The sequence below is a fragment of the Apiospora kogelbergensis genome (assembly GCF_038363985.1).
Source record: "Apiospora kogelbergensis strain CBS 113332 chromosome Unknown utg000018l_segment0_segment0, whole genome shotgun sequence".
Taxonomy (NCBI): Eukaryota; Fungi; Ascomycota; class Sordariomycetes; order Amphisphaeriales; family Apiosporaceae; genus Apiospora; species Apiospora kogelbergensis.
Window position 1 is genome coordinate 1 of NW_027117435.1, and position 55,666 is coordinate 55,666.

At 51.3% G+C, this 55,666-nt stretch overlaps 6 protein-coding genes across 6 annotated transcripts; 4 read left to right on the plus strand and 2 right to left on the minus strand.

The window, feature by feature from the left end:
- Positions 1–12,135: 12,135 nt before the first annotated feature.
- On the plus strand, positions 12,136–15,165 carry PG998_014982 (uncharacterized protein; the record flags this gene model as incomplete). Its single annotated transcript, XM_066881798.1, has 4 exons — positions 12,136–12,580; positions 13,171–13,220; positions 13,281–14,871; positions 14,933–15,165. 4 exons carry the CDS (start codon positions 12,136–12,138, stop codon positions 15,163–15,165), a joined length of 2,319 nt encoding a protein of 772 aa, XP_066723145.1.
- Positions 15,166–18,371: 3,206 nt separating this feature from the next.
- On the minus strand, positions 18,372–18,732 carry PG998_014983 (uncharacterized protein; the record flags this gene model as incomplete). Its single annotated transcript, XM_066881799.1, has 3 exons — positions 18,372–18,459; positions 18,492–18,599; positions 18,671–18,732. The coding sequence occupies 3 exons, from the start codon at positions 18,730–18,732 to the stop codon at positions 18,372–18,374; spliced, it is 258 nt and encodes an 85-aa protein (XP_066723146.1).
- Positions 18,733–28,286: 9,554 nt separating this feature from the next.
- Positions 28,287–28,755, plus strand: PG998_014984 (LEA domain protein; the record flags this gene model as incomplete). The annotated part of the gene is made up of 2 exons (XM_066881800.1): positions 28,287–28,313; positions 28,558–28,755. 2 exons carry the CDS (start codon positions 28,287–28,289, stop codon positions 28,753–28,755), a joined length of 225 nt encoding a protein of 74 aa, XP_066723147.1.
- A 5,298-nt stretch (positions 28,756–34,053) lies between these two features.
- On the plus strand, positions 34,054–34,752 carry PG998_014985 (uncharacterized protein; the record flags this gene model as incomplete). The annotated part of the gene is made up of 1 exon (XM_066881801.1): positions 34,054–34,752. One exon carries the CDS (start codon positions 34,054–34,056, stop codon positions 34,750–34,752), a length of 699 nt encoding a protein of 232 aa, XP_066723148.1.
- Positions 34,753–35,106: 354 nt separating this feature from the next.
- PG998_014986 (zinc protease) lies at positions 35,107–38,342 on the plus strand (the record flags this gene model as incomplete). The annotated part of the gene is made up of 4 exons (XM_066881802.1): positions 35,107–35,358; positions 35,436–36,281; positions 36,335–37,969; positions 38,064–38,342. The coding sequence occupies 4 exons, from the start codon at positions 35,107–35,109 to the stop codon at positions 38,340–38,342; spliced, it is 3,012 nt and encodes a 1,003-aa protein (XP_066723149.1).
- A 1,783-nt stretch (positions 38,343–40,125) lies between these two features.
- On the minus strand, positions 40,126–42,110 carry PG998_014987 (uncharacterized protein; the record flags this gene model as incomplete). Its single annotated transcript, XM_066881803.1, has 2 exons — positions 40,126–41,940; positions 41,997–42,110. The coding sequence occupies 2 exons, from the start codon at positions 42,108–42,110 to the stop codon at positions 40,126–40,128; spliced, it is 1,929 nt and encodes a 642-aa protein (XP_066723150.1).
- Between the last annotated feature and the right edge of the window lie 13,556 nt (positions 42,111–55,666).

Consider the following 55,666-nt stretch of genomic DNA (forward strand, 5'->3'; position numbering starts at 1 on the left):
AATCTGTCAGGACACATTCCTCCCTTCCGGAATGCCCGAGCAACCGACAATCCCCGACAATCACCGACAATCGAGCAGTAACGTGCATCACCGAGACAGATGCAGCGGCGTGGTCAATCCACTCATCCGATGGCTGAAAGTTGCGACACGGGTCATGGAGCGAGGTCATATCGAAAGGACTACATTATCGAACCGATTTCAGTGTGACGAAGTGGTGGGCCCTGGATTCACCCGATGATGCAATGTTGCGCGGCCTCCTTGATTACCGTACAGTTACATGTTTGTCCTTTTACCGGCGAGGACTGACCCAGGACCAGACCCGCGAAGCCATCGAGCAAATGCTCCAAGTCAGACGACCCAGCCAGCTTGTACGAGAAATGGATTGATGAAACGTTGCCCGAATACCTGAGAGATTGGCAGAGTTTGAATTTCGACGACCCCCAACAGCTAATCCAGATATGGTTCTGCGTTCGCTACCGTGTTCCCGTCATAGATTACTACCTCAACACATTTGTGTTCCCCCGACATGCCAAACAGTTCAGGTCAAGATCCAAAGCAATGAATTGGGATCTTCCGCTCACAACTTCCCGTTCAGGTGTAGGAGAGAGCGTACGATTCGAGGCACGACTGGATTTTCAGGCACGAACGATAACAAGACCCTTCTCCCGTTGAACATCAAACAGGAAGATCTGGAACCACTCTCTCACACCAAGGGGAAGTCCTGACCTACCTTTGCAACCAAGATCTAGAAAGTACTTCATGATCGCAGATTGGAACATGAAAGTCCCTTTACAGGGTCGAATTCCTGCGAAATGCTGAGCGAGCACCGGTACCAGATCCTTATCGACGCTGGTGCTAGCATCCTAGAAATGGACAACTACACATTGGCAATTACGTGGCTTCAAAGTCACGACAATTCTGCCAGCGCTGCACTTTTTTAGAGGCGACAAGCCGGCCAGTCGTCTCCCAAACAGGGCGCCAAGACACCACTGCTTGCAACGCCCTACGTCGAATACCTTGATGAGGTCCTTGTTTACTTGGACGAAGTCCATACACGCGGAACGGATCTCAAATTTGGTCGTGACGCTCGCGGCACCGTCACTCGGACTTTCGCAAACCAAAGCAAAACGATTCAAGCTGCCATGAGACTACGCCAGCTTGGCACGACTCAGCTGGTAACCTTTTACGCCCCCGCCCGAGGTTGACCGAAGTATCCGCGATATATGCAGAAGAAGGACTACGAGCGGATCCAATCACCCGATGTATTACAGTGGCTTATGAACAATACGCGATGTGATGGCATCCGAATATTGCAACCATTGTACTACGCGCAGGGGACCAGATTATTGTCGCCGTATACAGGCTGAGCTGAATTACATCCCCGTTTCGTGAGCGACGATGATGAACGAAACGCGTATGTCTCTGCCATCAAGCAGAACGAACGCCAAACGCTGCAGCACTTGTACGGGCCGCAGAAGAGGGAAATTAATTGTCGCGGAGATACGAGGAAAATCACGACTGGCACCATACGAGAGAGCTGGAAGCCCGCCGGAAGAGGTTCCAGGATACGGTTGCTGCAGTACACGCTTCGGCTTACAGGAGGTAGAGCAAGAAGGAGACCGAATATGAGATTGAACTTGTCGACAAGTAAAACGACCACCCTCCTATTCACCCAGTTTCCAGGACTTTATCGAGACTTGGAAATCTTGCCAGAAACGGCAGCCGTATGCCGGGAAGCTCTGATTGGTTGTGCCCATGTTCCGTGCCCTCTCTCGGACTGGGCTTGGAAGGAAATATCGGGTGCGTCGGCTCACGTCGGGTTTCACTTTACCTATCGGGAGAGTTCGAAAAGACAGTAAGGTTGTCGTGGAGTCCCTATATGACCAGTTCATGAGGCCCGTTCAGTGGGTTCTCTGCCCTCGCCATCGCCTCCCACAGCTGCCGTGGTCACGCCTGAAGAGGCCGAGAACCTTATACCCATGCTGAGGGTGCAGAGGCCCCCACATACCTGCTCACATATGCTGCGCCAGTTACAAGACGCATGGCTTGCTTCCAACTCGCTCAGGTTCTTCAGCATCCCGTCATTACCCGAGGGCTGAAAGCGCCCACCGAACTGGTAGTAGAGCTTGGACTGTTTGCCGGTAGATTATGCTTTGATTGGGATGAGTATTCAGCCGTTTGCCGAGCCATGGGAATCGACGAAAGCATGGCTACGACGGAGGATTTCGACGTCATGACTGAGCAGGAGACAACATCTCTAGCAGAGAGCTCGACTGATACGTCGACCCAGCTGTAGATGGATATGTCGAGGCAAAGCCTGGTCAAAATGGTCACAAAGAGCAAGAACTGAATGGTTTCACTTCAAAGCCATTTACATTCATGCGAGTGGCTATCGGACGTCGACGAGGCCAGGACGTCGCCCCACAGCCCCATGGGATTCATCGCCAACGGAAGCCCCTTCACGCCGACCTGCCCTTCTTTCGACGTCCTAGAGGATGTCAGCGTGACTACGGCATCATTTGCGCTCGTTCCTGCCGCCGTGCTTGGCCAGAGGTTGCTCCTATCCCTGCTGGCCGTGATGAAGATATGGATGTGGGAAACTATGATGCGGAAGCTGAATTGCAGGATGATGAATCCCATTAAGACATCGAGTACGATGAGGAGGACAAGTATCAAGATAAGGACTGATCTTGCCGTGACCGGCGCATACAACTTCCTATAGAACTGCTATTTCATTGTATGTTTCATATGACGGATTATGATTAATGGAGAAATGGGGTCGTGGAAGAGATAGTCCTATAGCAGACAGCGTCGCTAATTTTGGCGGAGCATAGGGAGCAGGTAAAGCAAGAGAAGCACATAGAGGCCATGCAGATCTAGATATTCCCTTTACATCCTGCGTTTTTGTTACTTTTAGGAGAGCGAGATACAATAGATTCATCAATGGAACAGCTTAGAAGATTCATTGCAGAAGAGCCTTGGGAAGTTGTTACATATATCCGTCTTCTTTTGGCCACACCCCGATCTTCATACTTTGGTCTCAGTGTAGCCAACGAGGTTCCTGTGCGCCGGGGGTTGGTCAGCAGCTGGCGGAGCCAACGGAGGCACCCTTTCCAATTTCGAATGACCCCCCCTCTCGCGTACACGGATGTCGAGAAGGGCGGCTTCCAGTCCTTTGAGCTCTGGTGAGGGTTGGTGAGGCGGCACACTTCGTTGCGGACTGCGCTTGCCCCCTGGGACGGGACACAGTCTGGGAGATCGCCCCTCTGTTTCTTGATGGAACTGGAGAAGTTGAACGACGAAGTGTGCCCTCTTGAACCAAGAATTATTCCTCCTGGACCGAGACGTGCCACTTTCTACCAACAATGATACAGCATCGTTCGATTCTTGCCCATGGGAGGCAAATTTCTGCCTGACAAAGCCCAACTAACCCCTCCAAAATTTAAGAATCCCATCCTTTTACTCCGTGACCACCCTCCAATCCACGGAGGTTTTGCATAGCAAGATAACGTGGTTCCCTAATCAGAAGGTACGCTTAGCCAGGACCCAGAAAATGGTACAGCTGTAGTCTACCGAGTTCAACACTCAACGCCTAACCAGTGCTGGCATCATACACGCAAAGTCAATCAATGAAATGATGCCGTCATCCAAACATCGTATGCGAGTTGGTGACATAGTACCCATCCCCGCAAAAGCAATTATCTCGAGATATGGTGGCTCGAGGTGAAGCCATTCGTAATGCTAGCGCATCATCTTGCTAGCGTCTTGGTGCTTGGCTTTAACCAATGAAACGTGGGGTATAAGCTTTACCATCTGCGGGAAGGTGCGGCTGACGGTAAAACCATCTTCAGCCCGGCCAAGTTTATATGAATTAAATTGTCTGATTAACTGATTCAACCCAACCATCCTCACCATCCTCACCATCCTCACCATCCTCACCTGGCTGGAATATAGCCCTTTCGATGCACTCGGTCTTGACCCGGCCAATTACGACCCACCAGCTATTCAAAAAGCGTTCCGAATCGCCGTACTGCATTGCCACCCCGATCGCCGTGGTGAACAAGTGCCACACAATAGATGGCCTACCATTGACCATGTACGAGCTTCTAGGTTTCCTTCTGTCCACCAGAGGATGCGAAAGCTTTTTACCAGGATTAACCAAGATCATTTTTCCCTGCCGATTGCAATGCAGGCGATCCCTAGCCTACAGCATTGTTGACAAGACCAGATTCGTCACATGTCCCTACTGCTACATGGTCACTAAAACCCATCAGAGGCCGATCATCTGAACAATTCGCACCACTTGCGAAATTGCACTCTTTTGCGAATCTTATATACCTATTAGTGGTATTGGTGAACATCACCAAGCTGAGCATATCTGCCAAATATGTTGGGGGAGGTTGTGAGTATGGCTGAACATACGATCGATGTGCATACCTGTGGACATTGCAACTCCGTGCTTGATGATCCCCAGAAACACTTACAGATGCAAGCTTGTTTTCTCTGCCAAGCGAAAAGATTGAGGGTTTTGATGCCCGCTTGTTTACTGCAGAATCATCTCACTTCCCATCATGAATTGCAACTATGCCGAAGGTGCAAGCCCGAAAGAGAAGGGTTTGCCAACCATGTTGCCAAGTATCATGAGTGGATCGAGTGCCCAAAATGCGAAACAATCATCGCGAGTGGGTCCCTCTTTTCACACATGAAGCAAAAGGATCGGTGGCAAAGGTGCCCGGATTGCCCCGATCTCGAGTCAGAGTTCGAGAGGAGTCATATCGAACTTTATCACCTAGAGAAGCACTGTGACGAATGCGATCTAACTCTAGCGTCTACGATCTTCGAATACCACCTTACGACGGTTCACTTCTGGGTAAAATGCGATGATTGCGGCAAAGTGCTGAGGCAGGAGGAACTTGATACACATCGCCGGGTGGTACATAACGTCCAAACATGCCCCGTACCAGCCTGTTTCGAGGTCCTTGCCGAAACTCGACTTGCGCAACACATTATTTATTCTCATTCGAAGAAGACCTGTCCATTGTGTCGTCACTCTGCGGTGGACCTAGTTCCACACATAACGGATCATTTAGTCGGCGGTTCTTTTGATTTAGTAACACATCCCATTGTCGAGTCATCATCCATTGCCCAAGAGAAAGAGGAAGAGAAAGTCCGTTGCCGTACTTGCGATTTTCAAGGATCTCGTCCCGAGGTGGGCTCACATACGAATGTTAGCGCTTCAAAGTCACTGTCCAAACCATTTGCCAACCACATCAGTTTGACTCCTATCAATATCCTTATCCCCGTTCCTACGGTCTGGGAAGCATAAGTCTTACGTCTTCGGCGCTTGATAGTGAGTGCGGTGTCAGGGGTGGCAGACACGGTAGTGTCTCGTAAGGGCGTCGGCGCGGCTAAAGGTCTTCTCCTCTATGCAAAGATCGCACTGAATCCTTTTCTTGTGCGTATGGATGCTATTCTCATGGCGAGTGAGATCGTAGGGGCGTGAGAACGTAGTCTTGCAGGGCTTCCCAGTACCCGGGTTGACCTTCTCGCAACTATAGGGCGTAGCCTGGCTATTGCAAGGACCGTTTGCCTCCTTGCGGGTTGCTCCAGTCCTACTAGTGTTGTTCTGAGTGGTTGTCCAGTGGGTTGATCTGCGATTACGCCTCTGCAGTAGCGGCATACCTCCATTTGCACTACCTTTCGACAACCTCTGCGGCACGGTCGAAACGTCATCCAATCCACTGCTGCTAACCAAGCTGGGGTACGGGAAAGTTGGACCTGGAAGGGTAGATAGCTGAAAGTCGAGACACATAGAACTCTGGTTCCTCCCAAGCTTGTCATTTTGCCGAAAAGGAAAGGTAAACAAGTCGGGTTGCCCGGGCTCGTTGGATTCGAACACAATATTCTTTAGAGGCATTGTGCCCGACTGTCCCCCCTGCGGCGGCTGCTGCTGCTGTGTCTGGGTGATTCTGCAAGCTTGATGACGCTGTGATGCTCCCGAAGCACGATCTTGCTTCATCTCCAAATCAATGGGCGAGGAGTGATTCTGTGGCTGTTCACATGGGCCTCTCAGAGACGGCGTTGGTAGTGAAGCTTGATAGAAAGGCGGATTGCTCTGAACTGATGGCAGAGGAGGACAATCATCCAAATTTCGATCGTTCGCTGCTTGCGGCATCTCGGCGAATGTCTCGCTCAGTGGAAATTCAGAGAGAAGCGTCTGGGATGCTGGAACCATAGGCATCATCAGTGAAAATAGACTATACTCTTCGCTGCTGTAGGTGCCTGACTGAGTGTTCCCTAACCCGAGCATGTTGACAGGATTGACATAACTATATGGATTGAGAAGACCATAGTGCACGAGGCACAGCTCCGAGTCCGCCAAGGGCATGGTGTTCAATGCTGGCGTAGAGTTCATGCCGTTGGTTGGTTTGTCATCCAGCTGGGAATCGATTGCTGGGATCTCTGATGAAAGTAATGTTGTGTTTGTGGGCAGCATATGTGAGAGAAAGAGGGAAACTGTTCAAGTCCGTGGAACGTTGTCACCTTTATAGCGTGCGCTCTCCTATTTATACGTATTATTGTGGCTATGTACCATGCACGCTTCAGCCATCTGAAATAGGAGACGAGTGTCCTAAATATGCCTTAGCTCGTAGAATGTGACAGCGCTGGTGATACGGCACCCGTACAGGGTCGACCCTCAACGCCGTCTTACGAAGCCATGACGTGCTGGCGGTGCCTAATAGGTGGAGTCCCCCTCTACAGCTACTATCGCAGCTAAACTCGGCGTAAGTTATCATGCTCAACAACACGGATGAAGCCGAGACCATCCCTTCACCGACGGTGAGTCTTGCATCGTGTGATTGTCGGCTCGAGAAGCCAAGGCGATTGTACTCAATGCTGGAAGCAACAGACGAGACGTGATGTGACTCTAATAAGATGTAACCGAACATCCCAGTTACATCGAAACCTTACACGTAGTGTAGGTTCGGACCTCTCAAGACGACTCTGCTATAGGGTAGGTGTGTAGCATACCTAGTCAGGTATGGCGTAGTGCACATCCGGTACCGAGTCGAGTTTTCGAAAACGCAGAGGATGACTGACACGAAAGCACCAGTCTTTCGTGAAGCCGGCCTGGTCTGATTGAACTGGGCAGTATCGCCACTGCCGACTGCAGCAACGCAGATACGATTTCCCACCTATCATGTGCTTCCAGACACCATAGCCAACCTATAGAGCGTGCCTCACCCTAGGGCGGTCAGGATTTTCTTAAGTCTGGTCCAATACAAGTACGATAGCTCGAAGCTCTCGTCAATCATTCTACTTCTTCCCTACCTTTCACTTCCTCAAGTACTGGCTAGCTGCAAAAAGCTCTTGGACCGCAATGGCTCTTCTCTACGACTTACGCTTCGTTCCTGCCGGGCTGAGTGTACTGGCCACGCTGCTCCATGCGTTCGATGTACTTCATAAGCACCGACGAGTAGCACAGCCGCTGAAGGCTTGCCAGTTGCTCCGTGTGAAGTTTCGCCTCGAGCTTCTATTTCTTTCAGCCAGCCAGATAATTCTGTCACTCGCGGTCGTGGTCGTGTTCGCTATTCTCACAGTCTTTGTCGAAATCAACATTTGGACGGTATATCTGCTTGGTTCCATCGTAGCAGTAAGCATGATAAGTCAGGTACATTGGCCGACGGGTAGAGCTTACCATCGATGCTGACGTCTCTAGTGCTTCCGGATGAGCAGGATGTGGCCATCAGTGCATGAATCATTACATTTGATCCGGCTCGCTGTGGGTTTGCCGATAATCCTGGGTTCCTTTTTGGCGGGCGTCATTATCGCTGGTGTCCATGCCTACCACGGAAGCATCGTCATGCTCGTATCTGCAGCCACATTTCGGTTATGGGTAGCGTGGGAATGGATGGTGTGTTCTCAGAAAAAGCACCGGACGAAGGGCTGCGTCTTCATGGAGGCGTTTCTTCTTTCGGTAATGGCCATAGCCGGTGCTATGGGTATAACGTGTGCCAAAGACTGGCGTCTTCTTCCTGTACTTAGGCTTTACATGCTACTGGTGAGTGGTGGCCTATCCCATATAGAAATGAATACTGACAAATTAGATTATCTCCGTTGGCTATGGAATAGATGACCTGCTGGTCGCGGTTTTGTCGATCCGGTATCAGGATGACGACGATGAATGATCTGACAATTTGGAACTCAGTTGATAACTGGTGTCCGGTAACGGGCTGAGATACTCTATTTGGAGAGCAATCATGCCGCTTTGGCAGTTCATCAAGATACCCTGCTCCCATGACCAGTTATCGAGTGGTAGTTTCCAAGCCTCTACTGCTGCCTTCTAAAATATATAACGCTACTTAAGCAACAGCCGTCATTTGATATGGCCTGAGGAGCACGGCCGCAGATGTGCACTTGGTCTCCCGGCTAGAATCAAGCTCATCCATCTTCCAATCGTTGGTAACTTTATCTGCACAGTCCAATGTCAAGTTGATAGAACCGTAAGCATGGAAGCGTACACTGTGCCAACGTAAGAATGGAGCTTCATTGATATTCAAAGGTCACTTACGGCCACTGGGGGCCCTCATCGCTGCAAACCCACGTTTGGTTGATATTGAGCGCACGACTAAGACTGTTGAAGTCGAAGGTCGTCTGCGTGGTAGTACCCAAAGGCCCATCGGCACACATATAGGGAATGGTACCATAGAAGCCGCCGAACGGCTGGCTATCCGATGCACTACATTGCGATGTGTGCGACAACGCGGATTCGACAGGTCGAAGCTGACATTCCCCGTGCATCCAACACCTGGTGGTCGAAGTTCCTGATCTCCCAAGCAAAGTTGCCGAGGGTCGCAACCTGGCAGCCTGTGGCATTCGTCCAGGTGCGCATTGGCGAAGCAGCTACCGATACTGTAGTCAAGACGGCGATGGCGTGCTGCATGGTGGTCAAGTGACCGGGTCATGCAAAGTTTGGGCGAATGTCCGCAGCTGAAGCACATCTTGAGAATCATGTCGCGGAGGTTAAGGCTACCACACCCTAAATACCCAGCCAGCCAGCCGCTTTTACGCGAATCAATATTAGAAGATCATACATTTGATCGGCTAGATGTGCCGGTACCTTGGCGTCCTTAGAACACCTTATGGACCAAAGCTGGTTGCAGCTCGAAGTGTTTCCGCCTCAGAGTACTCCATCCCCCCTACCCCAGACACAAAACCGCTCAATCGAATCGGTTTTGATGCTGCAAAGTAGCCCAGTAGTGGTCCAGGAAAGCAGCATACTGGTCTAGATCCTGCTCCGACTCCCAGGTTGGGCATTCGTACCCAGTCCACCTTACAGAGTAGTATAGGACCCCACTTCTGGTGTCATAGTGCCCTATCACCGCATCCATATTATGATCTGATTGGCCCTCCCTGATTGCGGGCCGCTGCTGGCTCTCCAGCCATACGGCCACAGAACCATCTCGTTCGCATACCCAGAGCAAGTCCACGTTCGGCCCGTCCTCCAGCAAACGCTCCTTGTTCTCGGCTAACACGCCATGGAATACAGCATTAGGCGTTTGCAGAGTGTAGAGAACCCGCGCTACGACTAGATTCAATGACCAATGTGTTCGGATCCCCAAGCCTTTCAAGGCTGATGTAAAGATCTTGCGTTGCCATGTTTTATGCTTTCTTTCGTCATATGTAATCTATCCTGGCGAAAAGCTGCGATGTGCGACCATAGTTCTGTACGGTATGTACTAGAGGGAAGCTTGTGTAGAAGCGTGTCTGGAGGGCGCTTTTATGTGGATTCCGCTCCCCTATTCCGGTTATGGCGTAACAGCACCAGCTGGGTAGCGAAATTATTGACAACGTAGGCCTGAATCGGCTTTTCACGTGTACACTATATCCGATTCGGGTCGCAGTAGGCACATCTAGCACTAAAAGTCGATCTAGGTAAAAGTTGGCTCCTGTCTCCAAATTGCCAAAAAGCGTCATAGTATAGTTGCAGTTTTCCAACTCATATAGATGGGCATCTCGTCAGATCTGCGTCCTTAGGGCTTAGGTGAGTGAGGAAAGTCGCAGTGTAAGAATCATGGCAACTGGGTTGGATCCCTCATGTCAGTCAGGTACCAAACGAGCCATGACTACGACCGCGCTTGCACGACTAAGCCTAAACGCTATAACCGAAGAAACGACGTCCATTTTAGCACGTACTACCCACGACCTCCTCTCCCACGTAACATCACCGGATGCAGTTGGCATTCATCAAGCCTCCAGGTGTTGCCGAAGATGGACGGGAGGCGTCTCTGATAGTTCAGTGGATAGTGAGACATTATTGCTTCAACGTTTCATTTCCGATCTGGTGAAGACCTCCAACACCAATCCGCTTACATTGCTGGCTACCTTGGAGTATTTACACCGCTTGGAAGGAAAGCTCAGGTTGGCGACACGGAAATTCAAATGTACAACGTACCGTATCTTCCTAGCTGCGCTGATAGTAGCGAATAAGTATCTATACGATTGGTCGCCGAAGAACAAGAAGTGGGCCAGATACAGTCGTTGGTCTTGTGGAACGGTCCGCTTCCGGTTCACTCTACCGGATGTCAACTTGATGGAGGCCGAGATGTTGTCCTTGCTCGAATGGCGGCTAGTCGTCACTGAAGATGACTTCTTCCGCGTTCAGATGACATCCTTGAGCCCAGGTGAGAACAAACTACCAGATTCGGTACATCAGTGTTCACAGCTGGGCTGATAGCCATAGCTAGTGGCATAGCTGAAAAACGAGAAAGAATGATGGACCCAGTAGAACTGCGAGTACGCCGATACTCGGCTTGGGAACAGAAGGAATCAAGACCAATACGAGACTGAGGTGAGCGTGCCTCAAGAGCATAATCTAGCGTCCTCTTGGACTGTATTCAATAGAATGACTCTCTTATGGTTGACTAGCCTGGCTTGCACCCAGTCATGACATTTCTCCTGTGTGTCTGTATAATTTGATACCCGAAGATCTATACGAAGCGGCCTCCCTCAGGTAGCATACGCCCAGGTCCCTGCGCCCATGCATGTGGACTAAGGGAACATTACCTTCCATGGCTGACTTCTGTCCTGGAGAGCCGAATGAAGCCGCTATTGGGGCCACAAACAGAGACACGTAGCGTGATCTGGCACAATCATATTGAGGTGGTGTGTTTTATTCGGCGCAAACGCCTGCTTGATTGATAGACAGCTCTTGAAGATCGATTCGACGAGCAAGTACGGGTACACGACGGGAGATAAAGTTTAGCCGTAGGGCCCCAATGGGAGCGGAGAGGCTTGAGAAACAAAATAGGAGGCGATCCGGCTCAAGAAACCGAACGGCTACGGTAGCAACACTTATTCAAAGGTGCCCCTTAGTGGTATCCTCGTTCTGAGCTGGCTCTGGCGGCAGGCGTTCAAAACAGGCGCTTTTCAACTGTCTCCAACCTGACAGAACGAAGCTTCACCGTATATAGGATGCATTGCAGCTCTCATCGAAATCACTATTTTACTGCTACAATTCGAGACTGTAGAGATTGATTCCATTTCGTTCACATTTTGGGTCGGTTACCAACATTTGTTGAAGACTTGGCTGTCACGTCCGCGTATATCCAACTACGAACAGGCATAGGAAACATGGCAGCTTACTTGCAAGTGCGCCACGGCCAACAACGGAACACAACAATATCGACGCTACTGTTCGCTGGCTTTGCTCCTTTGGACCGGCGGCGCCATCAGCAGCTCTGCATCCTGAGGCCTACATCTGCCCCACCGCAGCTTAGCCAGTCTAGACTCTATAGTCAGAAAGAATGCCGCTTCGCAAGTTGAGCTGCGTCTAAATCGCGTCCATACTGTACTACACTGGTCTCGTGTTGACGACTGTACATTAAGGTACGAGGCCACCAGGGCAGGAAGTCGCTTTAAGGGGCATGGTCAGAAACAGATGCAAAGCCCTGATGTACGATAAATGACGCTCAAATGGCCGCAGCGTAGGAGGGACGGCCATTTTCGGATCTACTTTGGTTGAATGTGATGACTATAAAACCTCAAGCTATATCATCAGCATTAGCATTACGAGCTATAAGAAGATTCAACACCAACAGTACAACAGCAACATATGCTATGGCTGATAACGCAATGGACTATTTCTCCGCTCTTCTGGAGCCTGGAGATTTGTTTACATTAAAGCAAGCCTTTCAAGGACAGGGAAATGCTATGCTGATTGGCTACGATCTTCCCCGGCTCGATTGTACAGCTCTAAGCACCCCAGCAGACGAATCGTCCCCGATACACCTTATCTTGACTTGGTACGGAGAGGGGCACAGCCTCTTCCTGAATCCCAACCTGGAATATAAGAAGGTCATGTCATTTCGCAACGTTCGCGTAGTGCTATGGATAGCTCCGCCATCCGACCTCTTTATCTTCAATGTTGACAAGTACTCCAATTACGTCAGGAACGACCGCTCGACAAACTTGGTTTACTTATTTGACGAGGCGCCCGGGCTTCGCGATATCAAAGTGACGCATGTGGAGGATTGTTGGCTGGGTCGGTTTAACCTCCTTTTCAAAGTAGACAACTTACGTATGCCTAAATTTGAAAGCACTTGGTGGACGCTCTCATCCCCTTAACCGCACAGGAATGGTGCATAGTAGAGGATTGGGTGATGGAAGTTTAGCAGCTAGATATTGCGTTGTACGTTAGAAAATCTTCGTATTTACTATTTACTCGCTGCGGCGCATCCAACCCGATACTTGACTTGTCCAATTACAGCCGACATCAATCCGTAAGAAGCTGGCATTCCACTAATCGCGAATTTTGATGAGAATTTGGGAAAGATCCGGCCGACGCAGCTATTTATTGGTCTCTGACCTCACCGCGTACCAAGCATTCGTTATGCCGGCCTGGTCTGATTAGATTCGCCATAGTCGCCACTGCCCACTACAGCAAGGCAGATACGATTTCCTACCTATCAGTGTATCCATATACCACCTTGCTTCCCAAGCAATATGGTCAATCCATAATGCGTGCCCAAGCCTAGCTAGCAGTCGGCGTTTTCCTTATGTCTGTCCAATATAAATACAGCATCTCGAAGCTCTCGTCAATCTTTCCCGACCACGTTTCCCCCGCGTTCAATGACAACAAAGCAAAAAGCATGGCCAACATGGAGCTAGGAACACAGGGCAGCCAACCAATTTTCGACCAATATCACGAAACCTATGGAGTAAGCGTTGCCCTGCCCTGCTTTCTCGAGTGAAGTTAACTAACTTTATAATCGGTGGAGGCAGTTTTGATAGGATTTCCAGCGAAAGATATCGGAAAGCAGTACAAGTCGCAAACCTCTCACACCAGTATTGAGCCTGATAACGGAAGTTTCAGCCAAGACGACACAGGAGCTGTTAACTTCAACCTGGAACCATTCCAGTTGCATGATGGGGTTCGTACCTCCTCGGACGATGTGGACGAATCTATCGAGACAGAATCTGTTTTTGAAAACCCGCGAGACGATCCTATGCTCCCTACGTTGCAAACACAACCAAACTGTAGGTCTGGAAGGTTGCGAGTCTCGCCAGAGCCAGCTACCAAACCTCGCCACTCACGGAGCTCATACTCTCTAGAAGTTGATCATGATCCCCAGGCAAGCCTCGTAAGGTACGAGGGCCAGGACTCGGATTTAGACTTAGATTGGGCAAACACCTTCCGGTACCGTCGCCTAGCAAAGCGCAGACAGGAGCGAGCCGCTGCATCGTTGCGACGCATCACATTTCCTCGGCCCACTGCCAAAAGTCAAAAGTATACTAAAGCACTGCTGGCAGATCGTGCAAAGGCCAAAATACAAAATTGTACGAGTAAGCGTCAAAAGCAAACCTATGGCAAAATCAGTGCCAACGACAACGGGAAAGGGGCATTTGGGATTGTTCAGGGCAGCCTGAACAAGAGCGAAGATTGGAACACTCCTGGCCCATCAGCTGGCGAAGATCGGACGCCGGAAACCGATGCGCAAAACCCTTACAGCTATACAGACTCACAGACGGCAACTCCGGACTCACTACTTAGCACTGAGGGTAGTAACAAAAGCAAAGAGCGAATCTCTGGGACAGCTTCTCCTGGCACTCCACAGGCACCCAGACGACAGAGCCCGTCCGACCAGTCGGTCAGAGCCGCATCAAGGCATAGGACGCACCAATGGACAGAAGATCAAGACCCAATCACCATGGTGGAGAGCTACCTGCCCCCTGTGGGTGACGGCACGGGAAATGGTACTGACACGAGGACACCGCGGAGCTCTATACCCAAACTGGCCAACAAGCGAACACGCAGTTTGCGGTCGGCTCAACCTGTCAAAGGTCCTCTCGGAGGCGTTTCTGCGTCTTCAGGTCTCTTCAAGGGCATGGTCTTTGCTCTATCCTTCAACTCCGAGGACGAAGCGGCAAAGCAGCTCACCAAGTCCCTCATCCAACGAGCGAGTGGAAAGATACTCGTAACTGGGTTTGACGAACTGTTTGAGCCTGCGTGTCTTGGTCTGCCACTGGAGCTATCTCCATCCACTGAAACAAGGAGCCTAGCAATAAAGTCCGATTTCCAAGCTACTAGCTTTACGGCACTGATTGCCGACAGCCACTCTCGCAAGGCCAAGTATATGCAGGCCCTTGCATTAGGGTTCCCTTGCCTGTCTGCTAAGTGGATCTCCAGATGCATTTCTAGAGGAAAGGTGGTGGACTGGTCTTCATATGTGCTTTGTGCTGGCTCCAGCAGAGTACTTGGTGGCGCAATACGCTCTCGCAACATACCTATCTACGAAGCCAGTAACAAAACGCTTCCGGAAACCTTGGAAGAGAGGCCAGCGTTTCTGCGGGAACATGTTTATCCTTGTTGTTCGTGAGGAGGGCAGTGAGCGGAACCATATGCCATATTTAATTCTCCTGCGGATGTTAGGTGCAACTGTAGTCGGCGCAAGGAGTCTTGAACAGGTCAGGGCAAAAATAGAAAGCAGCACTCATGCGTTCGACTTCATCTACATCACAGGCCAAGATGCAAGTGCAGAACAAAGCAGACCGATCACAAACAACAACTACCGATTACATGGAATCAGGGTACTCACAGGCGAGACGCTCGTGCAGAGTATCATACTGGGAAGGATTGTGGAAGAGGATGAGATGGAAGGGTAGTTGAAGCAATGTTACGCATATCACCCCATATTGATTCAATATTTTCCATTTTGTAACCTCCTCCAGTGCCTAACTCACTACTTCTCTCTATACAGGTATGGGGCTGGCTCCTTATTCGAATCATTTGACTGGGGTTCCACCCTTTAAACAGCCTTTGAGCAGTGACAAAGCTCGCCAATGTAGGCAACAATAGATCTCAACATCCTAGTTTTAGGTGCCCCTTTAGCTTGCACAAGAAATCCCGGGGCGTCGTGTGATCCCAAAACTCGTAACTTTCTTCACTGTGGACATGCTATTCCGTTTCTGGCTTGCTCCAACGAATAATTGTACCATTCTCACACCAAACAAATTCTTGATCTTTTTCGGTTACTTGCGCATGAGTGAACTTTGCTCGGCCCTTCCGGAAGGGGCTGTCGGGATCAATGTGAGATGGATCCCTCGTCGCCTCATATGAGATTGGTGGATGTAATTTAAAGCCAGGCCAATTCCCCATGCGAACTTCTTACATCCATCTATTTCATGTTCCTGGACGGCGCAATTCTTCTCCCAGTACTTGCTCCAAAATCTAGAAAGTAAGGGGGCGTGGCTGTTTGTACCATTTCTGCACTCTCCCAAGTTGTGTCTGTCGGTCGGTACCCTACCCATTGAACCTCGTACATTGTTTTCTCGAAGTCATAGCCAAGTACATCAAATACGTGATACTTCAGAGAGCAAATGCCACTCTTTCTCAAGCATTTATCTCGGCCGCCTCTTTCATCCTCTCTGTCTGACGCCCCTGTATCATCCATCAATTCCAAGCACCTATACAAAGGACGAAGAAAGATACGCATGACTTGCCGGTAGTGAAGACACAACCTTGCGGTTAGCTTCGGTACTAATCTTGGCAGCAGTCATTTGGTGGAATTAACAGCCTTTTCGACTTCTCTAGCTGGGAACCCGATTTTACTTGCAGTAGCCCAGTATGTGCCACACAATCTGACTTATTGTGATTTAGAGTTCCCCAGCCACCCCTACCATAGATGTTTCTCCTATGCTTCCTTGTGCCCGACTGGACACCGAAACGAAGGCATGGGATGAAGTGATATTCGGGCAGCCACCATCTCTTCCAGAAAAAGTTCACCAGGAGACACCGTTTCCCTTAAGAAACGTTGGGATAGAGTAGCTGAAGGCGCTTCCTCTTTCGACATTGAAGCCTGGGTGCAACGTTCCACGGTGGTACGACGGCAAGAGCAGCCGCAGACCTCGAACGGTGGCAGGGTTAAGAGGCCTCAGAACGCGTTCATGCTGTGGCGCAATGCTTATCGTAACTCGATCAAAGCCTTGTATTTCGATAGGGAGTCTAAGCCGAATTACTCCAAGGTCTGCGGTGAGCTTTGGCTGCTCGAGCCAGCATAAACCCGTTATTAACAGAAAGGAAGTAAAAGAATGGATAAGAAATTCGGGCCGCCGTGTGTCCAGATAGTCCTCATGGCACCGCTATTTACCATCCTGGGAGGATTCAAATACCTCTGCATCAAGACTTTCGACGATGATCAGTGTTTCTATAGTAAGAGGGGTAAAAAGGTAAGCGATGATGCAGTGATGGAGAAACGAAACGACGAAAGTGTGGACGTTCGGTTTGAACACCCCGCTCTCTACAGCAAGTTGATGTTCCAATGGTAAGCACCATGGTGCAGGGGCATACTCGACAAGCTAGCACGGGACGTGCTACGGAGTATGGGGAGAGACCGTACGACCTGCCGTAGATTTGTTGGTAGATTATTGAAAATGAAGGTTTACTGCCTGTATTGAAGGTTGACCTATTGTGACTGACCGTTATTGTCGCGTCCCACCTGCCAAAAGAGTACAAATATTAGATAGAGGTGAAAGAAGCGGGTTAAGGAGGTGGCTGGTATCATCAGCCACAGGAAAAAGCGGCTGTGCTACGTGGGGGCGGGCTTCTAGGTTCAATTGCAGGCAGCTCGAAACTAATTGAGCTAGGAAAGGGCAATTCTTCGGAAACGCGCCGACGACATGCACAGCGTACGCCAGACGACCGACAACATGAGCCGGAATCCGACACACATGGCAGCGAGCACAACAGGTGCGGGGACAAGCTCCCGACTTGGTCATGGCAGCATGACGACCGATGGCTACCAAAATACAAGTCCAAGGCAACCGTCACTCCTGCGTATCAAGAGAGACGACAGCATAGCGACCACGGTTGTTATTTACTCTTTCGAATGACCAACGAACCACGAAGCACGCCGGCACATAGTGACTCCTTGAAGCCAACGAGGCTACCCAGTCCCCACGAGACCAGCGTGATAGACATTGCCACGACCGACCTGCATGCATCGCATGATAGACGCATCCCGCCGACGATTTCCCACCCGACTGCCGAGCACCACTACGTGGTTCATAGAGCGCTAAGGGTCGTTATGCCTGCGAATGGCCCCATTCACTCCGATGCTCCATTCTCTAGCCTTATACCTGATCGAAAAACGTGTCGCCCAAGGGATTGGCGTCAGCCACGGGGACGAATTGCTCAAACAGGGCTTTCACCTGCGACAACCATCCCGTGAGCCTTTGGGTTTTCTGCAGGAATCTGCAGTAATGTGCGTTTGCCTAAAGATGTCTACTTTTGCCAGTCCCCATTGTGGTAGCAAACAGTTCAGTAACTACTCCCATTAAAGTTATATAATTTAGATTCCCCACGAATCATCTCCCCAGCCTCACAGTCTAGCAGTTCGACGGAACCAATCGGCACGCTAAGAATCTTGGTAATAAGCTTCGTTTAGATTGCCTTTAAGAAAGCGCACAATGTTCAACACCGGTCTTGAACCCCTCGTTCACGTTCCCGAGAGGATTGCCTTAGCACCTCGGCCACGCCCCAACCTATCCCCTAATCTTCAGAGCAATCTGCTCCCAGTATGCGCTACTGGCGGGAAATTTGCGTGAACTTCGTAAGACGCCATTCAAGGATCTACGCATCTTCCATGACGTGATAATGCCCTCTAGCGCTTTTATCTGTGGCAGCGAGGGATTCTGTAAGAGCCATAGGTCTTCCTGTCCCCTTGAGAGTTACGTTTGCCCGTGGTTGAGGGACCTCGTCGAATCGCTTTGTGGGAGTTTTCGTAGAGTATATCCCATAAGCGATCAACAATCTCATCATCACTTCCTCGTCGAAACCTTGTCGAATAAGCTCCTTATGTGTCACTGAACCGTTAACTCTCGATCGGTCGGTACTTCCTTTCCTCTTTTGACAGCACCTTGGTACCGCCAATATCTTCTTCCCAATATAGTCCGCCGGATCTACCGGGAAAGGAAGATATGTGTTCGCGTACTCTCCCTGATCCACGTCTATCTCGCAGATATTGATTTGCAGGACCTCGGGGAAGTAGTCGTCGGTCGGAACAAGATGATCAAATGTAACGCCGTAATAGTCGATTTCACTAGTAGGCCGATTGATTGTTAGCAAGTTCCACGACGAGAGAGATTGTGAAATGGTCAAATTTGCTCGTACTTCTTCTGGTCCACCCAGCCAAGGTACTCATCTCGCACAATTAAGTCATTCCCGACGTCCATGCGGACGTGTTGTCCATATATAGCGCGATATGTCAGTGTTGCGAGCTCCAAGGCAGCCGGCTGGGGAAATTTCGTGCCACAGGCGTTAACATGCCATGGTACCTCCGGAAGAAGTTTTTGGACAGATACTAATGGGCCTTCGATCTGAATCCTCACTGGCTTATTGCATGGCGGTGGGTGGTAGGGATGAGGAGGGTTCTGAATGCAATGCGGAATGTACAGCGGAAGAGCCATGATAAGAGGGTGAACTAAGGTCGCCAGCAACGGGTTCGGAGGAGGTCATTAAGAGGAAGCAATAGTAGATGTAAGGCTGAATGGCCAGCGTTTCCAAATGGCGAGGATCACATGCAATATGCAAAGCCCTGATTCTGGAATTCGACCCCGCACCTTAAACTTTGTTATTTTGAAACATTACTATCTCTCTCTTTGTTTCTCTTGCATCGAACAAACAGCATTATCAAACCACAACAATCGTACTTCGCCGCCGCTTTGTTGAAGCGAACTTTCACCAGCTAGTTTCACTGTTGAATCTCCTAGTCATATATTCCAGCATACCCCATCTTGTATAGAGACTCGTGAGTCTAAATTGTTGTACGGGAATAGTATGTTATCTAACTAGAATCAAAGAAATGTGCACCATCTACACGGACTACTACAACTGCGGCCATAGGGTGGAGCAGACTAGGACTGAATCTTGTGCGAATCCAGACACCTGTGTTAAGAGCTACGTGGATGGGAGAACGCTCAACCGTCACTGCGGAGATATGAGATGTAACACCCCGCCATCATCGGACTAGGGAAGCTTTCTGGGCAGGGGCACGAGGAGTTTGTAGCGGCACATTCCTAATCTTGGACCGGTAGAGTTGCGGATAATAGCGATTCCTCATGTCTATTCCGGCTCGCATGCCCATTAGAGTGAGAAATTCCCAACTGTCATGATGTACCTAACCCATACGTATCGCACGAATCTTTGGGCGCACGCCCACATCACACTCTCTCACAACTGAGCAAAATCAGGTGCGAAAACAACAACAACATAATGGTATAATGAGCTCGAGTTGGGAACCTCGCCAGGGCAGCTGCTGATCTGGTTCCAGACCATGTTGGCGTTGGTAGTTTCTCCTCTTCGGCGTGTCTTGACGAGGATAAGTTCTTGCGCTGGCGCACTAGCGCGACTAGGTGTCCCCTAAAAACCAGCGTGGAGCTGGTTCGCGACCCCGCGCCATTAGGGTCAACTGCCCCGCTGTAGGCCAACAGGTGCGGACAACTAAAAGCTATTATAGCTCAAATGGTCACTCCAGGAATATGGGTCCAGCAAGTTGGCAGAGCCGTCTTGAATAGCTAGACCTCCGCCATGGCCCATACCAAGACAAGGTTCGCAAGAGCGACTTGTCGCTGCACAACAAAACACGGGACGTCAGGCGGTACTGTGACATCTTCAGCGCGCTTGCGTGGAACCCGACGCACGAGCGGATGGAAACGGCGATGCACGTACCGCGAGGGCAGCGGGCGCCGGACCTCAACAGGATTGTCTGTCCCCATGTTCCAGTTACTTCCCCATCGAGTTCCTCCTACTCCGTTTCTGACAGCCGTAGTTTCGTCAATCAATCGCCTGCTATACGAGATCGAGCGTCCAAGCCGAGCGATCGATTTCTAGGCCTCGCCGGGCAGCGGCGGCGACGCGAATGCCGTTGTCGACGCGGATAACGACGCGGATAGCGAGTACGAAACCGACCCCGAGTATACTGCAACAGCCCCTCTGGCACAGTAGACACTGCACCTCTGTCTTCGACATCATCCCCGACGAGGATGGCGTGACTGTCATTCCTAATAATCCCACGGATCTGGACCAAGAGCGGCTCGAGGGGAAAGGTTTGGATGATTTATTGGGGCCGAATCTAAAACGATGCGAACGAGCCACTACCAGTAATGTTGGAGGACTGATATTGCCAGTACCTCACCTCTCCATTTCGAGGGAGAACCGAGCGCCAGCGTCGATATGAGTGGCTCTGTCGTGCTGAGTGCGAAATCGACCCCGAGTATACTGCAATAGCGCCTACTGGCACGGCAGGCGCCGAACCTGTGGCTGTAAATGACATCCCGGGCGATGACGGCGGCACTTTCATTCTCAACAGTTCTACAAGGCAGAAGAGTCAGAGGCAGCAGCTATTTGCAGGTACATATCCTATCTTCTTTGACCGCGACGGAAGAGGAGCTCGTAACAGCAACAAATGCCACGATCAATTTCTTATCCGACATAACGACGTAATTTAGTAGGCACGAAGAAGGCGATCCTTCGTATCGCGCTGGCAACGCACCGCACAACGTACACTAGAGCGAAAGCCTGGAGGCCGATCTCGCTGCTATCAACACTCGGGAAGGTGATGGAGTCAGTCATTGCGGAGAGAGTCTCGTACCTAGTCGAGACGTTTGGGCTCCTCCCAACCAACCACTTGGGGACACGGAAACGACGGTCGGCAGAGCAAGCACTCATGCTCCTGCAAGAGCGCAGAGCAATCGCGAAGGGATAGAAGTCATCATCAACGACGCCCTCGCATGGGAAAGAAGGAGCGGTGCGACGTTCGAAGCGGACAAGACAGCTATCATTCACTTTGCGCGCCAACCGTACAAAGCCGACCTGACACCCGCCACCATTAAGGACGGGATGTACGGCCCAAGGATCACGTCAAGATCCTTGGGGTCACCATGGACACGAAGCTCAAGTACGAGGAACACATCGCCGAAGCCGCGGCCAAAGGGCTGGAGGCCGTCCTGGAGCTGAGACGGCTCAAGGGGCTCTCCCCTGCCACGGCGCGACAGCTTTTCACGGCGACGGTGGCGCCGGTGGTGGACTACGCGTCGAACGTCTGGATGCGCGAATGCAGGTACAGGGCAGCGGGACCCGTCCACCGCATCCAAAGGATAGGGGCTCAGGCAATCGTGGGAACATTCACTAGCTTTGGTACTGAGACGGCTCGGCGCTGCTAACCTCGTGGTAAAAGCTGCTCAGAGGGCGGACTCTTACTTGCGCATAGCTTACCCCACGTTGTCCGACAACATGCTAGGTGCGGCAGCTTGTAGCACCGCCAATGGCGATGACTTGAGGTCTGTCGTCTCGCCGAGTCGCTACATCACTAGCAGCATGCTGCTGGCGGCTAGATTCCACAGTTGGCTCATACCACTGGTCACATTGCATCTGACCCGGCGTGGTTGAGCGTGTGTCACTCGGAGTACCAAAGGCCATTTCTTTTATCGAAAAATTCTGAACTGCATCAACAGACATCCGTAGACCAGTATCAGGCGGCATGTAGGTCGGTGTTTCGCGACTGCTTTGACGTGAGGCACGGAGGCGTCTGATCGGAGGTCACGGTCTTTGATTTGCAAGGCGTCTTGAGGTATCGAGCTGTACTAGGACCATCTGATCAGCGAAACGCTGTATCCTTCCTCGAACTGGATCTCCGACTACAGTAGATCGAGTTCCACTATCTGATTCTGTATGATTCATCAAGTGGGTGATGCGTGGTCTATTTCTTGCAAAGCCTTGGCCCTCGGCTCAAGGCATCGGCTCACTCTCAAGGCGTTGAAAGCTCACCCCTTGTGTTGAGATTGATTGGGTCCTCGTAGAGCTGTAAGTGACAGAGGGTCAACTTTTGGACGTTTCACGCATGCTGTGATTTAGCTACAACTTCAACGAGCCATTGCTGGTCCGATGCGGTACAGTGACTGCTTTAGACTGACGGATGCAGCAGAAAGAGAGTATGGTATGCCACTCGGTGGGCCCCTCCAAATGGGCAAAGCCAGCGAACAGTAGCAGGCTAGGGGCGGGAAGGGACACGATCATGCGCCGATACTGTCGCGTCCCACTGTCGGCCGTGGCACATCTGCTGGCTCACAAGAGGCACTTCACGCCCCTTCAATTCGCACTAAGCAGCGCGTGGAAAGTAATCCTGAGAGACCGAAACAGGCATTCTGGGCCGCACAAATGTACTCTCCGATTGTGCCGTTTCCAACGTGGCGCACCGAGTCCGAATGGAATCAGGATCACCCAGTGTGCTGCCGTTTTGCCGCGTCAGCTCGAAGACTCTCACGGGCTGTTTCCGGTCCTGACTTCTGTTGGTCCCATTGGCTTGGTACCTCAAGGTACACTCGTCAAAAAGAGACGGTGTCGTACTGTACTGGTAGGTTGACTTATATGTAGTTCATCTTGCGATGCTAGACTTTCGAGCAGGGAATGCTTCTTCGTAGCCGGTCGGAAGGTATCCTATCAAGCTCTGCATTCGGATTGTGGACATCATGTTGGTGTGCCCTTTCTGAGCGAATAGCAGCAGACCTGGGGTGAACGGGGACACGAACAGCCACTGATACTGTTATGCCCCATTCTCGGTCGGCGCACTTGCTGGCTTATACGGAGGCACTTTCGGGCCTCTAATTCCCATTGAGTTGTGCGTAGCAAAGTGACGGGGAGGCCGAACTAACTGTTCTGCTTTGCCCGACCGCAGCCTCTAACTAGACCGTTTTCGATGCATTCGCAATGGGACCAGAATCATCCATTGGTGTACTGTACTTTACTCTTGTTGATGTTGGGAACCTCGCCAGGGCAGCTGATGGTCTTGTCCAGGACCCAGGTTGGCGTTAGTAGCTTCTTCTCTTCAGCGTGTCTTGACGAGGATAAGTTCTTGAGCAGCAGAAAGATTGGGCAGTTGGCCCTAATGGCGCGGGGTCGAGAACCAGCTCCACGCTGCCTTCTAGGGGAGACCTAGCCCGCTAGTCACGCTAGTACGCCATTACTACGCTTCTGACTCTGTAGGCCAACAGGTGCGAGCAACTATGAAAGCCAGACCGGAAACAGCCCGTGGGTGTATTCTAGCTGATGCAACAGAAAGACAATACTGTATGTTACTGAATGATTCTTGCTCCATTCGAATCGGCGCACCACGTCGGAAAGGCTGCAATTGGAGACTACGGTCGGTCGGACCAGAATGGTTGTTTCGGCCCCCCGCCATCACTTAAGAATTGGAGGGACCCGAAAGTGAGCATCGACCCATCTACGCTAACAGCGGTGGGTTCTAGACCTGACCCGCTGGTTGCGCTAGTGCCCTGCTACTCTTCCGACACTGCACTCCAACAGTATGTAGGGCCAACAGGTCTGCAGGCAACTAGGAAGTCGAGACCGGAAACAGCTCGCGAGGATCTTCGAGCTCTCGACGGATGCGGCGAAAGACTACGCTGCTGGATAGTTCAGGCTCTGAGGCGACCGGTCTCTACCAGAACGGTATAAGCGGAGCGGGGGAACATCAGGCTCTGGCCCTGCGCATCAGAACAGGTATGGGTGTCACAAGCTGCCCGTCCGGCGTCCATTCCGTCTCCCAGTGCCACTTGCGCGACGATCCCGATTCTGAATCACAATCAGCCAACAGAATCCAAGACCGAAAACAGCCCGTGAGACTCTTCGAGCTAACGCAGCAAAAAGACAGTACTGTATGTTACAGGATAACTCTGGTTCCATTCGGAATCGGCGCACTTCGAAAAGGGTACAATGGGACACTCGGGCGGACCGGAATGGTAGCTTGGCCTCTTGTTGACGACTGTACCTTGAGGTACAGGGCAAGAAGTCGCTTTAAGTAGCATGGTCAGAAACAGATGCAAAGGACTGATGTACAATACTGGTAGGTACGAACCAGAAGAGCTGCATCGAAGACGACGGCAAGAGTCACCACTCGTGAGTAGTGAGCAGTAGGGCAGTAGCTATGGCGCCGCAGGCGGACAGCGAGAACGCCTCACGTCCATAATGTATGTACATACCGTACTTTCAAGGAAGCCATAGTATCCCGATGAGTATGAACATTCAAATCCCTGCAACGCCTTCAGAGTAACTCGATACCTGAGCGGGTGACCAAGCATTTGCGACAAACCGGCCACGCACCATACATTCGTTGAGGTCGACGCAGAATCAGATGGCGATCAATCTGATGGGGGGAAGGGCACAACATATCGCTTATCAAATGGTTTCTATACGGCTCGATACCCCGCAATATATATTCGAGGACCGTGGAAACCTCCGGGCAGGCTCCTTCGCGCCTCCATTTGAAGCAGTCGCGAGCCACCGAATTGAACGCCGGCTGAACACCAACCTACCGATGACTGTTGATACAGTCCAATGTTCTTCGATAGAAGAAGCAGCCTCTTGTGTTCCGAGTGACTCAGGATCGAACACAACTGGTCAGATGCAACACTACGACTGGTATGAACCAACAGTGGTCTCTAGTCGCCAGCAGCATACTAGCGGTAACATAACAACGCAACGATCACACGGGCACCAAGTCGTCGTACCTGGCGGCACTACACGCTGCGGCACCTGGAATAATGTTCGACAATGCGAAGCAAGCGATGCTCAACTAGAAGTCCGCCCTCTCAGCAGATTTTACCGCGCCGTTAACAGCGCCGAGCTAGCCCAGTACCAAAACGAGCTTGGCGATATCGAATACTTAGTCGCGATCTTGGGCCGAGAAGTTGAAATCTGGGAAAGCGAGTGCGGGTCTCCATGCGGTAGACACAGGCGATCAGCACGAATTGCGGCTAGGAGCTAATGGCACTATGAGCACCGCTGGCTATTCCACGGCGCCCACGGCATCCTTGTTGGATGTTGGTTGTAGTCTGCGTCCATCAGTCATGCTCCCGTCCTCGATTTTGTCATCTGTGAGACATAAACCAAGTGAATACTATTGCTCCGACAGCTTCAACTCTATTTCTCCCATCAAACGCTCATACTCTTTGGTGGCAATGCTCTGGTCATAGGCCTCTACGGCCCGTTCGATAAGAGCGTCCTTCTGAAGCATCAAGCCCTTGTATGATTGAAGGCTACGAGCGACAGAAAGCCACACAGCTTGCTGTTGGAGTAGCTGACGCTTTTCATTCTTCAGATTCTCCCTTTCCATAATATTTCTGCGTCGGAGAGCCTGGTAAAATGCATCTCGATTGCGCTTTATTTCTTGTTGCAAGACAAATAGATTTCTCTGGGCATTGACGGGTTCGTCAAAATACGGTTGACTGCCGTTTTCTTCATGTGATTCTTGCCATCAGGTATACAATCCTTCGTAACAAGCCGATATATGCTATGCGCGCTGAAGCTTGGCAAGTTATAAGGTGGAGGGGGCATCGCGGGAATATCGGATATGGGGTCTATATGGCTTTCCGAATCACGCGCGGGACCTACTGGAGTCCCTAGCCGAATCGGCTAGGGCTACCAGGAGCATGGCCGATGGATGGATTGGTCCGCAAAGGCGTAACTTAGACTCTTCGTCTATTGATCGTCTGCCACATCCCTCGAGTGTCGGAAACCAAGCGTCTTCCAGTCGCCACTCGACCTCTGACTCCTCCTGGGCTCCATTTGCTGCGAGAAGTGCTGGTGGCCTTGGGCACTAACTCGGAGAGACGTTTGGGGGAACAATTGATGCTGATCCGACGTTCCTACTGTATATTCACCCGCCCTCTTTTCGTTGGATACAGATACCTCAGGTAGTCGGCCCCAAGAAGGATGATAACCGACTCGATCTTCAAGTACAGCGCGTCAACCCCTTGAAGACGAGGCTAAAGACCCGTGAGCGAATGGGCTCCCCTATCTAACTGTTCTTTCATAACGGGATCATGGTAGAGACCTGTGAGCAAAGAGTGGCGGAGGAAGATGCGGTCGAATCACCATGGTCTCATTCGGGACTGGAAACATGTTTATCAACGGCCAGCGCGCCAAGTTAGTAAGGAAGCTAGTATATTTCGCAAGAAGCTCTCGATCATCTTCCACTTGATCACCTACTGCCCTGGTTAGTGAAAACCACTCCGACATTCGGATCGTTGAACAGTACAGATAACTCCTCCTTCCCAAGACTGACCCGTTTCTTGTTAGTGAGACTCGATCCAATGAAACCCCCTGCAGTATCATCCCAAGAGACATTTATGGGAAGCCAGTCACCATTTGGTCGCAACCGAAGAGAACAACAAGTCAAGTTTCCCAGTACGTGGCTTTTAAGGGGCTCGCCCTTCCGTTCGAAAGACTTTGACTTGTCGATCCATACACCGCGACGCCGGTTCCACGTCAGATCCTTCACACTGCCTTCGGCATGGACAGTGACTTGTTCGAGACGGAGATTCAATCCTCGTTGCTTCTGTCGCTTGGGCGGTTCTTCTGAGCGCGGCAGTGTTGCTTTCCTCTTCAGGCAAGGACGTCTCGGCATCTCTGAGAGAGGGTTGATCTGCCTCTCCTCATCGGTATCCAGCGGCGCGGCACTGTCTACCCAATGGTTGGTATAATTTGTTGGCGAAGTTGGGGATGTCTCTGCGGTAGGTGACCCCTGGGTGACTGTCACACAATCCCCCACTGGAACCAGAAACGATGCGTCTGTCGGCTTTTCCAAGCTACTCGGAACAGGGGAGTTTGGTGTTGGCGGGCCAGGTGAGGCTGTCGTTGGATTTTTGTTCGTAGAGACAAGGGTCTGTGCGTCATTGGCCGCGAATACTCTATCGAGACTCGTTTCCAACACTGTATTGGATGCTCCTGGAACTTGGGGAAGCTGGAAAGAGTGGAATAGTTCATCCCCGAGTGTGCCCTCGCCCGAGTTTACTTCAGTAACTGCTTCGTTGATTATGGGGCCAAGACAAACCGCAGTGCCAGGCAACTTGCAATCGTCATAGCCTGGAAGGGATGCTTCGACGGAGGCTGAATCCTCCGGATCGTTCTGCGCGCGAAGGTAGCCCTTCATTAGGTCGGCTCCGTCCAAGAATGGGAGGTATGGTGATGCAGGGCTAAGGGAAGGAGCTTGTACTGTATCGTCATTCGCCGTTCCATCATGCTCAAACCCACCCTTCACGAGCTCTTCCCAGGCCTCACACCACTTCTCGCCACATTCGGCGGGATTTTTTCCCAAGAAGTATAGCATGTCGTCCAATACTGCAAGCCCCAAGTTGCTGCCATTGAGGCATTCGGATGCTAATAGTGTTTTAGGGGAAACGGCCTCGCTGGAGAAAAAGTCCGCTGTCTGATCCCCTGTCCACAGGGGGAGAGTAGAACGGGTACTCCCACCGTCTAACCATTCAAGCTCGAGTGGTAGACCAGGATAGGGGAAGTCGAAGCAGGAGGGATACTGATCTGCCTCTAGTTGATGGGCTCGATCGGTTGTCTGCGGCAATGTCATGATGGGTAGGGCGTGCGCTTTATCAGCAGTGTTGATCATGATGTTTTCAGCCGTGCACATTGTCGTGGGGTCTTGTGGTTGAGAAAGTGAAGAACAGAAAGGAAAGAGGGATTCCATCTGATGAAGGGTGGACGGATTTATATGGTTTTTGGATGTGCCGGGCAGATCGATCATCGAGTGACCAGATCCATCAGTTCTGGGTGCTCCGAGATGTTGAAGGGATGATTTTGTGCAGGCATAGCTAGAGTGAATTGCAATAGAGTTCAGACAAAACCTTTTGTCACAATGGAAGGACTCGGGGAAATTCAAGACTGGTGAGAATCAGCCAGATAGCTGTAATTTATACCCGCGAGGCTTTGTTTCCACGGGATGTGGAGGGCGAAGAGGCGAGCCCCTGTAAGTTCAGCCTGTAGGGCTCCTCTAGCAATCTGTAAGGGAGGCTGCCGCTTGGAAACGTCTTATGGTAGGAATCATTGGCCAACGGCAATGATCCTCCCGAGGCTGGCTGACGACGAGACCATGAGACGGACTCGTGGTTACGTCATTGGCGACATCAGATCGCTAAGCCCAAGCTCGAGGACATGCAGTAGCCAAGAAAGATCTCAACGCGCTATGTGGCCTAGCGCAACCTTCATTCCAGATTATCGCGGCTGTGGGCTTGTACTTCTCTGGTATCTTTGGACTGGTCGGCAAGCTGCTGAATGCCCGTGGCCTCGGTAGGCAGGTGAATAACGCGCTCGGCGGATTGGGTCTGAACAAGATTCTCGACGGTCTTGGTCTGGGTAGTGTTGGTGCCATCACTGGCCAGGACAATAAGAAGGGCGGCGGCAAGAAGTAGCTTTCACACTCAATTTTTTCATTTGTTTTGAACAACAGCAGGTCTATGGGTTGCAAGCTTACCGTGTAGAGGGTTACTTCGAGAGAGTATCGCCAATTCGCTAGTCTCTTGAATTCCTATAAGACTCGTCACAATTGGTCGCCGGCCGTGATGCTTGAGAACTGACTTGGCTTCGTGGCTACTGCTGTCATAACTGCCAAGTACCACATCATATATACTCCGACGTCCTAACAAAGTTCGAAGCACTACTATGTCAGTTTGAGGATGAAGACATACAGCACGAGGACAAGGCTACGGAGTTCAGAGATTTGTACCTAATGGCTCAGAAGTACTACAGCTCTCTCGATTATCCTCACCAGCTGAATTTGCTGAATATGTTCGTGAGGAGTTCTTGCTTTATCAGGTTCTAGTTACTACACTACGGACAAGCCGAAGTGGCCAGTCTTGGCCCAGACGGTCGCATCGCGGGCAACGTTTATATGTTGCCCTCATACTTCCTCTTGTAGTGGAGCTGTCGCTTCCAGATCTTCCTCCCTTTACTCTTGCCCCATTTCTTGACAACGAGCTGCCTTGCACTATTCAACCAGTGCTCACCTAGGTCCTTCACCTCAACCTGATAGTCATAGAATCTGACAAAGAGAAGTTTCGTCCCCTCGCTCTTGTATCGATGAGTGATAGTCCCCGCGTAATGTCCACAAAACTCCAATTGTTTCTCATGTGCTGTTCCATCGCCAGGGCCCGAGGCAATATCGGACCGCTATCGTCCAGCGTGAAAACCATTATGCGCACAAAATTGAGCTAGGGCACAGTATATATACCAGAACCAATGGTTTGTAAGATGATTTGGCAGCTTTCGCTGTTGCCGGCTTCGGTTCCGTCTCGTTGACCGTGAGTCGGGGACATAGCAACCACCAGATCCATAAAAGAAATGAGAACAAAGACTTATAGTTTAGTATTAACCCGAATGTTTATTGTCAATATGATTTTGTTTTTGGCATTCCCTTCCCCATGTGCACAGCCCCTACCAACGGTAAATGGTTTGCTCAGGAACAAATGGAAAACGTCTCAAGAAAGAACCCAGGCCCTGTGCTTCCCACGCGTAAAAGAAGGGATAGAAGCAACGAAAACATAGCGAAAAACTGGAAGACATGGGTGAAAAGCAGTCGAAGGCTTCAGCGTCGATACGGAGCAGAGGTTTACATCTATATCAAAGTGCCCCGTAGGCGCAAACAGTATCTCTTCGTATCTCACAGGGGTATGTCACCGTTAACACTAAGCGACGTTGTAAGCACCCCTCCCCCCTCCGCGACTCACGTGGCCACCGAATATGTTGACTTCCACTAAACACTAAATAATAACCTAGGAAAAGCAGTATCCGCCACCTACGGTAGTTGTTGGGAGTGAGTTAGATGGGCCGGACCAAGGCAAGGACGCAGCACCAGAAACTGTTGATCGCGTGTTTTAGTCGAAGAGGGCAGGAGTTCAAGGTATGTCCCAATGGGGCAGCCCCAACCAAGCATCTTAAGGAACGGTAAATGTAGATGGGAGCGATTGGGTTCCCTGGGTAGACAAGGTACGACGGCTTCGTATAGAATTCAATGGATATTTATAGCCTGCCATGGCTACTGTCGCCGTCCAATCCTAAACTTGACCACAAGCCTGGCAGTATATGATCCTTATAGCTCCAACCAGGAGGATGGTCGAATTTCATGCCATCCAAATCGAAGTCTGTGGGGGAAGTCCCCCTCGTTATTGATTCGAACTTGGTTATCGGTATCAAGTATAGCATCTGAGCTAACGTACGTTGCTCGGCTGGCTCGTTGGGGGCGTGCGTGCGACTTGCGCGTAAGAGGCCTGAGGGCTCGTCTGGGCGCTGCCGGCGAGGGCTGCGCCGTTCCTGAGTTCTTCCAATTGCTGGGTGACATTTTGAAGCTCGGCGGTGAGCCGCTGGATGATTGCCTGCTGGTTGTTGATGATCTCTTTCAGGTCTCGGATCTCGGTGCGGGAATCGTGGATCTCGTTCTGGGAGCTGGCCACGAGCTCGTAGATGCGCTGCAGCATCTCCGGTCCGATGACTCTATTGTTGCTCGAGCTTGTCTCTGCTCCATTGTCGCCTTCATTCGAGAGTAGCGCCTCTCGTGCTTTGGCGCTGGGCTTCGCCCGCTTCGCTCTTTTGACCGACGTCGCGATAAAGTTTGGCGCGTCCACCACGATCTCCATCTCTGCACGGTCCTCCATTGTCGCGTTGGACGCCCGCCGCCTTTTCATCCAACTCCCCTTTCAGTAATGGAATAACAAATAATTGAACAAAAATAAAATAAAGGTTCCTCTCCCAATTATCGTCGCTCTAGAGCATCCCCCGAAAGTGCAGTCGTATTGCAAACTAGCATTGTCTAACTAATATCCCAGCCCCATTAAGATCACAGCAGTGTCCGGGGAGGCGGATCATGATGCATCTGCGGGTTACAGGGACTTGCGCCTCAAAGGTTGTGATTGGGGTATTGGAAACATGTTACCGGACCAGCCCGGCCCTTTTGTGCAGCCCAGGTATGCAGGTTGGTAGGTTTCTCACCTATCGGAACGCGCTCATGTTCCCCGGAACACGAGAACGACTAGTCGTGTTTTGTTGCCGCAGTATATGCGCAAAGTACCTATAAAGCCATAATTACGAGGACTATTCTGCTGCAGCCGATGCAAGCACAGATGAGCAGACATTGCTTTGCCCAATCGGAACGACAGCACGAGCGTCACATCTATGCACGACCGGCGACGCTCGAGAGCTGGGCCTGATGCACCTCGATAAAACCCGCCTACGTGATACCGGGGGCTATGTTGTGGCGGATCTGGGGGCCCCAGAGGCATCGCTCGTCGGGACTGTCTGGGCTGCGGGCGTGGACCACGGCGACGAGCGCGATGCGAACCTGCTGTGGAAATCCTCAGGTCGGCCCTCAAATACCGGCAGGTTTATGCGGTTAGGACAAAGAGGAAATATGGTGCGGATTATGTCGTCCCTCTCGAGCTTGCTATGATCGACTGAGCCAATGACAGCTTTACGATCCCGACTGCTTAAGCCTAAGAGCCTGGTGTCTAGACGTTCCATACTTAGATGATACACCTGGAAAGCCAGCATGGATCGCCACTTCACGCACGCATAGTGGTTGATCAGGAATTTGCACGCATATGAATGAGAAAACGCCGACATCCCCCTTCGGTGTCCGACTTCTTCCCTACCTAGGCCAAGCCTCTCGCAAAACAGTCAACATGTGGTGTACCAGAGTTCTTGTCGAAATTTATCACGCATTTACATGCTCAACCGCCAGGGTGCCTTGAATCAACCCACTGGAAGGTGGTTTGTAGATCTACTCAGCTAGTACATCATGAACTAAACTTCCTAGGCTCAGAAAACAACGTGCTGAATTATCTTGGAGAACGGGGCAGATGGGCCAAAAACTTGACAGTCAAGCTCGAAGAAATAGCGTGTTCATATCCGAACTGGCGGCAAAGGCATGGTGGAGTTGGAGGAACATTGAGGCTTTGTACTCGGACACGGCACATTGAACGAGGTCTTCGTCGGGTTGTTGTGGCGCGCAAACTACCGGAGACTGTCAAGATGACACTCTTGCACCCCAACCGCAGGCATGGAAGGCTTGACGGGGGCAATGGCATCGGCAGGTAAGGGCTGACGAGAAACTGGCCGGCTACTTTAGCGACCCGCGCCACCATGTAAGACGATTGGCTGGCATGCATTGTACAGCCCCACATGTCACTAGTTCTGCAACATTAAACACTCGGCCCCTCGATTAGCTGTTAATGCATGGGTGTTTCGCGCCATGAGTGGTGCGATCACCAGGCGCGAAGGTGGTCCCGCAGATCGAGCAGCGACGCCTCTACTGTGGACCAATAAAGAGATGGCGGGTCTAGCTGCCTTCTCTCCAGCGTTATGCTCTCTCTGTTATTCAGCCATGCTCGTTACGTAGCAACACATGCACTAGACGTTTTAAGCTACGATTCGTGAGCTGGCTTGAATACGCATTTCTCGATAGCTTCAAACTCGCGGGATCCAACGGTACATTGGCTACTGGCCTTGCGATCTAGCTCATTTTGTGCCAATATGGGCCGGTTATTAAAGTGCCTTTGGTGCCACAAGCTGTGCTCAAATTCAGAATTAAGGTATAACTCAACCACACCTAGATTGTCTCTGCGTGAGCTGAACAAGAATAATACAGGAAACACAAAGATCGGCATACTAAGCCTTACAAATGCAATACACCTGGATGTTTCAAGAGCTTCAGTACCAAGAACGATCTAAACCGCCATAAGCGAAGCATCCACCAGAGTGCCCTCGACTCTGGCAAACAATACGTCTGTAACCTGGGAGTATGTGTGACAAAAGACAAGATATGGCCACGCGCCGATAATTTCAGGGCCCATTTGAAGCGTGTTCACCATCTAGCTCTGCGGGAGACCGAGCTTGAGCCCTTCGTATGGACGTCCATGATGCCACCTCCAATAGCATCCAGGATGTCGACACTTGTCGCAATAGCCCGGCTCCAGCAGGATCTCGCAGGCATGGAGAAGGCTTTAGATGGTCTATCCCCGGAGGACGGCTTGCAATCTCTTGACGAAGAGTCTCGTTCGGATATCCCAAGCGTCCAAGTCGATTACCAAGTGTTTCAAGCGTTCATAAAGACTGGCAAAATCATGATAGTGGGAAATCGATCCCCGGGGCCTATTCAGTCGGCGACAACTGGGCACACAGAAACAGCCAAGCATAAAGCCACAGAGTTCCCCGCTGCTCCGTTCCAAACATCAGACAGGGGAGGTACCAAGAATGATATTTTCTCATCGAAGCAACCCCTGAGTTCGCCCGCTGCCTTGTCAGACTTCCAGGTATCAGAGCGGATCGAACCAGCTGCCACCTCACTTCCAAACGCGAAATTGTCAGCGCCAAGGCATAGTTGGCTACGCGAACTGCTCTGTGGCTCAGATGGAACGGACAGGGAAGTAGTTCGATATTTATAATGGAAATTTGTGCACGAAAAGCAGGAAGCACCTTCGAAATTGGAACAAGCTGCCGTATGGGTTGCCGTACGCGGTATAGTACTGTTGTGAGCCCACCACATGTTGATCTCGCAGATGAGACAATGCCGCGGATTCGATGTCCTCTTCGTTCGTTTAGAGCGCGGTCAATTCACTCTCTATACGTGTGTACTTGTCCGGTAGATTCTAAATGGCCTAGACATCATGAGAAAAAGCCAAAAAGTCTGGATGAAGCCTGGTCTATTGTAGCTACATGCCATGCTTTGCCGGTGGCTCGCTTCCGACCACCTGGAGAAGTTGTTCGTCTCGATAATACAAGATAAAGAGCCGGACCTGGACCCTCTAATCGGCATGTTCTCGCCGTCGCTCGAGCCCGAGTCGGACGACTCACAGACGGCTTATTCGTCACCGGATGTCCAACCGACACCCGAAACACTTACTACCACGGCAACTGAGCCCATGTGCCACTCTTCTGTAGAGGCCCCGTCAGTAGTGTCTGCGTCGTTGTCATCGTCAGGTGTTGCGTCTAGCAGCAGCGAATGCGCCTCGAGCCGCACCACCGTCATCCGCGGCTTCTCTCCCTCTCAAGTTTCCATTCCTGCCCTGCAGCTTCGCAGTCAAGAATCAATGAAGCGACTCGCCCTTGACGCGATTCCCGAACCACAAGCCGCTCCCGCCTACTGCCCGGTTCAGATTAAGAAGCAACCCGCTAAACTTGCTCTTGGCGGCTCTTCTGGCGATGAGTCCTCTCCCCAGAGTTTAGTGCAACACAAGGCGCTCGCCCCCCAGGGCCAGCCAAAGATGTTCCAGCTTGGCGCATCATCTGGATCTGTTGAAGATCCCAGCCCATCCTTGAAGAGCGCCATGAAGTCCCTTCCACAGCTAAAGCTGATGGAGGATTTGGTTCCAAGGGTATCACAGGGCACGTACTCCCAGATACTTGCATATAGCGAGTAAGCTCAAGTCCCCACCCAAATAATTTCTCAAAGGTCTAGGCGACCAAAGGCCTTAGCGAGATCGCTTGGCCCCAAGGACCACCAGTGTGCTGCAAGTCCTGGAAATCATACCCCCAACCCTCCCTTTTAGGTGAAGAGGGGGCAGTCGCATGACCATGCCCTGCGCCAAAACTTGCTGTCATCTAGTGAGGCCTACAGCCTAAGCAGTGACCGTTTCACTCATCAGCACACCTCCTGCTTGATCACTTAGTCTTAGTTCATTCCTCGCGGCTCTCCCAAACTACTTTCTTTCCCTCTTTCTCAACAAACTCGCCAACACGTTTTCGGTATACGACATCACTCCCGGCTTTACGCGATGGCATTATCCACTTATTCTCGTGATGATCCTATCAACGAACCAAACCAACCCATAGACCGGATTACCGACAAGCTGGAGACACCTTCGCTGGATGACCGCAGTTACCGCGTTGTTCGTCTGGCCAACCAACTGGAATGTCTCCTGGTCCACGACCCGGAGACAGACAAGGCAAGCGCGGCTTTGGATGTCAATGTCGGCAATTTCAGCGATGAGGATAACATGCCAGGCATGGCTCACGCCGTGGAACACGTAAGTCCCATCGTTTCCTTCAAAACAACAACAGAGACAGATGCACTGCTCAAACAGACCGGCTGACGGCTTCTTAGCTCTTGTTCATGGGGACGAAGAAGTATCCCGTGGAAAATGCATACAACCAGTATCTCTCGGCGCATTCGGGCCACTCAAACGCCTATACTGGTGCAACTTCCACAAACTACTTTTTCGAAGTAGGCGCAAAATCCGGCGAGGGCGAGGAATCATCCGAGTCTCCTTTATATGGCGCTCTAGACAGATTTGCCCAGTTCTTTATTGAGCCGCTGTTCCTCTCCTCGACATTGGATCGTGAGCTGCAAGCCGTTGATTCGGAGAACAAGAAGAACCTGCAGAGTGACCAGTGGCGGTTGCACCAACTCGAGAAGAGCTTATCAAACCCAAAGCACCCTTACTGCCACTTCTCCACAGGTAATTTCGAGGTTCTCAAGACAGAACCTGAGGCACGCGGCATCGATGTGCACGCCAAGTTTATGGAGTTCCATGGCAAGCATTACTCGGCAAACAGAATGAAGTTGTGTGTGCTCGGCCGTGAACCCCTTGATGTATTGGAGCGCTGGGCAGCTGAGCTGTTCTCAGCTGTGCCCAACAAGAACCTGCCTCAAAGCCGGTGGGAAGACGAAGTCCCATTTGCCAAAGACCAGCTGAAGTGGCAGTGCTTTGCGAAGCCCGTTATGGACTCAAGGGAGCTTAACCTCTTCTTCCCATTCATGGATGAGGAGAAGCTATACGAATCGCAGCCCAGTCAGTACATCAGTCATTTGATTGGACATGAGGGACCTGGCAGTGTTTTCTCTTACATCAAATCGAAAGGCTGGGCCAACTCGTTGAGTGCTGGTGTGTATGCTATCTGCCCTGGCACCCCTGGTGTGTTCGACTGCCAGGTTCGGCTCACTAAAGATGTAAGTGCTACCCCCAATATCTTAGACAAGACCCTAGGCTAAACTTGATACAGGGCTTGATGAATTACAAGGAAATCGTCAAGGTTTTCTTCCAATACGTTGCTCTGCTTCGAGAAACACCGCCGCAGGAGTGGATTTTCGAGGAGCAGAAGGGTATGGCCGATGTGGACTTCAAGTTCAAGCAGAAGACACCAGCCAGCCAGTTTACCAGCAATATTGCCGCCGTTATGCAAAAACCATTGCCGAGAGAGTGGCTACTTAGTGGGCAGAGCCGACTCCGGAAGTTCGATGCGGGTCTCATTGCCAAAGGGCTGGATTGTCTCCGGCCGGATAATTTCAGAATGACTCTGGTCTCCAGAGACTACCCTGGTGACTGGGATCAAAAGGAGAAATGGTATGGGACCGAGTACAAAGCCGAGAAGATCCCAGAAGAGTTTCTCGTGGAGATATCAAAGGCCGCCAGTGCTGATGCCAAAGCGCGTCTGCCTCAATTGCATCTGCCGCACAAGAACCAGTTTATCCCGACTAAGCTGGAAGTCGAGAAGAAGGAAGTCAAGGAGCCGACCTTGATACCGCGCTTGCTACGGAACGACAAAGTGGCCAGGACCTGGTTCAAAAAAGACGACACCTTCCGGGTGCCGAAGGCGAACCTCGTGGTCAGCTGCAAGAACCCTATCATCTTCGCCACTGCAGAGAACTCGGTTAAGGCGAAGCTGTACACAGACCTTGTGCGAGATGCTCTGGAGGAGTATTCCTACGACGCAGGCCTGGCAGGCTTGCAGTACAACGTCATTTTGGACTCCCGGGGCCTTTTTGTCGAGGTGTCAGGTTACAATGACAAACTCCCAGTCTTGCTAGAGCAGGTCCTAATAACTATGCGCGACCTGGAGATCCGTGATGAACGCTTTGATATTGTCAAAGAACGGCTGTCTCACGGTTACAAGAACTGGGAGCTTCAGCAACCGTTTACGCAAATCGGGAATTATATCTCGTGGCTCACCTCGGAGCATGATTTCGTCGTTGACCAACTCGAGGCGGAGCTCCCTGGCATTACCGTTGAGGCTACCAGAGCCTTTCACAAACAGCTCATCTCTCAGATGCATATCGAAGCCTACGTACACGGCAACCTGTATAGGGAGGATGCCCTGAAGCTGACCACGATGATCGAGAACACGCTGAAGCCCCGCGTGCTCCCCAAGGATCAGCTGCCAATTCTGAGGTCTTTGATGTTCCCCGCCGGTGCTAACTATCTCTATAAGAAGACGCTCAAGGATCCTGCAAATGTCAATCACTGCATTGAATACTATCTCCACATCGGCAATAAGGGTGACCGCATGGTGAGAGCAAAGACGCAGCTGCTTGACCAAATCATTCACGAACCTGCCTTCGACCAACTGCGCACCAAGGAGCAGCTTGGCTATGTTGTCTTCAGTGGTCTGCGAGGTTGCTCAACAACCTATGGTTTCCGATTCATTATTCAGAGCGAGAGAGCTTCTGAATACTTGGAGTCGCGGATCGATTCGTTCCTGGGCGCTCAAGCTACTGCGTTGAGCAATATAAGCGATACCGAATTCGAGAGCCACAAGAGGGCCGTGGTAGTCAAGCGCCTGGAAAAAGTGAAGAATCTCGACCAGGAGACTGGAAGACACGGGCACAAATCGCCAACGAATACTATGATTTTGAAGCAGGTATGACTCTCATTCCCCGGGTACCGGAAACATAGATTTGATACTGATATTTTTACCCAACCTAGCGCAAGAAGATGCAATTCATGTAAAGCAGCTTACGAAGTCCGACATGATCGATTTCTACTCGAGCCACATTCTGCCGACCTCGCCCAACAGAGCCAAGTTGGTGGTGTACTTGGAGGCCCAAGGAACAAGCACCAAGCCTCAGGAGGCAGCCTCGGCCGAGAAGGAAGCAGAAGCTGTACCCAACAATGGAACCGTTCCCTACTTGATCACGGACGTCAGAGAGTACAAGTCTCAACTTGTAGCCAGCTCCGGGGCACGTCCGATACGGGAGCTTGACTTCTTTGAGGACTTCCGTTCTAAAGCGTGAGCTCCGTATCGAAGCCCTTACTGCGGCCATCAGTAGCGGCTGTAGATTTGCGAATTGGAGGTTTAGGGTCCGTATTGTACAGCGGATTCGACAGATATTGCAGGTCATGAGGTTGATATGGCTCGAAATTTGCTTTATAATGGACCCTACGAGTTGTTTTACTTCTGTGTATATTATGTCGCTAGTTGATTGGGCTGGTATTGAACCACTTGCGCAAAGATTACGAGGTCTGCGTGAAGAGGGAGGGCATTTTGATGTTCGCGTATCTCCTTCGTCATAGTCTAGTCGTATTCAAGACTTCCGCATGAATGTTACATCGTGAACAGTAGCTATTGCAGTGTACGTGCCTGGAGACTTCTTGGAGTGTGCTGAAGGGATGGGCGTTGCAGGGGATCTGCAGTAATTACATAGCGATATGTCTGCGGAAGCATGAGACACAGTTCCGGGCTAACCCCTGGCAAGCTCGCATTTTCCAGCTGAAAGGGGCTACTCTCGTTAGGTCTAGGCGTATGCCTCGCATGATTGTGTCGTATTTCCCGGACTGCGTACATTAGTATTATTCGGCCTACCATGCCTACCATGGCTACTACCATTCCCTTTTTTTGCTTTTCAGTTCAATATTAAGGCCCGAATCCCAACAGAAACACTGCCATGACTGCAAGCATTGTAACCTTGGGCGACCCCCCCCTTTTTCGTCATTCAACTCCTTACAGCCCAACATCCGGTAACCGTCCATACGTTTCTTCTGCGTCACCCCCGCTACCACGACCATCGTCTGGGTCCGAATCGACAGGTGGCACGCCATTCGGCGAGTCCAACTTGCTTGATTCTCGGACCAACGTGGTCTAGGCCCGATTTCATGGCCCAGACTTCCAGATAAACGCGCCACTCATGCTCTGCTGTGACGTATCTGAACCACTTCATCGATGACCATTGCTTTTTCTTGTCTTTCCTGATTGGTCGAAAGAAGCAATGGGCAGGAGACGAGTCATCCCATCCAGCTAGCCGAGAGTTGCTTCAAAGTGAAATCGGACATCCATGGTCAGTGGGACAAGGATGTTGGGAGTCGTCACGTCAAGCTTGGATATACGTACATACGGAGCTGTGCTGACAGCACACGGCCCACCAGATACCATTGCCGTTCCACGCCACAGGGAGACCTGACAGTACCAGAGGCTCTATAAAAGCATGCCGACCTACACGCCACTTTCTCCTGGCAAGCCATCCCTCATCCTTTTGATCACCTGCAGTCCTGCAGCTTCAGACACCATGGCAGTCGCCAACAACTGCGCCCACTCTTTCAGAATGATCAAGTCCGACAGCACGCTCGTCCAATGGACCTGCAACCTGTGTCATTCAGGCCCCTCTTGGTGGATCTTCGAGTGCCGGTATTGTCAGGTTCACGCCTGCCGAGCCTGCGTTCACAGCATCTAGTCCACGCTCCCCGGTAAGTGTCAAAGGCATGTGGGAACGCTTGATGGATAGCTGACAGGAGACCAAGGCGGCAGATGGCATATGGGGCGACAGGGTATGAGAAAGGTGGCCAGCGCGAAAATGGCAGGTTGGGGTCGCGGTCCAATGCCATGTGCCAATTCTTATAGCTGTTCTCTTTGGGCCTCACCACTCCGTGGTACGCTCTGATCTCTGCTATTCCAATAGACGTATCAGCCAGCCATGTTGGCCTCCAAGCCCCACTTCACTCATCCATGGTTTCATTCACCTGTCTCCTCCCTCTCATCCACCTCATCATGTAGTCTTCGATCCGGCACCGCACGAGCTCGACCTAGACATACTGCCCAGGGAGGTGCGTGTACATGGCTTTCTCAGTCCTGGCCCAGACGCGGGCCCCTTTGGCGAGGATAAACTCATTACCCGACAATGATTCATTTGAAGCCCAAACTTGTAGAGGGTGATTGTCAGCGACTCCTGGAGAGCCCCCTTGAATAACAACCCCGCCTGAACCATCGTGTTTGGGGCTGCGTGCATACCCGTTTGCACAGCCTACCACAGGGGTCGCGGGTGACTTCAGTAATCCCCCACTCGATTTACCTGTGAGCTTCGTGGCCGGGTCGAATGAGAGCCAGACAAGAACTTTCAGGGTGTTAGCAGTGCCCCCAGTGGCGTAGACCATTGATCGCTCATCATCTGCCGCGAGAACGTTCCCTTGATGGCCCACAGGGTTCATGAACCGAGATAAGCGTTCCAAAGTCGGATCAGAAGAACCGTTTTCAGGCTCTCCTGGCCACATGGTAATAAGATTGCGTACTTCCTCTGCCTTCTCCTTTTCCCTGTGTCCTTGAACACTTGAGCTTGCCGACGTTTCCTGGAGCTTCATAAATCGTGCTGCCATCATTTTCCCAGCCCGTATGCGAAGCCGCTGCGTGTATGGTGCCAGCGGCGTCGGGTCGTCAACCAGATCAAGAAACGTCTCACTGGAATAGTAATAGGAGCGAAGGTAGGTTTTGCTCAGATCAAATTGGGTTCCCTCGTCCCCGGAATGGGTTTTGCGCGGCGGATGTGATAGCGGACGCAAGTAGTTGGGATTGCTATTCGAATCCAGTAGCATTGTCAGAGGATCGTCGGGCAGGTTGTTCTCTGTGTTGTCATCCTGTTGTTCATCGGCCGTCCCCTCATCTTCGTCTTTGAAAACGACATTGGTTGCGTAGTAACTCCGTCGATTCCCACATTGCCCCGTCAACCATTCTTTGCGTGATTCTATGATTCTCACTTGCCCTGTTCTTTCGTCCTTCTCGAGCTTCAGGAAGCCCCATCGGTCATCTGTGGGGCCTTCGGCATGCTGCCTTCGCCAGCTATCCCTTTTCTTCATGATTTGTGTTTTTTTAGGATCCGGATCTTCGAGGCGAAATCGAAAGCAGTAGTAATAAGACGTCCAGTCGATCTCTTCAAGTTCGAAGGCTGTTTGATTCGACAATCCATAAAGATAGCCATCTACAATCTCAAAGCAGACAGTAGAACCAATTTCGTACCCGACAAGGTTGGAAAGGTGGACTTTTCGTCTCGACAGATGACGTTTTGTGAGGTCGAAGAATCGAAGTACCCATTTCCGAAAACCATCGGCTCCGTATTCCGAATGAGTGCCATAGTAAAGATAGGACCTGCTGTTTCGGACAAATAATCGTATCGTAGATTCGAGGAGAATTGCGCCGACCAGCTCGTGTTTTTCGGTGTCGAGAATCAAGAGCCAATCTTCCGGTTCTGGGAGGGAGAAGGAGCACACACAGCTTGTGATACCTTCGGCGTTGTGAATAACGTTGAACGAGTAACCTTGGCAGTTCTCGAAACTCGGGATCGCCTCGGCGGTGAGCTTGGGGATGTTGATTACTGTTTCCAGGCCGGATGGATTGTGTAGGTCCAGAATTCTAAGCCATCTTTGTCCCATGTCCTCGTGTACGTCCTCGTGTATGTAACACAACTTTCCATTTGAAAGCATATGGGAGTCGGCAAGCCCGACCATCGCCACAACATAGGGACGAGCTTCTGCGATGGCTCTTCGTCTTTTGACCAATCGTCGCAACGCCCTGGCATAGAAGCCGTCAATTTCTGCTTGCTGCGCCTCAAGTGAGAATTGTGCTTTTGCCTTGATGAGAAGTAAGCTGCCCGAAACGTTTTGGCTGCCAGCTGAGAATAGCTTACACGAATTATGTGCTTGGCGAAGCTATCTTCAGTGATAAGGTACTGAAAGTGGCGACAGGAGAGGGACAAGTCGAATATTTCCTCAATGCTGAGGCTCGTGGCGACGTTCGCCATTATTTCGTAAGGCAGTTTTTGAAGCCCCGAAGTGGGAGTCGAAACGCCGTTCTTCGACCCACCAGGTATAGCAAGCCTTTTCATCGTACCGGAAGAGTATACGCACAATCAGAGATGTCGCAAAGCGCAAGTCGAGAGCGCAACCGTTCTCTGCACCTCAGAGCATTTCTGCCGTGCTGGCAGTTGGAAAGAGGCGGGGACGAGAAGCCTGGAACAAGAGAACTGGCCGTCGAAATTCCCTGGCAAGTCACAGCCTTGTCGTGGACGCCCACGTCAGTGCAGTCGGCCACGACTCTTCTTGGCGGGTCTCTGCGAAACGATAACAGCCGCTACCAACATTGCGGGTCAGGTACATCTCCGCACTGGCGTCGCGGTTAGTGTACAGGCTTGAGCAGGGATGTATTCTAGAGCACTTCTTGGGTAGCGGATAGATAAGAGCAGCCAATCCGCTTACATTGTTTACCCTTTCGCCCCACAGTGGCCACCAGGCCAGTGCTGAGCTTCTCGAGGCTCACTGCAACTGAGCCCGACAAGCAATGACGCCGGGTTTGGCTTCAACGGTGTATGAGTGTCACTCTCGCTAGACTCTACCAAGAAGACAAGGGGTCGTGGAGTTGCCGCGATATGTCTTAGTCTGCATACTCGGATGAATGACAATCAGGGTCAGGCTGGCTTCAGGATGCGTGCGGGGCTGATCGATGCTCAACCCATACAACCGACGGCCAGGGAAGAGTCTCGAGTGCTGCATACCGCTGTCAATTGACTATCACGCACTGCCATTATTGTGGCCCTCCTCTTAAACCAATCGCTTCCAGGCAGGCTCGGCGTGGTGGCCCTGACACTCAAATTTCACATTTTGCCGAGATAAGCTGGCGTTACCAAGGGTCGGGTTCGCAGTAGATCAATCAAACAGGAAGCACCTATGTGGCTATCGAAATGCACTGTTAGGGAGGGCTTCACAGATGTTTGCATCAGGGAGAAAGTCCATGAGCACCTCAGGCCCCCAGCCACTCCCAAAATTCCTGTCAAGCCTGGACTGAATCACTCTGATAGGCCCAAACGAAGCCCTTCATTATACCATGCCCAAATACACGACCCTCTCAGCCCAAAATCTCAAGTGCGACTCATCCATCCCCAAGCCCCCTGCCATGCAATCAAACGGAAAACAGACCCCACATGGCAACACACAATAAAATTAAGACAAACAAGGCGAGGAGCATGACTACTACAGTCCAACCTGCGGAGACTACGAGCTCCCAGAATATCTCTTTGAATGCTTGAGGAGAAAAATAATACAGGCAAATGAGCGTGAAAGCGGCAAGCGAGCCAATAAGTCGCCTAACTATTAGCAGATAACAAAATAGCGCCATATTAGTAGAGTGCTATATCTTATCGTACATCGGAATCTTACATTTGGGTTCCATCGGTTCTCTGAGATTTGGTAGCAGAAGTGTTTGTATGGTAGGTAGGATGAGACTTGTCAAGGTAACGCTGAAATGGAAGTGAAGGTAAGAGCTTTAGTCTTACATGAGATGAATAGAACGAAAGAAGGGTTGAACGGAAAGACGAGCTTTATGTATCGACTTTTACACCATTTTAAGTTACGCGCCAGGCTACAGCAGAGAACCCTGTTGTCTAACTGCTGCCGTGACTTTATTGTGCCCTGGTATGGATATTTATTTCTGTTGTTTTTACTTAGATTAGGCTACTGAACTAGGATCGTCTATGCCTACCTATTTTCGGCGGGTGGGGACTGCTCGAACTTGAATTCCGCCATTCAAAATACAATCGTCGCCGGCTATGAATTAGCACTTCTGAAGGTGATGTTGGCTGGTTGGGCAGGGAGGCGCAGTTGTGATCAGGCTGAACCCAGGGGTGCCAGCGGGCTGCTCGATGCAGAGCAGATCAATTACATAGGCTCGAAAATGCTGTCGGGAGACTGTCACGCACAGAAATTGTTGTGATCTGCCTCCTGAACCAATCGCTTCCAGGCAGGCTTAGCGGAATGGCCTGCAAAGCCAGCTTTCGCTCCTTGACGGGACCATAGCAAGGACTGGTGCAATGGCTATCTCATAAACGTATAACGCGGCGGCCAAGTGAGACCTACAAGGCGTCAGCATGAACGACAGGTTGTTGGTACATTGGGACACGAAAGCGTGTTGCAATCAGACTAACTCCAGGGATGTGTGCGAGGCTGGTTGATGCAGAACAGCTCCACCCACGTAGCCAATAGCCAGGGGCGATGCTGTTCGCGACCGTCACTTGTCACCTCTGGGCGACTGGCACTTATTGAGGTAGCATTTCGAGATTTGGCAACCTCAAAAGGCCATCTATGGGCGCTGGCAATACAAAAAGTAGTCGAAATTCACCCAGACTTGATCTAGCGACTTTCTTGCGTCTCTTGAAGAAACTCACTGTGTTTTATCGGCGGCGTTACTTAAGCAGGCCCCTTGCATGAACGTCTAAGGCTAAGAATGAAATATTGCCAGCGGTAGACGGAGGCAAGAGTGGGAACTGCCTTGACCTAAGCCCCCTGTACGTAGCTATGAATAAGCGCTACCGGTGGTGGAAAACTGCATCTGCCATGTTTATCGGTGCCCACAACTGACCGATTAAGACGACATTAGAATCAGTCAAGGCAACTTCGTTTAGAATAACTTCATAAATAATCAGCACGGCCGCTGCAGAAGGCCTGCAATGATCGACATGCACGGATTGCTGTTGGGACAGTAAATCACTGCCCACGTAGCAAACCGTCACAACGGCTACCCCTCAAAGTTATTGCTCACATCCGTCGGGCGACAGGCCCTCATTACACGGGCGTAGATGAGCTGCTCCTTGGCCCAATCGCTTGCTGGAAAGTCATGCTTAGCGGGCTCATTCGGTAAGTGCGCAAGTACAACGGCCTCTGCGGCTCTTAACACGTTCCACTCCATGATCAGCGAGTTTATACCTCGCACACTCGACTCGACGTTGGTTCTGTAATCTCCGCCCATCCAGGCTTTATAGTTGTCTGGACCTCCTTGGTCAGGCACACATCACGAGATAGTAGATGTGGATTGCTCTCGGGATACGTGTGGGGAATCTCCGAAGTGTTTGCCTTTTCACGTTATTCTATATTTAGCCTTAATATCATTCTCATATCGGGTCTAAGTAATATTCGGGCCGCCACCATATCTTCCAGAAAGGAGTATACTGGGAGACACCGTTTCACTTAAGAAACGTTGGGATGGAGCAGCTGAAGGCGCTTCCCCTTTCGACATTGAAGCCTGGGTGCAACGTTCCACGGAGGTACGACGGCAAGAGCAGCCGCAGGCCTCGAACGGTGGCAGGGTTAAGAGGCCCCAGAACGCGTTCATGCTGTGGCGCAAGGCCTACCGTAACTCGATCAAAGCCTTGCATTTCGACAGGAACCCCAAGCCGAATTTCTCCAAGGTATGTGGTGAGCTTTGGCTGCTCGAGCCAGCAGAAACTCGTATGCGGTTCAAACAATGGGCAGAGATTGAGAAGAAGAACCACAGGACCGCGTTTCCAAACTACGTATTTAGCACTTCGAGGAGTAAAGGTGCAAAACGGGGGCGACGCCGCGCTATGTGTCGGGTAGCCGTCCAAACAGAAGAGTTGACGGCTGGTGGATAGGAGTTGTGAAAAAGCGCTTATATAAACCACTGCACGACGCTCCGAATGCACTCACCTATCCTACAATTCTACTGCTTCGTCTCGAGTTTGCCTCTTCTTCATCTTTTTGGCCACTTCGACAGTGAAAGTAGAGGTCCACATGCAACGTTTAGGTGGTTCCATTACGGTGGAGGACCTGAGTGGCTGATCGCGCCAGGGCAAAATCTCCAATCCTCCTCACTGGCCAGAGAAGAAACCCCCTGAAACCCGGAATACTTATGAATAGCTTCCAAAAACGAGAGTTTGGCTTAGTAGAGCCCTACGCCGCTTTTTCTGCGTTGGGGACTCTTGAATCAAGCCCGAGGCAACATTCGCGAGGTCCTCAAACGATCGAGCCAGCAATATAACAGACAGCAGCAAATTAAGTAGTCTCAACTTGAACATTCTTTCTTAGATGGTCGTGGTTGCGGTTGACTAGATCAGTATCATTCACCTGTCATGAGGTGGAGAGGTTCCACAAATTCTTTCTTCCCATAAGTCGCTTGAGAAGGACTTTCTGCTCTCGCCGTTCCTGGGTCCCCTAGTACTCTCGGCCAGTCTCTGTCAACGTGGCAGTGGAGGCGAAAGTGGCGAAGCGACGTGGGAGGCTATTACTCAGGCTAAGGCGAGGCAGATTCTAATGGGGCGTTTACCCTGTTTGACGATGGGTAACGCTAATAGGGGTAAAGTTGACCAATATATGGGCAACCATGCAAGGGCTGTACATTTGAAATGCCTAGAACCGTCTGCGAAGAAGTACTTCCTGCTCACGCAATAGGCTGCCTCGTAAGTTGAGCTGCGTCTAAGTCACGTCCGTACTAGTCCAGCCATTGGGTCAGAACTCGTGCCAGCCGCGCTAGCATAACCTACCCCAGTCCTCCAACTCTGCAGACCGTCGGAATTCTTGCTCAGAAAGGATCACCAGTCGTATGGGCCGTATGAGCAGTATGGCGGTCGCTATGCGTGGCAAGCGGGCACCAATGACATCTCACATGTTGACTAAGTATCTAATATGGAGTAGGCCGTAGCAAAGGACTTCACGTAGATGACCAGCACGACCGCGAAAGCGCATTTCTACCGCCAACCGCACTGGAAACATTCGGCCACCCCTACGGCCCAGGTCCGTTTTCAGCCGCCCGCTAGCAAACCACATGCCGAAAGGCGGCCAGTAAACGATGCAAACGTCGCGAGAGCCGTTTCTTCAGTACATACGGTAATACGGCAGGTTGGATGGTGCGTATGTACGGGACCATGAGCAGTATGGCAGTAGCTATGGCGTCGCAAGCGGACAGCGAGAACGCCTCACACGTCCACAATGTACATAACGTACTCTCAAGGAAGCCGTGACTCGATCTACTGTAGTCGGTACTAGTACAGCTCGATGCCACAAGACGCCTTGCAAATCAAAGACCGTGACCTCCGATCAGACCCCTCCGTGCCTCCCGTCAAAGCAGTCGCGAAACACCGACCTACATGTCGCCTGATACTGGCCTACGGATGTCTGTTAATGCAGTTCAGAATTTTTCGATAAAAGAAATGGCCTTCGGTACTCCGAGTGACACACGCTCAACCACGCCGGGTCAGATGCAATGTGACGAGTGGTATGAGCCAACTGTGGAATCTAGCCGCCAGCAGCATGCTGCTAGTGATGTAGCGACTCGGCGAGACGACAGACCTCAAGTCATCGCCGTTGGCGGTGCTACAAGCTGCCGCACCTGGCATGTTGTCGGACAACGTGGAGTGAGCTATGCGCAAGTAAGAGTCCGCCCTCTGAGCAGCTTTTACCACGAGGTTAGCAGCGCCGAGCCGGCTCAGTACCAAAGCGAGCTTGACGATATCAACTACTTGATCGAGATTTTGGGCCGGGATTTCGAAATCGAGGACAGCGAGCACGGGCTTCAACACAATAGAAGACACCGGCGGTCTGCGCGAATCGCGGCTAGGGGCTACTGAAGCTAATGCGAATTGACGGAATGGTATCCATTCAGCCAACCGGAGGCCTTCAGGGAACCGGTAGAATGGACAACCTACGGGCTACCAGATATCAAGAGACCACACCACAGTACTGGTCAGAGATAGGGGTATAGAGATGGGGGAAATCGGTTGGTATATTATGCAAATACTGCGGTAACATTATAAAGTCTAAGCGACTTGGGAGCGGCGAGTGGAACATCGTACTTTTCCGTGCCCAGAGCATAGTGGCGTGCTTGTAGAAGGAGAGCTGGATTGCATACATAGTAAGAGAGGGATTCACTAGCAAGGCAGTGACTGATCATGTTGGACACTGTCACACATCGATGGAGAAGAGCGCAAAGAGCACAATGAATTAGGAAACTGAACTGAATTATGTAGCAACTGCTAAAAACGCGTCTCGTCAACGCTGGCCTGAGTGCTGCCCACAATCTCCCGGCTGGCTCTGGCTGTTTCGTCGAAAAGGAAATACCTCCTATGGCGTCCATATCTCACTCTTCGTACCAATGAACCCCCTTTTACATGATCTCTATGGTGCGTAGTTGGTTTTGGAAGCGTCACTTCCATCCCAATATTCCACATGCGGCAAATGCGACGAGGGTGTCGAAGGGGCAGATCACGCCACTCAGTCCGGCATGTTGGACATGCAGCCGAGTACATACGGTTCAGTGCCACGCATCGACAGCAAAATGTGTGTCCTTTCTCATGTTAGCTACGTTCGACATGGGGAAAATACAGCATACCACACGGCAGCCTGTCCGGAGCCTTCATCCACTGCCAGCATATCTCACACGTCCCGAGCCGGAATGTCTTCAAGGGTCTTTGAGGTCCACAAAGTCCTTGATGGGAGATCTGCGGACACCGATATACTTGACAGCTTGCGCAAAGGACCTATCGTTGATCAGCGTGGTTTAACGTGGGGATCCTCAAGACGTACACATCGACAACGCTCAAGAACATAGCAGAACTCGGCAGTTTGCTCATCGCTTGAAATAACAACGCGGCAACGACGGCAATTGAGTACGTTGACTGTGAGGTCGATTAAAGCCGTCGCTCCGTTGATCATCGGGATTCTAGCTCTGAGCCTCCCCGTATGTCGGTAACGATCCCAAACGTAAAAAGACCTTCCGTGGGAGCCGTCTGCTGAGTTTCGGGCTTCTCTTTCATTAGACAGTGGTCGTTCCCTGAAATTAAGGGGGGAGGATAAGACGACGCCTACGGTACCACCAAGAAGGAAGAGGGAGGGGGCTACGAAAGAAGATAAAAGAACGGAAACAAAGTATTTAAGGTATGGGGAGAGACTACAGAGCGCTTATAGTCTCTATGATACAGTACGTACGACCGTGTGCATTGTACAATATATGTTGTAAGCACAGTGAAGCAGCATCAAGAGAGCAAGTGACTTGTCATGTGAGTGTGCTGGTGCCTGTATGATCTCAACCCTCCACGGGTCTGCTGCTGTTCGCCAATATAGAGTGGCGGCGTCATCAACACCTCTACCCATTCTGGGGTCTATATCTAGCCTATTATAATATATGGATCTTGTCGTCCTGTACGCCATTAACGCGCGTTCATACAGCCCGGTGTCCATAATCCGAATGTAGTTGGGAACAAGATGCATGTGAGTCGGCTACAAAAAAGCGCTTCCTCCTCGAGGAATCGCTAGCTTCGCAACATGGCCTACTAGCAGCTGATACCTCTGAAGAACCGGCGCCTGTGTAGTGCTATCGTCCGTCGCGGTTCTGCTGCTATGTACGACGGATCAGCAACTCTCCCCATCCTGAGGTCTATATCTGCCCTACTGTAGCTTATACATCTTGCAATCCTGTATCTATGCAAAGAGCAAGAAGCTGAATGATTGATGACACTGGGCTTTCATTTTGGTCGTACACACAGTCGGTTTCAGTATATATGTCTAGGAAAGTAGTGATTGTAGTATAGTAGAACTTCACAAGGCTTCCGTCACTCCGCCTCTCCTTCCTATCAGCCTTTGCATTGAAACTGAGCTTTTTGGTATTTACCCAAAACATCTTTGCAAACGAAATTTGCATGTATAGACAGCATATCCAGAAGGGCAGCCACGGCAATGTCAGCTCACTGCGACACATTCCTTGATTCGGAAGCGGAAGACGACGACATAGGTAAGTCGATGGCTAAGCAAAAGATGGCTTTCCATTAGTTAATTGATTTAGGAACCAACAGCCGTTGCTCTAGTGATGTACTAGACAGCCCAGGTAGCCTCAAGGACTTCATCGATGACTCAGCCTCAAACGAGAGCAGCTTCGCTATATCAGAGCAGCACAGCCCCTCGACTGGTGACGAGGGTGAGTCCAGCACGTCGAGATCCCCCCAGAGGAGCGATCGTCCTCCGATGTTGGGCATCTCTACAGGCTACTTGCAAACCTACATAAAGCACTTGTCCTGCTTCAGAAGTCGATGGGGGTCGTGGAAGAGCTAGTACTACAGCAGACAGCGTCGCCAATTTTGGCGGAGGATAAGAGCAGGTAAAGCATACGCAATGCATAGAGGGCGATGCAGATCTGGATATTCCCTTCACCAGACATATCCTGCGTTTCCGTTACTTCTAGGAGAGCGAGATATCATAGATTTATCAATGGAACCGCTTAGAAAATTCATCGTAGAAGAGCTTTGAGAAGTGGTCACACATCCGTTGTCTTATGGTCACTCTCAGATGTTCATATTTTGGTCTCGGTGTAGCCAACGAGTTTCAACACCTGCCAATGTATTACCCCTCCGCGGGCCAGTAACCTGTTCACTTCCTATCCCGAAACCATTACCCCGACGTTTGGGTCCTCCAACATCCTAGCCATCTCATCACAAGTTATACGCACCCATTTTCGATTCATGGCATTATACCCGCTGAAACTTTGCATCTTCTCGTCCCAAACAAGCGGCACGGGGAACCCATAGCCGCCCGGCCGCACAACCAACGACAGGAAAGGCAGACCTGCCAACACGTAGGGCGAAAGGTCCTCACTGCTCCATGATTCTTGCCCAAGGACATCGTCCCACAATGCACATCGTCGCTTCCAAAAGAAGCGTTGGGCCACTGGCGTAATCCTGGAGACGACCTCGACGAGGCGCCAGGTAGAGCCAGCCGGACGGCCTCTTGCACGCTTGCATGGCCTTGATTCATCTGCTTTCCTTGCCTTCCGTTTGCGGCAAGGGGTACCCGAAATTTCCGCCTGAGCTAATTGTGAGACGTCCTCCTCCATCGACATTGATATAGCAGGATCTGGGTGGGGCCATCCGTAGTGCTCTAGCGGAAGCGATGCTGCTGAGGGGATTATATCCTCCAGGTCGTCCTGCACGAGAACCGAACCATTCACCTGGCCGACTCCGCCTAAGGATTGGCTGCGTGATCGTTCAGGCTGAGGGAACGAGTTTGTGCTGCATCGTCATTTGTCGTTCCATCATGCCCAAGCCCAACCTCCAAGAGCTCATCCCAAGCCCTCCACCACTTGTCGTCATATTCTGCAGGTTTTTGTTCCAAGAAGCACAGCATGTCGTCCAATATAGGGTTCTCAAAATTTCTTCCATCGAAGCATTCAGATGATAATGGTGTTATAGGGGCAACGGCCTTGCTGGAGAAAAAGTATGCTGCCTGATCCTCTGTCCACGGCGGGAGAATAGAAAGGATACCCTCACTGCCTAGCCATTCAAGCTCAAGTGATAGACTATGATAGGAGAAGTCGAAGCACGAGGAATAATAATCTTCCTCTAACTGATGAGCTGGGTCGTTGGTCCGCGGCAAAGTCATGATAGGTAGGCCATGTGCTTCATGAGCAGAGTTGATGGTGATGTTTTCGGAGGTGCACATCGTCGTGAAGGTCTTGTGGTTGAGAAAAGTGAAGAAAATGAAGAGAGAAAGTAAAGAGGATTCTATCTGATGAAGGAAGTACGGGTTTATATAGTACCTGGTCGCTGGGCTGGTCGATCATAGAGTGTTGCAGAGGACTGCGGAATTTCACATCTGGCCGTGAAGTCGTTTTCTGTTGGCCGACTTGGAAGCCCGTCTCCGGTTGCAACCATGATCTTTCTCGTATTGAGGCCTCCCTCGATATCGTGTGTCATTCAATGGATGATGCAGCTACGATGCTACACCGTCAGCGCCGGTGTTTTCAGGCCTCCAGGGCTGTTCCATACCAGACCGCCTGGGCAAGGAATCGCACAGAACATAAATACCCCCATTCACATCCTCTCCCCAACTTTGCTTCTTCCTGTTCCTCCCATCTTACCACACCATCCTCTCCATTCCATCTATTTCCGTTCACACATATAACCTGAGGACGTACGTCTACTCCAATTTCTCGGTACCAAATACTATGCCAACCTCTGATGGGACAGTTTCGACTGCTCAGTCCGTCGATGTGGGATATAACAAAATCGATGGACTGTTTTACGGTCCCATCGAGGAGCGTGATCACTTGATCAACACCATTGCCAATCCCACCTTGATAAATGGTGCCATCATTTTCGACATCACCTGGAAGCCAGTGTGGGTAGATGCACACGATATTATGGGGGAAGGTGTCCCGTACCTCTACGAAGCTTTGCACCTATGTGGTGGTGGCTTCCAGAAAGACACGAGATGGTCACGTCACCTCAAGCTGGGTGAAACAGAGAATGCGGGGATTTTCCCGGTCAGGGCCTTGCAGTCAGAGGTAGTCGAGGTTGATGGATGCACCAAAGATTGCTTTCTGGTATCATTTATGGACTCCAAGGTCGACCTCCAAAATCTGAATGGCCACTGGCTTGGATACGGTCAGAACCTTGCTATGAGCCAACTCGGGAAAGCTTGTTTGTCCTCAGAGGTGGCGGTTCCATTCGTCAATACAGAGACCCAAAAGCCCACCACCACCAATACGCGCCACTCCGCGGGTATCGGGGACAGCAGGCTCGCCTTAGCTGACCATGACCATTCGTATGCAGAACGACCATCTTCAGCACGTGAGCAAAGTTACCGCAGTTCGCCAACCATTCTCTTGGACCAGCCACTCACGATGGGAGTAGAGCAACCAGGCCCTCGTCCACTTATGCAAGAGGGGTCAGATCGGCACAGAGACGACGGAGGCAAGGATCATTCACTTCCTCGCCAGGACAAGGCACCATCCTATGGCGATCAGGAAACACCACCCCTCTCTGACGATAGGCTCGCTGGGAAAGGGGGACGGAGGCACCCCAGAACCAACGTCATGGAAATGGCAATGACTGCGGCAACGGTATGAAGCTCGAAACTCTTTTTGTTCATCGAGCAGGGGCAAGTTTTGGCTTCTACGAGTACGAGAAGCTCACTGATGCGCACGTGGGCAAAAAAGGCGCGCTGGCAACGGTTAAGGTTCACTGGAGACCTTCGAGTGTCTCGCTACAGGACCTGCCACGAACCGCTCTACCAGAGGTCCGTGAAATCTTTCTCAAGACGTACTCAGAGAAAGAGTGGGATGACCAAATGGAACTTCTTCGAGGCCGTCGAAAAGGCGAAAATTAGGGGCTAGCTAGATCCTGTTCTGCTGCTGGCTTTAATTCGTTTCATAATCTCGGCCCTCGCTCTTTTGTCAATCATCAGTCTGAAAGCGGTGCCCCAGAGGCAGTGATACTTTCGTACTACTAATCATATGATATGAAAAACATGAACCGTGCCACTGATACTGTAAGCTGGGATCGGTGACTTGATTCTCGGCCCCCGGCTTATTCCACGTCTGCCGTAAGGTGCTTCGAATTGTTGCTAATATGATGAGTTAGCATTCCAACTTTCCTAAGCTGCTTGCTGGAACGCACAGCGAGAAACGTAGTCGCGGGTGCGTTTAGTATCACGCGGCCGCTCGTCTAAGATAGTCAGGCGTATGACGTCCACTATTCGTAGTACTAAGCGACGTGAGTCCAGGTTCGCTTTCTTCCTCGGACTCTGCTAAGAAAACCGCACCCGCAGGATGTATCCGCACCATCGACATAGCTCGATTCGGTATGTCCTCGTAGATATTGGGGGTAGATACGACTATCTAGCCAGGAAGAGAACAAATGAATCTCGAGCTGTTCATACCCGCTCGCGCTACGATGGCTGCCAGCAAAATATACAATTGTATGGTGGGACAAATATCAGTCGGGAAGAAATAGAGGAACAACTGCTTCGAAACCGAGCAGACACAATGCCGAGATAGCATCCCCGCCCAGCACTTCCACGTCTACGTCGTGTGCACTTTGGCTTGGTCACCAACATTTGTTGAAGAGTTGTTTTATAGTGATGCACCAATACAAGCGGACGTCATTATAGGCTATCTCAAGCAGGACGATGAGTGACGGCTCCATCTGCTGGCTTGGGAATATTATGTGATCTAAAAGTGTATTCCACCCTATGTAAGGAAAGGTATGCTTATTGGGTAACTAGCGGCGGCTAAGGGGGTGGTTATGCTCACTAACCAGTGCACCATCATAATAGTGGTGCGACCTGGATTTCGGCGAGTAACAGCTTTGTGCCGCTTCCCCCGATCTGGGAAGGTAATGTCGTGGCTGTGCCAACATGATTCGCGCCAAGGGCCTTCTAGTCGCCACCTGTCTGTTCCAACGTACAGCTCTTTGCAGCGACACATCCATTGCACCTATAATCGGGGCATCTTGTGTGTGCTGGCCGGGCATCCGCATTTGTCGCGGCGGTCGGCGTAGCGTTCGTCGTGGAGCTAGGCTCGGTACGGGCGGACTGCCGCTCCACCGTCGGTTGGGAACCTGGAGTGCCTGCCGTATGATGAGCGTCAACGGTCAGTCGACTATGTAGTCAATAGACGAGAATCATGCTTACCTTGCGGCCTTCGCAGCGAAGGCAGCTGCCTCGGACCCTTCTGTCTCATGGGACAGTTGGGAATGACAGTCCCGCCATCCTCGTCGGGGATGATGTCGTAGACAGACAGAGGCTCCACCGCAGCAGCGGGAACTGCTGCAACATACTCGGGATCGGTTTCGTATTCGGCATCCGCGTCGCTGCCTATGCCAGCAACGGCATTCGCGTCGTCGCTGGCGTCTGCCTGGGCCTCGAAATGGATGGCTTCGACTTGGCTCGATCGCGTCGCTCGGCCGTGGCTCGGTGTCGCATGGCACGTGGCTGATCGTCGAAACTGCGGCTGTTAGTAACAGAGCTGAATATACTCGACGGAACGGTAACTGGGACATGGGGACGGACAATCCTGTTGAGGTCCGGCACGCGCTGCCCGCGTGGGACGTGCATCGCCGTCTCCATCCGCTCGTGCGTCGGGTTCCAGTACGCAAGCGCGCTGAAGACATCGCAGAACCGCCCGAGGTCTTGTGGCTTGTTCTGCAGCGACAAGCCGCTCTTGCGAACCTTGTCTTTCTGCCCCTTGGTGTGGGCCATGACGGAGGCCTAGCTACTCAAAATGGCCCGGGCAATTTGCTTGGACTTCTGGGGCATATTCCTCGAGTGTCCATTGAGCTACAATAGCGTCCCGCGTAACGGTAGATATAGTCGCGCTTGGATTGCGGGATGGAATGCTGATGACATGATGCGCTCGTGTTCCAGAACCCATGTCGGCAAGATGGATTTCGGGCCCAGCTTCTTTTCGGCGTGTCTTAACGAGGAGAAGTTCTTGCGCGGTCTGGGGAGGTTGTACAGTTGGCCTAGTGGCGTGGGGTCGCGAATTGACTCGGTGCTTATGTTGCCCACTATTGCGCTAGTGCGCCATGCTACTCTTCCGACTCTGCGCCCCAGGGACCAGCGGTAGTCAGGACCGGAAACAGCTCGTGGGTGTATTCGAGCTGATGCAGCAGAAAGCAGTACTGTATGTTACTGGATGATTCTCGCTCCATTCGAATCGGCGCACCACGTCGAAAAGGGTGAAATTAGAGACTACGGTCGTGCGGACCAGAATGGTTGTTTCGGCCCCCCACCACCCTCACTTAAG